This window comes from Sceloporus occidentalis, unplaced genomic scaffold (assembly GCF_023333645.1).
Source record: "Sceloporus occidentalis isolate IW3139 unplaced genomic scaffold, rSceOcc1.0.p SCAF_1, whole genome shotgun sequence".
In the NCBI taxonomy this organism is placed as follows: Eukaryota; Metazoa; Chordata; class Lepidosauria; order Squamata; family Phrynosomatidae; genus Sceloporus; species Sceloporus occidentalis.
In genome coordinates, this window is record NW_028316981.1 from 263,678,639 (window position 1) to 263,750,727 (window position 72,089).

The window sequence follows — 72,089 nt, forward strand, 5'->3', positions numbered from 1 at the left end:
TACCTTACTTTGGCTTTATGGCCAATTTTTGACTCCCCCCCCCCCGAGCTCCATTAGAGGAGCTGCTGATGAGGGCTTGCGGGGAAAAATCTGCCCTTAGCGATATACAGTGCAGTCTCCAGAATCAAAACTTCATGGCCTATATCTAATTGCTAGTTGCAATAACAGTGGACTCACTGAGCCAGTGGGGATTGGTCAATTAACACATATGTGATTTCCATTTGTCCAGTGGGTCTACTCTAGTCAGGGTTGCCAGAATGAAAACTGAAGAGGGTTCCTATATAGGAGAGAGAATTTCAACAGTTGGTGCTTGTTACCTGGTTGTGTGACAAGCAACGCCTGCTGAAATTTCCTCTTCTACACAATTATTACAATTACAGGAGCCCTCTCCAGTTGTCAGTCTGGCAGTCCTAAATGGGAATTAGTAATTAGTTTTGGGCCCATGCCCATCCTTCCCCCTTCCCTCAATTCTGAACTTCTCTGATGCAAAGAAGAAGAAGATAAAGAAAGAAAGAAAGAGAGAGAGAGAGAGAGAGAGAGAGAGAGAAAGAAAGAAAGAAAGAAAGAAAGAAAAGAATGATTTTTTTCTTGAAACAACAGAAATGTTACAGAATGCAAAAGAGTCAGATGCAGTCATTCTCAAGGGAATGAGGATGATTTCCTTGAATCATGGAAATTTCCTTGAATCATGGAATTTCCTTGAAGCATGCCTTACAGTGGAGCCATGACAATTGCAGTGATATCCAAATGTTTTGTAGTTGCATTTTCAGAACAGGGTATCTACCAAATACCAAATACACCAAGTTCCATAGGCAAATAAAGTGTATAGATTTATCCATATTCATCTTTTTCACCCAGAGGAGGAAAGAAGTTGTGCTGTCTTTCTCTTTGTCTCTATGTGTTCAGTGGAAATTCTGGAAGTAGCCTCTATGCACACACAGCTGTACGTGTGTGAAGACTCTCCTTCTGCTTAATGCATATCTTTAAGTACAACACTACTTATTATATATTAGTAAACAATTATAGAGTCCAATCCTCTGTTCAGTGTTCTCTGGATGTCTACAACGTTGGATAGCTACCTGCTAGAGATGCTTTAGCTGGAGATCCTACAGTGAACAGAGACTCTATGGCCCATGAGATTCCTTCCAGCTCTATGACTCTATATTAAGGAAGGGCTGCAACTTGTAATTGTTCAGGCATTTACTGTATAAGAATTGTTGGGGTGTTTTGCTGATTGTTTACTAATATATAATAAATAGGGTTGTACTTAAAGATATACATTAAGCAGAAAGAGAGTCTTCATACATGTACAGCTGTGTGTGCATAGAGGCTACTTCCAGAATTTCCACTGCAGTGTTCAACTGGTTGTCTATGGAAAGCCCAATAGCAGAACATGAGTGCAAGCATTTCCCCTCTCTTTCTCTCCCCAGCATACTGCCTCTGATATTGAAGGTGATATGTAGCTATAGTTACTAGTAGTTACTGATGGTGCCATGAATCTCTCTGATTCATCCCTGCACTTATCCTTCAAATGTGACTTCTACTGCCTCCAAAACAATTGTCTATGAGAAGATTTAGTTGTCTCTACCAAGGAAGGCAGATGGATTGGGGACCAGCTTGGGAACTGTAAATAGGTTGTGATTTTGTTTTGCAAATTCAGCTGCCTATATCACCAAGCCCAGGAGACAAGCTAGCTCAGAATTCTTTCAAATATTACATGCACCTTAACCTTCCTGAGCACTTCCATCAGAATACATACCATTATTTAAACATTATTTCTGATTAATGACTACTTGTGCCATTCATTAATTGTCACTGAATGTGCAATTAGGATAATTGCAGCATAATTGTGATGGATGCCACAAGGTGATCTTAGCAAAGTCTCAGTGTTTGTGTGTGTGTTTTGAACTGTGTATTTGATATATTTTTTTGCAATAGATGTACAGTACAATTGTGATCACAGCTTTTAGAGTTGTGCACTTGTAGTGGATGAAGTGATTTGATAAGATCAACCTACTTGAATATTCTAGTGGGTTCTAAAGACTACAACTGTTTTTATAATGATTAAGAAGGAATTAGATATTTTTTTCTTTGGGGGGGGTGTTGGAATCTTAATGTTTTCTTGATGTCTTATTTATGTATCATAAATTTGGAGTGTTCCAAATTGCCTTGTGGCATTGATGTAGTCAGCTTCCTGCAGGGCAGACAGAAAGTGGTAAACATGCTTTAATTGAGATGCCTTCTATGGTTGTGCCAGGAGTTCATGTAAATGAATAATCCCAAACTGCAGTCTAAAATAGTACCATTTAGGAAGCACTGTACTAGTTTCTATTTGTATATTTGCATTGCTACTAGGTGGCTAGCTCCATGCTGTGTTCTCAGATACATACACATATAAATGCCCAGACATGTTTATACTTTGGTCTGGTTCATTGCAAAGTAAGTGGCTGTTTTGTTAGGATTATCAGAAAACCACAAAAAGAAGCTGCCTGATTTAATCTTTGTGGACTACCAGCCAGCCTGTTACCTACCAAAGCCAAAAACAGGCTTTGGAATAACTGATAATTTACTCTTTTTTGTTTCTAGAGATTTCATGTAACTTTCTAGATTGTGCAGTTTATGCTGAACTTAGAAATATATTTTAATGAATTAGATCATCAGAATTCAGTGTTATTCATTAGGATATTATTTATTGCTCTCTGTCACATGCAGTAATACTGAAAGCTGCCCCTAGAGGAAAAAAATAGAATCAGAGCAAATGTGTCACATATGACTCTGTGCCTAGGCAGAGTAATCTAGGTCATTTCTTTGGAAAGACAGAAGAGAAGAGGACGGACAAACACCAGCTCTTCCTAAGATCAAGAGTTTCAACCCCCATGTCATTCTCTGTAAATCCCATGGTCTGGCCCATATTAATGTTTTGATCAACAAATTGCCAAAAGATAGTTTAGAACCTTATCAACAAGAAAACAAAGTGGAAAAGGAGCTGGAGAGTACACCTTTCCTGGTGTCTTACCACATGATATTATGGTGCTTCAGTTCTATTCCCATGGGAGATGGTTGTAAAATGTGTCTTTTTTTGAACTGATTTTTCCAGCTAGAAAAAAGACACACCTTTACAACTGTCTCCCATGGGAAGAGAAATAAAACACTACAGTGTCATGTGATAAGGCACAGACAAAGCTGCAACTCTCTGGCTTTGTTTCTTCTTTATTTTCTCATGCAATAAAGCTTTTAAACAATTCCAGTTATTGGTGTTTATGCTAGTGAATTAATTTTTCAATTTCTAACCGTTAATGTTTTTCAATTAATTTTCAAAACTAACATCGCAAGCTCTGAAAAGAAATTTAAGTGGATTGTCAGAAATTATTTTAATTAGAATATTGTCTGTATGTAGCACTCCCCTCTTCCACTTTCTCTGTGTCTTAAAAAAACACTGAACATATGTCAACTGAAGCAGTTACACATAAGAAGAAGCAAGGTTGCTGAACTTAATTCTGGCACAGTATTTCATATAATTTTATGTATAATGCCAAATCATATATGAATGCAGTTCCTTCATTCCTTTGTAGTTTGCTGGACAGATTTGTTGAGCTGAAGGAAGTGTAAGAAAAAGACAAAAAACAGATGGTGGTGACAATATAATAAGGTATTGCTATCAAATCTATGTGACTCCTCAGTTGTGTCCTGCTAGCTTCGAAGTAATCTGTTACAAATGTGTCACTTATAATAATTTCCTTTCTGTGACCACTTAGTTACATTATAATTATAATGAAATGAGGAATCACTGCACTCCTTTTGAGGTATAAGTGCAGTAGTTTCAGTTACAGTGTGACCGTGTCATACGCGGGTGCGCAATACGTGGGTTTGAGCATACACTCAAACCTGCAGAGAGCCGCACGGGAGCGCATGGGGCACAAGGGGCAGCGTGTCCCATTCTAATGAATGGGGTGTGCGCCTGTGGTGTGTGCGCACCACTGCACCGCCATGCTGCTGCCCTTCCGCTGCGTTGCCGCATGCACGAGCCCCATTCAAGTGAATGGGGCTCGAGCATATGCGTTTTTTGGCTTATGTGGGGGGGGGGGTCCGGAACGGATCCCCTGTGTAAGCCAAGGGCGCGCTGTACTTTTATAATTATAGTTATTATTATTATTATTATTATTATTAATTATTATTATCCTGCCTTTCTCCTGATATAGACACTCAAGGTGACTAACAATGAATTTAAAACAATACAAAAGCAAGCTCACATATGGAGATAGTCTTTCAAAAAGTCTGGAAACATGGGATAAACCATAAGTCTGGTCAAACGAAGAATAGGAACACCTCTGAAATCTAAAAAAAATAGAAGGGTGGGAGCGCCTTTAGTTGGTCATTTTGTTGAAATGCAACATTCTACAGTTGATTTCCAATCTGGAGTTATAGAAAGAATTTATAATAATAATGAACATATTCTAAAGAAAAAAGAGATATGATGGATTCTAAAACTGAAATCCTTGGTGTCTGTAGGTTTAAATGAAGATTTGGACCTCCAATCTATAATTTGAATATAACAGAGAAATTATATATCAGAACACATGTATGGGTATAAATGTAATATAATTATTTAATGACATGAATAGTATGAGCAAATGTCAGGAGATATTGCATCATTTGTCCCTGTGTCTTGTGGCAAGTCATATAATTGGTCAGGCCTTTCCAGGGTCATCTAGAATATGTATATATATATACAGAAATGCTACACTGTCTTGTCCCTTTATCTCCATGGTCCTGTAATTTGTAGAGTGGTAACAATTCCAGTGATTTCTCTCAAAGGGTATGTATAACTTGATAAGTTCTATAATGATATTTGTATATCATAGTTTGCTGAGTGTTGTCCTATCTTTTTAAATACTATATTTTAAGTGTATTTATATTTGTTTTCAGCCTCTGAAGAAGGCCTGGTGTGGCCAAAACACATTGGACTTTTTAAACAGTGAATAAACACTGAATAACAGTTGACCATCTTAGAGCACGTGGAGCTTGTCTCCTTTCTGTTTGCTGCTACAGCTATATAGGTACTGTATAGGTACCAGTACTTTGATTTCTGCACAGAAACTGGTAGCCAGTGTTTCAACAAGGGATTTATATAATCACAGCCATGATTTGCAGCCAGGCAGCAGCATTTTGGACTCGCTGAAGTTTCTGAACAATTTCCAAAAGCAGCCCCACATGGAGTGTTTTACTGTAATACAAATGGGATGCAATCAAGACACGCATGACTATAGCCAGATCTAACATTTCCAAGAATGAAAGCAGCTTATATGCTAGTTTTAACCATACAAACACACTCCTGGGCACTACCAAAACCTAGGCATCCAGGGAAAGATCTGATTCCAGGAATATACCTAAACTCCAAAATCGAGATTTTGAGAAAGTATAACTTCATCCACTACAAGCTGAATCCCATTCTTTGAGCAACCTTTTGACTGTCAGATCTGTCTTATCTGGATCAATGTGTTCATCTTCATATAGACCATTACTGTCATCAAATATCTTTTTAATATCAAGATGCCTTCTTTGGCATTAGATGGAAAGGAGAGATGTTATCATTATGCTGATGACACTGAACTCCAAAACTTTGCATAGCCTCTCCTAGCTATTATTTCATGTGTATGACAAACAGTATGGGAGGTATGACAAACAAGCCCGCAGGCCTGTAAAGACCAGAAGCCATGGTCAAATATGAATACCACACCATCAACTTCTGTGTTTACCCTTCTAAACAGACCTAGAATCTCAGTAAACAGTACTGGCACATCCAATACTGGAGAAGTATTCTGGAGAGGCAACTAACTCTGCCCCCTTTGAGCTATAACACACTTTTTAAAAGCAACTTTTCACCCTCAGTGTTACAGTCTTTGGATTCTGTTAACCCCAGACACTACCACCACTTGTACTAGAAATTTTGAAAATAAAAACTTGACAGCTTTACTTACTGTACCTTATATGATAGTTCTTAAAAACAACAAGAAAAAAAATACTAACACATAGCTGGAGAATTAGACGCCCTCAACCCTAGTAGGTACAGAGTACGTACAAAACGGCGGTGCCTTGTTCACACGGATGCTGCCATTTTGACATAATGGCCGCATCACGTCCAAATGGTGTGGCGCCCTTTCAGCGGCACCAGAAGGAGCTCCGTTTTGGAGCTCCTTTTGCTGCGTGTATCGCTGGCACGGCCTTTAAATGGCCAGTGATACAGAGAGAAAGGGTCCAAGCGGCCCCTTTCTCTCTCCCCGCCACTGTTGGGGTGTCCTTGGGGCATGAAGCCCCAAGGACACCCTTTCCAGGCTGTGGGGAAGCGGCCTTTTGCCGCTTCCCCGAGGCCAGGAAAAGCGGAGGATTGGGGCCTCCGGGGCTGCCACTGTGGCAGCTCAGGCCCCAATCCGTCGGGGAAAGGAGTGGGTACAGGCCGCCCCAAAGGGGCGGTCTGTACACTGCCAATGTCTCATCTTGGGGTGGGGGTGGGAGACGGAGGAGTATATCAATGGGAAGGGAGCAAAATGAGGGAATTGCCCACCACAATTAAGAATCCTGCCATCTTCAATGAAATTTTCTTTTGGTCCCCAAAGTTCTAGCATTGCACAGCATGAATCATTGAAAATCATCCACACCTTGAACTCTTTGTTGTGTTTGCATTCCCTTGGTAGTTTTGTCTGTCCCTTTCCTTTGGATACCTGAATTGTATTTCTAAAGGCCAAACTGAAGTTTTAACTTACTTCCCTGCAAGAAATTTGGGGGCCAAAAGAAAATTTCATTGAAGGTGGCAGGATTCTTATTTGGAGGACAACATCTTCATTTTGCCCCCTCTTCTACCCCTGCAGAGGTCAATAGATTAGAACAACAGGGAAAAGGAAGAAAATAATTACTGTTTTTTCGGAATAGATTTGTCTGAATAGCTGAGCAATTTTTTGTAGGCCAGTAACCTATTCTCTGAATATCCTATTTATCCTAACATCTGTTTAAATTATCAATGTGCTTTAGGGTAGTTCCTTTCATTTACAAAGAATATACTGAATTTCTCTTAAAGCAAATTATCTACAGTATATTTTGCCCTTATGCTAAGACCTCCAACCATGTTTTTAAAATACCTATGAGGGGCTTAGTTATGGATGAATCAGGGCCTGGTGTTTTGTTTGAAGGGATAGAAAGCATGTTTTCTGACAAGTTTTCTAGTCTGCATCAGGGAAAAAAAATCACATCCTTGCAGCACCTTGCTGGAGATTTACCACAGTGAAATGCCAGACCTGTCAATCAAAGTGATTTATTACATCCTCAATTCCCATGCCATTTGTCTGAACAGAAGCTGAAGTTTCTAAAAGCCATTAGGAGTCTTTTAACCTAAAATTGGGTATGCACAAAGAAGCTTAGCAGAGGAAATTATATATTCTGAGGAGCAATAATAATGTGGTGTGGACCCTCTTGTAATACTGCAAGGTTTGCAGATCTTTGGAGATAAAGCTATAAATAAACATTATTGTTGGGCTGAGCAAATAAATATTTTAACATGGCCACAAACTTATTTTTGTAGCATGCTTATCTATACCATTAAATGTTAAATAATATTTAAGCATAAAGAAGGAAAATTCAAGACAATGTTCTTCAGCTCACCAATTATGCTTGTGAAAGGAAGTGCATGACACTCATGCTTGTGTGTGTTTGCTCACTTGTCAAAATCCACTGAAAGTTAAACATTTTTACATTGCATGCATTTGGGCAGATAATTAAAGCATGTGCTTAATTCTTTCCAATTTGGATTAATGAGATGTCAAGGACTCAATGTTGGCAACGTGTGAAGAGAATCTAGGCAAGCCTGGCTGGAGTAAGCCAGTCACGGCTCTGGGAATACCTACAGGGGATGGGGAAGAAAAGATACAAAATTGAAGCTTATCTATGACAGAAGATCAAAGATCTCTTAGGGCTTATCTACATGGCTTACCCCAAATCTCCCCCAGGCTTGCTGTGTCCTGCTTACATGATGGAGGTCCAAAACCTGCATTGTGTCCATATTGTCTTTACAAGGCCCACACCCAATGGGACTTCCTCCCACTAACCTCCCACTAACCATCCTCCCACTAACCAGCCCAGGGACACTACTCCAGTCCTGCTGTTTGAAAGAAGGCATGCCTCTGAGAGAGGCATCTTTAAAAGCTGGCTTCCAGACAGACCTTTGAGCCCAGGGACCCTACTCCAGCCCTGCTGTTTGAAAGAAGGCATGCCTCTGAGAGAGGCATCTTTAAAAGCTGGCTTCCAGACAGACCTTTGAGCCCAGGGACCCTACTCCAGCCCTGCTGTATGAAAGAAGGCATGCTTCTGAGAGAGGCATCTTTAAAAGCTGGCTTCCAGACAGACCTTTGAGCCCAGGGACACTACTCCAGCCCTGCTCTTTGAAAGAAGGCGTGCCTCTGAGAGAGGCATCTTTAAAAGCTGCCTTCCAGACAGACCTTTGAGCTCAGGAACACTACTCCAGCCTTGCTGTTTGAGTTGAGGTATGCCTGTGAGAGAGGCATCTTTAAAAGCTGGCTCACAGACCTTCGACCATCTCGCCCCAGCCCCAAGTGGAGGACATACTCTGGAGCTTGCCTCCGTGCCTGATACCAACTATGGTCAGCTGTAAGCGCTGTCAAGGGAGTCCAAGGCCAGGCTTCAACAGCCTCACAGCTCTCCTCTGGACCATCCAGCCATCAGCCTAAGAAGGAAAATGGACCCAGAGCTCTCCTCCTGCCTAGTACCAACTACGGCCAGCTTAGGCAGAGCGTGGCATTTTACTGGTTTTGTATTGTTTTAAGTGTTTAATTTAATCTAAGTCAAGGAATTTGCTATTATCTTGCAATTTTTTTGGTGGTCTCCTGCCATTATTGTATTATTACTGTCCTAGTATTTGTATTCATCAGTATTTTTTCTACTAGGGGAAAGAGTTATTATTATGTAATGTTTTGGGAGTATATGGGACTATGGTCTCCTGCTGCTATTGTATTATTATTGTCTTAGTATCTGTATTGATCTGTATTTTTTGCTGCTAGGGGAAAGTTGATATTTTTTAGTTAGATTAACTATGGCGCATTACAGATGTGCCTAAAGTACGTACCGTGTACGTACTAGGGTTGCCCGGGGGTGTCTCTTCCAGATGCCCTCAATCCTAGTACATACACGGTACGTACAAAATGGTGGCACCCATTCTAGATGGGCGCTGCCATTAAGACGTCACAAACACGCTGCCTCCAAACAGGGCAGTGCGGACATGACGTCCTTACGCCGTGCAAGGGTGCCTGGGGTGCCCTTTTCACGGCCCCGGAATGAGCTCCGAAACGGAGCTCCTTCTAGGATTTGTGTTGCTGGCGCAGCCTTTAGACGGCTGCGCCAGTGATGCAAGGTAGAAAGGGGCCAAGCAGCCTCTTTCTCCTCCTTCCCGCTGCCGTCGAGTGTCCGTGGGGCATGAAGCCCCAAGGACACCCCTTTCCAGGCCACGGGGAAGCGGCCTTTTGCCGCTTCCTCACGGCCTGGAAAGCGGCGGATCAGGGCCTCAGAGGCTGCCGCTGTGGCAGCTGAGGCCCCGATCCGGCAGGGAAAGGGCCAGATACAGGCAGCCCCAAACGGGCGGTGTGTAACGCGCCTATGTTAGGGTATATTTTAATTTATTATGTTGATACTGTGAATTTTGTTCTCTCTCTCTCTCTCTCTCTGTGTGTGTGTGTGTGTGTGTGTGTGTGTATTTCCTTGCTTTACATTAGGTTTATGTTTTTTATTCTGGCTTATGTTTACTGTATGATTATTTTTTGTATCTAATGTTCTTGTTGTAATCTGCTTTGATTCCATGGGGAAAAAGCGGAATAGAAATGAATTATTATTGTTATTATTATTATTATTATTATTAAATAACTCATCTTTTGCTGTGAGTTTTTGGCTCTCTTTGCAGGGATGACGATGGCTGCCTTCACTCATGGTTCCTGGCTGCTGAGGGTGCAAGTCAGAATGAGACACCTCACCCAGCATCAATAATATGGGTGGGCACCTCTTTCTGCCCTCAGTAGTGGCATGGGGCAATGAATGGGGACTGCCTTGGAAGGCAGCTGCCTGTCATTCACTATGGAGCCAAAGGCCTCCCACAAAAAAGAGCTGGGGAGAGGAATTTGGGGGGGGGGATTCAGGGTCAGAATACTCTGGGGGCAACCCAGAGTGTTCTGGCAAGTGAAGACAGGGCTATAGAGATAGGGGAAAGCTGTTATAGAGTTAGGACAGTCAGCTGGGGGAGAACTGAATGGAGAGCTATGAATGGTTAAATAGTTCAGGTGTTAAAATCTGATTTAATTACGTATTAATAAATGTCAATTTGTTTATTTTTTACAACTGGCTATTTCTATTAGGTTTTGATAGACAGTTTGGTTATGCTTACCACAGCAAACCCACTGAACAACACATCCACTTGTCCATACTTGAGGCCCATATACCTGATTGAGGAGAAAAGGAGCAAGGTGAGTAGTAGAAGACCAAGCGTTTGGAATTTCTAGGCCTGCCTAGACAGAGGCTCTGTCACACCTAGTTTATGACTACAGGACAAGAGTGATGGAGAAAAAAGAAAATGTTCTTCAAAGGAATCTTGAGAAATAAGAGTTGGCTAAAAAGTAGCCTGTTCTTTCTGTTTTGAGCCTGATGCTGTCTGGCATTTTGTAATGTTGTTTTCTTAATGGACTTATTAAGAAGGAATGTTCTTTAGATGATAATGTGTATTGTTTCATTTATATGCTGCCTTGGACTGTGTGGAACCATTGACTTTCTTCTCAAAGTCCTACTTTATTAGCACTCGTATTTCTGTTTTGAACATGCAAAGAAAGGTACATCCTTCTGATTTTCAATAGAATCTCTGCAGAAAATCTTTGTCTTCCTTAGAATCAAATCTCTCTCTCTCTCTCTCTCTCTCTCTCTCTCTCTCTCTCTCCACACACACACAATTGTAGCCTGAGGGTAGACTTGTATTTTTATCAATATATGAGACACTCTAAGAGCATTTCCAGCTGTACTGCAGGATACAAGTACTGTACAGAAATGACAAAGGGAGAGAGAGTGAGTGAGTGAATGAATGAATGAATGAGAAAGACTGTATATGTGTGGAGACATGCCTAAGCAGTCAGAACACCTGTTCAAATGCTTTTAGTCTGAATTGGATTTGCAATGACCACAACATTTGAGGCTGGGGTAGAAACCATCAGCCGAGGAAACATAATGTCTTTACGTGTGCAAGAAAAGTTGATTTCCTGTTGGCCAGAGATGCTGGCATTCCTGCAGAGGTTAAAAAACAAGAAATAGAGCTGTCATATTCTCCACAACCCATCCACACAAAACATTTGGCCATCGACTAACATCACTGCCTAGGTATAGGCGGAGCCCCAAATAGCAGTGGAACTTCATATACTGGGATGAGCAAAGGGTATAATGCCAGGAGTCCTGCAGCCAGATGACTATCAGTTTGCTTGTGCTCTGCATAGATTCCAAATGGCTATAGATAATTCAGTTAAATTGGAGGCAAGTGAGAGTTCTATTATTCACTGGTTGACCTCTGTTTAATGTCTAACATCTGACAAAACACACTTGCTGAACTCCCAGATGTGCATTACCAGTCTGGTATGGTACATGGTTCATGAGGAAATACAAAAGGAGATGGAAATGGAGAGTTTGTAGCAGAGGGTGATAAAAAGAAAGAAAGAAAGAAAGAAAGAAAGAAAGAACAAAATCCTAATATTTTGATGAAACATCTATTTTTGACCACATGGAAACCTTATAGTAATATCACCTACTCTGTTCTCTAGATTCTTCATGCTTAGAACAAAAGTAGGACCAGTTTCATCAAGGTAGCTGGAAAGATAATTTAAAACAATCTTGATGTTGCTGTGGTATTATTGTTTGGGTGTTGAATTAAGCATGTGTCCCACACAGCCCCATTCCCTAATATTAGATGAAAACATAACACGACTTGCTTATCTATCTATCTATCTATCTATCTATCTATCTATCTATCTTATATCTCATCTTTCTGCCAACATGTGACACAAGGCTTCTTACAAGATACATTAAGGTCTCTTTTATACAACACAGTTAGAGCATATGGATATGAATGTAACTGCTGTTATCCAATAAGTGATAAAAAGTCCAGAAACAAATAAACTATCTGATTAAAGCACTAATTTAAAACAATATAAATGTTTTTAATATACACAAGAATAAAAGTACAGCATCTGCCATTAAAATACCCTTCTACACACAGTTAATCACCAATTGCTAATCACCACCAGCCTTTTGCTTATATAGTGTGAACTTCTGCATTTGTCTTTAGCTGTAGCTGCTATGAACAGATACAGATGTCTGTGTGCTGTATGTATAGGCATCTGAGTACATACATCATCTGTGCAATAACAGGTTTGTGCTACGGCTTTGTGCTACAGCCCAGTTCTGGCTCGTTAGTTGACACACTGTTTGAAGCTGATCCTGTCTGAAGCAGGCTGACTCTGCCAGCTCATCTGGACCTCCAGGTGCCAAAGAGAGAGGATAAAGGTGGGCAAACTGGTGGGGTATAAGTGAGCTTTCCCATTGAAGCCTTGTGGCCATCAGTGATTGTTTGGTTCAGGGGAAGAGCTGAGTGGGGACACCATGCAACAGTCATTGTACTACCAATCAAAACTACCTAACTGCATATCTAGTGCAACCATCCCCATTACACTAGTGTGAGGATTTTATCACACCAGTCTGCTAAGACACCACAGTCTGGTTAGTGTAGGAAATGCAAATATATCAGTTTGGGGACAGTCACTTTTGGACTTTGGGGGACTGCTTGGGGGACAGTCATTTTTGCATTTCTTCAAAAGCGCATGGTATTGCTACAGTCCCATGCTCTGGCTTCTGCATGCCAGCCTTCATAACCTTGCCTTCCTGCCCTATGCCCTTCCCAACATACCTTTTCATCTGTATTTTTTCAGTTTTCAATTGTACAGTTACAGCAATTAAGAAAAAAAGAAATGAAAAATAACAATGATAACAACAACAACAGCAACTACACAGTCTGCTCAGAAATAGAGAGAGGAAGGGGGAAGAGGAGCACGATCACACCACACCAAGTGACTGCCTGCATATTAGAATTGCAGTGGGAGGAATCTATCCCATATGACTCAATGGGAAAAGCAATGTGTTTGGGAGGTATTAAGGAGTTTTGCCCATCAGTGAAAAGGAGCTCTCCAGGACTGGATGGAAGATGAAGCAGATACAAGACAGATATGGCATTATGTGATATGGTACAGCTACAGATGCTACTATCTTTCTGTAATTCTGTATTGGTAGCATCATGTGATAAAAGTCTTAAAACTCAAAGAGGATTCTGACCTTCATTTAACCAAGTAATAGAACTATTGTGTACAACTCAATCAATATACCTTTTCATATAGTATTTTGTTAGTATTCATGGATGCTCATGGCATAACCTCTAACTGTCTCTGTTTGGAAATGACAGACACTCTTATCCTACTTTTTAGCTGCTTTTAAAATGGCCCAATTTCTCTCTCTCCTCCTCCTCCTCCTCCTCCTCCCATCCCCCCCTTGCTTTAACTGGTTCAAACTGAGTTCAAAGTGCAGAAATAGTTTGTACGCAACTCAGCAGGGGGAAAAGGGGGCAGAATTTCTGTAGCTTCAGGAAAAAGAAACTGCTGCAAGCTCTCCAAGCTTGTGTGCTCATCTTTGTTAGTAACATTTGCCATCTTGATGCCACTTGGATGTTATGTGGCCACACATGTCCCTGTTTTCATCTGTGAAATGTTGGATGCTTTAGTGACATTGGTAAAACAAACACACTGTACAATAACTAGCTTGACATAACTTGCATGCCAAATGATTTCCTCCCAGCCCCGGCTCAAGCTCCCCGCTCAAGATCAACTATGTATTTGTGCATCAGGAAATAAAAAGAGAGAAAAAGATGAAAATGAACGGAAGTAATAAAAAGCTGGTGCAACCTGTACATGAAATTAATTTTAGAAAATTTCCCAGTTAAACCAGAAATCATGAGAAGTGCAATACAGGATCAAGCATTCCTCTCAAACAATAAAGGAATGGAATGAAGGAAATCCACTTATTTCATCATAGGCATAATTTAGCTTCTCATTGTATACAACTCTGTAACAAAGGCTGCATTAAGAACAACATCAGGGAGGACTGAGGATCTTGAGAAGTGTTGCACCGATGAAGACTCTGGAGATTTAGATCAACAATAAAAGAGTTTTGTGGGATAATTGAAACAAAAGAGTGAAGGATGAGTAGCAGGTGAATAGAGATATACTTGACATTGATGAATAAGTCCAATAGGAACCAATAATGTTGTAGCGAATAAAATTAATAAAAGACTAAACTCACAAAGTTCACAGAAGTGGCACATTTGACATTCATTGAGATGAATCTGTTTTTAAAATGTGAACTCTTGTTTTCCATGGAGCACAACATGAGAACTTTGCTTTTTGACTTTAAGACTCAACATATTTGAAAAGGTGTAAAGAGAATATTGACTAAGCCATATTTAAGTCTGAGCATTATGAAACATAAATTAGTTTTTCACAATCCTCTGTATGGGACAAAACCTAGTCTTCATGCAAGACATTATATAATCCCTAATCACAGCAATGACATTTTGGAATGCTTATACTGACTCTAAGCAAATCTTTCTGGTCATACTGTTACAGGCTGCCATGTGGGCTTTCTGATTATGTTGCATAGTACTTGTTGAATCTAGCAGTAACAAATATGAAAAGAATCCTTATACACATAAAACAATACAAGTCAACCTTTTAATTGGACTTGAATGAGCAGTCCAGTCAATGTGCGGGGAGATTTGCATTTAGTTGCACATCGTCCGTAACATATACAGAAAAAGCTTCATATATACTCCTATATTGGGTCAAAGTGCCTCCATTTTAGCTCTTGGTTGCAAAGATTCCAGTACAAACGGAAGTCATTTCCCGCATATCCCTAGTTTCTACCAGTTGTCTCTCCAGATGCAGTCTCCAGCCCAACACATTACTTCTAAAGACCTGTGACCCTCAGAAATTATTTTATTTATTCATATCTCACCTTTTTCTCAAGACTTAAAATTATTAAAACAAATTATTAAAATTGGTACAGATTAAAAATCATACAAAACAAAACAGTAGTAAAGAATATAGTATATTAAAACTTTTAAAAACAATTAAACAATCTACAGAGTTAAAACCAAAATTCATTTAAAGACAACATAAAAATCAACACATCATATCATTAAAAGTCTGTCACCATCAGTTCCTAAATATATGATGGTATAGGAAAATTTTTACTTGCTGGTTGAAGGAGAGCAAGGAGAAAAGCAACAGTTCCAAAGTCTAGGAGCAGCCATCAGGCAGGCCCTCCCTATTGCTTCCATGAAATGAGCCTGAGAAGAGAGAAAAGGACTTCTCCAGAAGATCTAAGAACTCAAACAGGCCTATATGGGGAGATATGGTCCCTCAAATTGCTTGGAAAGTGGTTCTGAGAAGGGCTTCTGAAGGAAGAGTGAGGTGGAAGAATTCTGATTATGTCTTCTGCATTCAAAGTACAATCTATAATGATGGTGGACATGCTTGTGGGTTTGGGTAGTCTCAACATGCCATTTTGGAGCTCCATAAGGCTACACTACCTTAGCTGTGGTTTGAAATGACCAGAAGTAATATTGCATCACTCCCAGTTGATTTTTTGTGGGGAAGCTGGTTATTTTGAGGTACCTCCCAACAATATTATTTAGCCAAATCTTCCCAAGCTCTTTTTTCAGCTAGGTTTTTTTCCCCCAGACAATTTAGTGGAGAGTGATATTGGAGCTTTTAGAAGAATGGTTGTAGGCTCAAATGGTTTTATTGGACCTCCCAAAGAGCTGCCTGCTGCCTGTGGCCTGAACAGTTTCTACTCCTGTGCTATAAGCTACATGCAGAGAGATACACATTATTTTAATGACTATACAGTAACTTGGCTCTAACATTTACCAACCTATCTTCAAGTTTCATCCTCTTCGTGAAAGGCTTGTTGTAGAGCCACAGTGTCCATTATTGCTTAGACTGTGGTTCTTCTGTGAAAGAATGAAATGAAATGACGGAACCATTTAGTAACATGATGCCACACCTTTAGCCTCATCTCAATGTTGTTTTTTTAAATGGTTTATGACTGTAGTATGTAGATAAGTCCCTAAATTCTTTGCAATGCAAAACTGATATCTTGACGTTATTCCTGTTCAGGTATTAGTGCTATTGCATACTTCTATACTGGGTCAGTAGAAACATTATGGTGGTGAGGGCAACTTGTGGTCTACCTTTTTTTTTTTTGGCCTTCAGTGTTCATCAACCCTAGCCACCATGGCCAATGAAGGATTGCACATTAACAAAAGCATGACAAACTAAACATCTTTCCTACGTGTATTAATTTTGTAGGAAGTGATCAGAAAGTGCTTTGCATTGCAGTAACATGTATTTTGCTTTGTACTTATACAGAAGGAGTATAGACTCAGTAAAACAGTAGCAAACATAAGATGTACAGAGGAGCTCCCTTTTGTGTAAATATTACCAATGTGATCTCAGATATACAGTATCTACACTGCATAATTATAATGGTCTGATACCACTTTAATGCCATAGCTTCATCTTATAGATTCCTGTGATGTGGAACTTCATGAGATAACTTTAAATTTCTTGGTGTACCCAGAAATTTCTTAAGTACCTTGCAAAACAGTCCACAGATTCCAAGAATGGAGCCAGGGCAGTTTAAAGAGTTGTCAGTGTGCTATGGCTGTGTTATGTAAGTACAGCCCAGTACTATGGAAATGAATTCTTATGCAGTGTAAATGAAGATGCTATAAAAATATTTGTTAGATTGAAAATAATGAATGGTTTACAGGTTTACAGCTTTCTATATTTTATTTGTACTATAATTTGACAATGGAATATTTGTGAATACTTTAACAACAGTGTACAGCAGGATTCATTCTGCTCTGAAAAGGCAAATCTTGTATTATAAAACAAGATAGCTGACTGCCAACAGATAAAAGCAGACTAAAAGGGAATTAGATAGCAGAACCTGTTGATGTTTGTGAATCTTTTGGCTTCAGTAATTATCATACAAGATTATTGTGCCAGACTAGACAAATGCATTTGATAGTGGATTATTATCATTTCCTTTTATTATACATTGTCATTCTAATACAATGGTAGCATTCTCTCAAGCATCTGAAACTCCAGCTAAGTGCCTGACAACACTTATGAAATTGATCTTAATCACTGGTACCTAATGTATCCTTTGTTACATGAAGATATTTTTTTTCAAATACTTTGAAAGCTGCTTGCTGAAACTTAACAAAAAAGTAGTGTCCCAGTCATGTGATAGCAGTTTATTTGAAGAAACAGATTTCTCCATGGAGTTGAGATGGCATGCTGATGCAGTCATTAACTGCCCACTAGAAAGAAGGTTGTATCCAGCGCATGGAGAAGTATATGCATTAAGGAAAGCAAATCACAAACCTCAGAAATCCCAAAGCATATAATTACTTCAAAGAAGATTCCTCTGAGCAGTAATTGTTTACTATTTATTTGTTTGTGCATGTATGTATGTGTGTGCCTTCAAGTTGCTTGTCAACTTATGATGATCCCATGAATTCTTGATGGGCTTTTCTTAGCCAAGGAATATTCAGAGGCGATTTTGCCAATTCCTTCCTCTGAAATAAAGCATATAGCACCTAATATTCATTGGCAGTCTCCCATTCAACTACTCACCAAGTCTGATCTTGCTTGGCTTCCAGTATCAGACAGGATCTGGTCCTCTTAGACAATTTAGGCCCTGCTTCATTGTTTCTTTATTGTTAAACTGATAACCTGCTTTTCCATATAAAATGTCAAAGGTAGCCAACAATCACAAGATACAGAATTAAAAAAAAAACCTCAGTCAATGTAATGGTATATGTAATGAGCCATAACATAGTAGAAAACAGTATCACAATTGGATAAGAACAGATAGTAAAGAAAATACCATCCAATTAAAAACACATTAAAATTAAAATACAGATTAAACTACTGAACAGGAGAACGAGACAAATCGGCTTAATGGGATGACACACAGAACTATTCTATCAGTCTTTATAACAAATTGGATTTTAGCAATGTAGAATGAAAAGGCCCCCTTTTCATATGTGTGTCCATTAACTGATGCAACCTTTTGTTCTTTCTTTGCACTGATGTTGTCCTATTGGCTTTTATTGATTACTACTTCAAGATACAGTCGAATTCAAAGGCAAGCAATGCTGCATGGCTATTTCTAAGAAAGCTTTGTCTCCTGCATGAGCACACTAGTTGTAGGAGATTGTGCACGAGGCCCCATCTGCTACTTAGTCCAATCCCAAGACTTGAGCTTGGAAAAGCTATATTTGGACTTACACAGTCCTCAGGCAGAAAAGCCATTGGCCATGCTGTCTACATAATTTTGGAAGTTGTTGACCAAAAATTACTTTTCCAGGCTCTGCCCAAAAGCCAAACTTCACTGTGGTGAAGGTTCAGTTGGTGTCTCTCCATCACATATAAAGTGCATGGAACGGGTAACTAAATCTTGCTTCAGCATTGATGGTGAGATACCATCCTTCCCCTTTCCTTCTTCAGGCAACAGTCTAGCTCACACAGGGCAGTTGGCATGCACAGTCTTACCTTCTAATGTCTCTTCCCTATTCTCTTTCCAGGGGCATCACTAGGGTTGGTGTCACCTGATGTAGTAAGTCATGGTGTCACTCCACATTGACCTCCTCCCATACTACACCATACAGAATCCTTAATAATGTGTTTTGCACTAATGTTACTCATAAATTCTAATTCCCATGAATCGCTGAATGGAATGGCAGTAGTGGTGACATAAACAACTAGCAAAATAAAAATTAACCTTTGAATCACAAAATTATATGTGTTGCCTCTACGTATTTATATGTACATAGTTTCATGTGGTTACAGTGAAAAATAAATGATAAGATGTGATGTTTATACAGAAAAAAATTAAAAGAATATATTAAAAAATAATTTAATTTTTAAAAATGGGGAAAAACTCTCTTCTTTCTCCCACTGAGTCTCACTCCACTCACCTCATCTCTTCCACTGAGTGCCAACATTTTAATGGGACATAGGTGAACACTACAGACCATTTCTGCCAAAAGGCAGAAGTGTCACCCTCTTAACCCTTAAAGCCTCAACCCCTCTAATGATGCCCTTTTCTCCATCCCCAAGCATCTGCTGCTGCTTCACCCTGTCTTATAGCCTTGAAATGAGACAAGAAATCTCAGTGTCAGGAAAGATTGTCTTATGTTCTAAGGAGTAGATATTTGAAATGTATCAGTGAATGAGTCTGAACCTACTAATACTATGGTTAGTAGAATTTAGGAGGCCTAGAGAAAAGTGGAAGGAAGGAAATTGGGCTTGGGGGTCAAGACAGCAGTGCAGAAGTCTTGGTGGCCATGTTCCCTCAAGTTCCACCAGGAACTGTCTTGGTCAGACCTGGAAGCAGGAGACTCTCTCTTAATGTTGTGTAAGGAGAATGAGGGAAAATGGGGAGATCTTGGCTTGGGAGACATTGCAATATAGGAGGACAGAAACAAAAGAAAGACTGTCCTAGTGAAGGAAATACAGTCTGTTATAATACTGTTCTGAATATCCCCTTATAAAATTATTTTAATCTATAGGAACCCAGTCATGGCAGGCTCTAGTAAGGAATAGTGAGTAATGGACATTGGAGAGGAAATAAGGATGCTGGTTATCTTTACTTCTTGTTTTCCAGGGAAATGAAGTCAACTGTACCTTTTCATGTCCAAATAAATAAAGAGTTCATTTTTGGCCATGCTGTCTGGAGGATTCTGGGATATGGCCAAAATAGGTGGCAGCTGTAATAACAAGAGGAGTGGAATCTAGAGGCTCCAATGTCATTGGAGTGGTGAATCCATTCTGGCCTTTATTCCAAACTTTTAAATGGATTCATTATCTCAGTGATATCAGAGCCATCATGCTCTGTCCTAGAAAGTAACATTTCCAATATCTGGAATGAAGCTGCTATTGCAGTACAGTCGGCCCTTCTTATACATGGATTCAACCATCCACGGTTTGAAAATGTTCCAAAAAAGTATAAATTTCAAATATCAAACCTTGATTTTCTATTTTTTATAAGGGAAACCATTTTTTCTATCTCATTATATTTAATGGGACTTGAGCATACACGGATTTTGTTATCCACAGGGGATCTTGGAACCAAACCCCAGCGTATAACAAGGGTCCACTGTATTTGCTGCGGAGTTTTTCTGCTTTCCTTATCCATTTTGTCTTTTCTATATTAAATTTGACTTCTATTATCATTTCAATTTCTGTAGGGAAAAATAGGCCAATTTTTAAAAGTGAGAAAGAAATCACATGCCTTCAATTACAGAAGGCATAGGAATGATAGCTACTGGCATTGACATACACCAAAGCAATTGAAAAAAACGCACATTTTTTTCTAATGTTCTATTTGGACATTATCTTAATCCATCTCAAGGCATGGTTGCTAAAATGATTAGAAATGGCTAAAAGTATAGCAATCATGTGGCAACATGTGACTGGAGCAATAACTGAGGTTCTTGTTTTTGCACATTTGGCTAGAAGAAGCCAATTCAAGGACCAATTGTGACAATTAGGATGAGCTCAGTTGCTTCAAGGGGGCAAGTCACATGAATACAATGTACTATGTTGTCTCTCAGCTTTGGGCTTTGAAGGAATACAGGATATCTGGTGCGCAGGAAATAAGAAAATATAAATCTGTCATTTTTTAAAAAAAATAGTCAAATAGATCATAAAACATGTGCAAAATATGGAAATATATGTCATACTTTTCTTGTAGCATTGCTGTTTGAATCAGTGACAGACTACCCTACACCAAAGGCAAGCAATTCAAGCCCTGGATCTAGAATTTGATCTTACATCTATGGTCATCAGATTACATGTGAATACTGGCACTATTCTAATCATGTTGACCTATTCTGTACTGAAAACATGGGGATGAGGAGAATAAGTCTTCAAATAAGATATTGGAAACCTTTGTGCAATCTATATAAGATGATCCTTGGCTTCATAATCTATTCTGTCTATTGTTTTCAACAGTTATAACCTTACCTTTGCTCACTTAAAAGGAAAATGTTCTTCAAGGTATTTATAACACTGAATGCCAGATTTCAGTAAAACTCACAAAGCAGAGGCTCTACAGACCACCTCTAAGGAGTGGCCTGCAGCCATCTATTTTCGTGCCGGATTGAGACCGTGACAACCTCATGCTGCAGTCCTGATCTGGCCTTCCAAGGTCACAACAAGGAGCCGCAAAAAGCCTCTCCTTTTTGTGCCCTCAAAAGGGTGCTATGGCCATGGTGGCACAGCTATATAGCACTCCTTCAGCATTGCATCATCTGGATGCCATGATGTCGCACGCTGTCTGGAGTGGCACACGGTGTCATGGTGCCCTGGGGGTGGAGTCAGGCATGCATCGTCAGGATGCTGTGCCCCAACTCTGCCCCCAGTCCAGCCTTTCAGGCCGGTCTGTAAAGGCCCGCAGTTGATAATAGCTTTAATTCCTATTCACCTGCACTGAACATTGTAATCCCTCAGAATCATGTTTTGTTGCAGAATCCATATAGAGTGAAATAAGAGGCAAGATGTTCTGCAGCACTGTCATGTGAGCAGCTGAAAAGAATTCACCCACATTCCAGTCACTTGCCTTGTACAGTGAACCCTTGCTATCTGCTGGGGTTTGGTTCCAAGACCTCCTGTGGATACCAAAATCCATGGTTGCTCAAACCCCATTAAATATAATATCATAGCAAAATGGTGTCCCTTATATAAAATGAAAAATCAAGGTTTTTGGAATTCACATTTTTTGGGGAGAAGGAACATTTTAAAGCTATGGCTGATTGAATCCATGGTTAAAGAATCTGTGGATACAAAGGGCCGACTGTACTAAGTTTGATGGCATTTCTTTGTGTTTATTTAGTTTCTACAAGCAAAAAATGGACAAATTCATTGTTTCCCCCTCCTTTGTCCACTGGAGTACTCCCACAATCAATGTAACATATTGAGAGAAAAAACTGCCTGCTATGTTTTGGAAAATCATGATAAAGCAAAAGAGAACAGATGTGCTTGGGTTGTCAGAAGTGACCCCATTTGGTAGGGGTGTGGAATATTGTTATTTCAATTCTCACTGGCATCAAGAAATACATGAAGTGTATATTAAAACCTAAATCTGACCCTGGCCACAGCTCAAAGCTTGACATACACCCTTGATGCACTGAAATTCTCATGGAGTGGGCAGGAAATACATTACAGTTCACTCAACTGATTTTTTTTAAAAAATATATCTTGGTGAAGTTATTCTAAAAAGAATATCAAATACAAATAAGTACATCAGAGGAGGACAAAATGTAGCCCATATTGTCCTGGAAAGCAGCCAATGGACTGCTGATAAAGGCTGAGTCCAGCTTGAAAAGCAAACCAATACAAGGGCTTTGCAGCAGCAAGAAAGCAAGTACAATATTACAGCACTGGTCCAATATCCAATAGAGTAGAGTCAGGGGGCAAGCCAAGGGTCCAGGATTTCAGAAAGCAGGTCAATGAGTCAATTCCGGGACAAGGGTTCCAGGTCAATTCAGGAAGCAAGGTAGCAGGCAAGAAAGTTCAAGGGAGTCAGAGCAAGACGCTTCCACCAGGGAAGGCAGATAGGCTCTGACAAAGAATTTCAACGTCTTGCACCTGTTCATATTGGCCCAGTTCCTAATCACAGCTGTTTAGTGATTGCTGAGCATTTCTCATATAACCTCCTGGATTGATGGAAGCATGCCCTTTCTGTCCTTTGCTGGCTGAAGGTAGGTACGACTTCATCCTGTTCCTCTATATCTCCCAAGCCTGGAATCTCTGGGCTGCTGAGTCTCAGGCTCTGCTGGAGCTAGCAGAACAGAGCTAGGGCCTGGCTCCACTGATTCTGCTGGAGTTGGCATAACAGAGCTAGGGTCTGGCTCAGCCTCTTCCTCTGATTCCTCAGAGTCCTCAGTCTGGCTGGCCATGACACATGTGATTTACCAGTCCCAAACTTGTTGCTCTGAATCCCACCTTAATCCTCCAAACCATTTTTAAAAGGGCAATTTTTCAAACATAAAAATACTCAAAATGGGCTCAAGTATCTGCAAAACACAGCAGTTTTTCCCATGCAACTCCCCAACAAACAAACAAATGCGCACGCACGCACGCACACACACACACACACACACACACACACCCCTTCTCAAACACCAAATATTGCCAAAAAGGCCAAAAATGAAATGGGAAGTGATGTGACATGACTTTCCAGCCTGCCAGGAGGGTAGAAAGACAAAACATGGCCCACACCCTCCGCAGTTGCCCACCCTAGTGTAGATAAACATTACTGATGGCTCTGACTCCAGCGTTAGGTAGCAATAGATGCACCCTGGGCTTTGTTCCTTTAAAGGAGCTATCCAAGGTGCTGACCTTATTAAGAGGATATATGATATTATCACACAGAGCCAAATCAGTTATAATCCCATTATTATCCTACTATTATCCAGTTAGAGACCTTGGACTTTTTTTTTTAAGTGACTAACCAGCTACCAGCCACTACTCTAAGTCAATACAAAGGATTCAAACTTCAAGAAAACATCAGGAAGAACTTTCTGATGGTAAGAGCTGTTCTATGGAGGTATTTAAACAGAGGCTGGATGCCCATCTGTTGGGAGTGCTTTATGTATTTGTGCATGGCAGGGGGCTGTACTAGATGGTCCTTGTGGTCTCTTCCAACTCTATGATTTTCTTCTCTTCTAACATACACATGTAAGTCAACATACTGTATCTGGATTATCACAGCACTGGGGGAAAACACCATTTGGAATGATTAAAAACCTCTAGTGTCTGTAAAATCAGAAGGGCTTGAATAAATCAAAAGTCATTGTCAGGCACCAGGAAAATAATCCAATTTAGGCTGCATTCACACTGCAGAAATAATCCCGTTTGACACCACTTTAACTGCCATTACTTAATGCTTTGGAATTATGGGAATTGTAATTTAATGAGACATTTAGCCTTAGAATCATAGAATCATAGAATAATAGAGTTGGAAGAGACTGCAAGGGCCATCCAGTCCTACCCCTGCCATGCAGGAAATCCAAATCAAAGCATTCCTGACAGATGACCATCCAGCCTCTGCTTAAAGACCTCCAAGGAGGGAGATTCCATTACACTCCGAGGGAGTGTGTTCCGCGGTCGGACAGCTCTTACTGTCAGGAAGTTCTTCCTAATGTTGGGGTGGACTCTCTTTTGCTGTAGCTTGCATCCATTGTTCCAGGTCTTAGTCTCTGGAGCAACAGAAAACAAGCTAGCTCCCTCCTCAATATGACATCCCTTCAAGTATTTACACAGGGCTATTATATCACCTCTTAACCTTCTTTTGTCCAGGCTGAACATCCCCAGCTCCCTAAGTCATTCCTCATAGAGCATGGTTTGTAGACCCTTCACCATTTTAGTCACTCTCCTTTGGACATGCTCCAGTTTCTCCACATCCTTTTTAAATTGTGGTGCCCAGAACTGAACACAATATTCCAGGTGTAGCCTGACCAGAGCAGAATATAGTGACACTATTACTTCCCTTGATCTAGACACTATACTTCTATTGATGCAGCCTAAAATTGCATTGGCCTTTTTAGCTACCCCATCTCATGTTCTACTTGGAGTCCCAGATTCCTTTCACATGTAGTTTCATTCAGCCAGGTGTCCCCCATCCTATATCTGTGCATTTCATTTTTCCGCCCTAGGTGCAGTACCTTACATTTCTCTGTGTTGAATTTCATTTTGTTAGCTTTGGCCCAGCTTTCTAGTCTATTCAGGTTGTTTTGAATTTTTGTCCTGTCCTCTGGGTATGAGGTACTCCCCCTAATTTGGTGTCATCTGCAAATTTGATGAGTATGCCACCATTTCTGTCATCCAACTCAGTGATAAAGATGTTGAATAGCACTGGGCCCAGGACAGACCTGTGGGGCCCCACTGGTCACTTCCTTCCAGGATGAAAGGGAGCCATTGTTGAGCACCCATTGGGTTCGGCCAGTCAACCAATTGCAAATCCATGTAACAGTTACCTTGTCAAGTCCAAATTCTACAAGCTTGTTTGCAAGAATGTCATGAGTAACTTTGTCAAACGCCTTACTGAAATCAAGATATACTATATCCACAGCATTCCCTTCATCTACGAAGTTGGTAATTTTATCAAAAAAGAGATCAGATTTGTCTGGCATGTTGACTTTTTGTGATTATGGAATTGCTTTCTAGATATTCACAGACTCTCTGTTTAATAATCTGTTCTAGAATCTTTCCTGGTATAGATGTCAGACTAAGGGGACGATAATTGTTGGGATCCTCTTTTTTCCCCGTTTTGAAGATGGGGACAACGTTTGCCCTCCTCCAGTCTCCTGGGACTTCTCTTGTTCTCCAGGAGCTCTCAAAGATTATTGCCAATGGCTCTGATATTACATTTGCCAGTTCTTTTAATACTCTTGGATGTAATTCATCTGGTCCTAGAGATTTATATTCATTTAGATTAACAAGGTATTCCTGTACTATCTCTTTGCCTAGTCTGTGCTGAAATTCCCCTATTCTGTCCTCTGCTCCATTTTCCTCAGGCTGAGCATCCTTTGCCTTTTCTGAGAAGACTGGGGCAAAGAAGGTGTTGAGTAATTCTGCCTTTTCCCTGTCTTCTGTTAGCATTTTGCCATCTTTTCCATGCAGCAGTCCTACCATTTCCTTTTTTCCCCCTTTTGCTGCAGACATATCCAAAAAGGCCCTTTTTTTGGTTCTTAACCTCTCTAGCAAGCCTGAGTTCATTCTGTGCTTTAGCTTTTCTGACTTTATCCCTACATGTACTTGCTATTTGTTTGAATTCCTCTTTGGTGATTTCCCCAGTTTTCCATTTCTTATACATGTTCCGTTTAAAACTTAGATCAGTTGAAAGTTCCTTAGTCGTCTATCCTGGTTTCTTGAGACACCTCCCATTTTTCTTCCTCACTGGAACTGTTTGAAATTGTGTCTTCAGTATCTCTTTAAGAAACTCCCATCCATCTTGAATTCCCTTTTCTTTAAGTTTTCCCAACCATGGGATCACCCCCAGTGTTTCTCTAAGTTTACTGAAATCCTCTCTCCTAAAGTCTAGAATGCATGTCTGACTATGCCTGGCTTTTCCTTTCCACTTGATAACAAACTCCAGGAGAACATGGTCACTTCCACCTAAGGTTCCCACCACTTGCACTCCATTAACTAGGTCATCCCTGTTGGTTAGGATCAGATCCAAAATAGCTGATCCCCTTGTTGCCTCTTCCACCTTGAGGATTTGGCTGAGTTTGACTTCCAGCAAATTTCAGGATAGTTGAAGTCCCCCATTACTACTACATCTCTCCTTACTGAGTGTATGGTCATCTGTTCTAGAAAGGCATCATCCAATTCCTACGTCTGACTTGGGGGTCTGTAGTAGACTCCCACCATAACATCCTTGTTGTTTCCCTCCCCTTTAATTTTTATCCAGATGCTCTCCACCTGGCTTCCAGGATCAATGTCCTGGATCTCTTCACTAGTGTCAGAGACCTCTAGTGCCAATACAGTTCCCATAATTCCATGGCACTCAGCCATGTCATTTAAAGTGGTGTCAAACTGTATTATTTTTGCAGAGCAGATGCAGCCTTAGGAACTTATCACATGAACTTTAAAACTGTCTCAAGCATCCCAGGTTGCAGCTAGGATGCAAATGGAGGCAGGGAATATCGCATGCTAAATTGCCACCTAATCACCACCCACCATCAGCCCAGGTCCAAGCCAAATCCCAGTCATGCTCCACCAGCACTTTTATGAAGTCGGAAGCTCCTTAGTGTTACATGTACCTCCTAGAGGAAATTTGACATACAGGGTACTTAAACCACAAAGGTCCTCTTTCAAGCAAACTAACTTGCTTTACACTTTCTGGATGAATTCATTAGGACTGGGATGATATTATCTTTGATTTTTGTAGCTCTCAGGATGTTGTGAGGCAATACTTGACTGAAAAAACATAACAAACTGCTGTCAAAGACCTATTGCCTGAGAACCTGTTTCAGCATTGCAAAGCATAGATCTTTGCATGTGGATTTATACATTGATAGTGCTAAGTGACCTTTGTGATGAATGACAATGTTGTGCAACTGAAGCAACAAAGATATATACAACAGGATAAATATTACATGACCCTAAAACATTGATTACATGAGCTTGGATTTAATATAGATGTTGTGCATTGAGCAGAACTATCCAACTACTTCTGAAAAGGAATCCAACAGGATTCTGGACATTTTGCAGTTAAAATGCATTTTAAAAATGCAGTTGGAATTAAAATGCATCCTGAACTGGGTACAGTGTGTGTAACAACAGACATTCTGCAGAAAATCTTAAGACACTGTGCATTTCAAAAAATTCATAGATTAATGTCAAAATAAGGTGGAATTAACTTTTGAATTAACACATGCACAACAGACCAGAAACACTTTAGTACATCTAACCCTACATTCCAACCACTACTTTAGAGGGCAAGGGAATTGGAGAAGGACCTCTAATGACCTTAGTATTTCAGTAGTCTGACATGGGAGAAAGCAGTTTCTTCAGTGTAGATATAATTGCTAGGCAGTTTTTTCTTTTTTTTTAAAGTAACAAAAAAGAAGATAAAAATATCTCTTCTTGCCTGTATGCATTTTAGGGTCATATAGTGGTATTTTAAAGCTAGGAACTAGTTATTTTGTATTAGATTATCTAATATATACCCTTTTCTGTTGTTGCATATACACTTCAAGAAAGTGTGTAGAGGTGTTAATTTTGCATGTTTGAGGACTTGAGTAGTGGGGGAAGAAATATGTAAGAACTGTCTGAGGTAGAAGGAAATTTTATACAGTAATTCTAAAGGGGTGGATTAGCTGGTAACATTTCACAACACAGGTGGGGGTTATATAAGACACCAGAGCACGGAGCAGCAAAGAGGAGGCGGTGCCAGTGGGAGCGGCATTGTTAAAGTCGGCTCCCCGGCCTCTTCCCCAATCCCAGCCCCACAGAAGTGCCAGTGCCCGAGAGACACCAGCGCATGGAGCAGCAAGGAGTAGGTGGTGCCGGTGGGAGCAGTACTTGTTAAAGCCGGCTCGCCGGCCTCTCCCCCAAGCCCAGCCCTGCGGACGCGCCAGCGCCCGAGACACACCAGCGCATGGAGCAGCAAGGAGTAGGCAGTGCCAGTGGGAGCAGTACTTGTTAAAGCCGGATTGCCGCCTCTCCCCCAAACCCAGCCCCGCGGAAGTGCCAGTGCCCGAGAGACACCAGCGAACGGAGCAGCAAGGAGGAGGTGGTGCTGGTGGGAGTAGCACTTGTCAGGGCCAATCGACGGCCCCTCCCCCAAACCTAGCAGAAATAACTTCACTCGGGGTGATAAAAACATCTGCACTTGCTGGCCAATCCCTAGACTAAATAGGTCTAAGCTGGACGCAATATTAGCTGGAACTGTAAGTGTGACCTTTTGGGTTCCATCAGCCTTCGAGGGTGGACCATCCTAATAGGTCCTCCACCCCCAGGGGGGATTTGAGTAGTTGCCTTAAGTCAGACCTCGACCAGGAAATGGTCCGTCCATGATAGAGTAGAGGTACTACATACCTCTGCCCACGGACTATCCCAATCCGTACTAAAGACAACATCGAGCGTATTACCTGCGCAATGCATTGGACCCGAGACTAACTGGGACAGGCCCATGGCCATCATGAAAGCCATGAACTCCTGAGCTGCACCTGTCAGATCTTGTGAGCCAGCCTCGAAAGGGATGTTGAGGTCTCCCAGAACAAGAAATCTGGGAGACTCCAGCACCAGTTCCGATACAAGCTGTGTCAGCTCGGCTAGGGAGTCTGTTAGTCCACGGGGTGGACGATAGACCAACAGAATCCCCAGGCTGTCCCTAGCCTTCAGGGTCAGGTAAATACACTCGATGAAGTCCGTTTTCCGGATGGGGTTCCTGGTTTAGGTAAGAGTGTTTTTATGGATTATGGCAACCCCTCCCCCCCGCCCACATGTCCTGGTTTGCTCCTTAACCGTGTACCCGGCTGGGAGAGCCTGTGCCCACACTGCATTACTCTCGGCCCCCAGCCAGGTCTCTGTAATGCAAGCCAGGTCACAGTTCTCTTCCAAGAGATCTTGGATAATGTGGGTCTTGTTCTTGATTGACCTGGCGTTGCACAGAAGCAGAGACAGGGTCTGTGGTACCGCTGGATTGACCCTCGGTTCTTTTGGGTTAGCAGGGTGGATGGAAGGGAGGATAGGTGTTAAGTATCGATCCTGCCTTCCTTTATGTTGTAATTCCACCCTCCTACCACTATATCTCCCCTTGCCCCACACTACCTCGATTGGAGCTCCGTAAACTAAAGACAAATTATCATGACACCCCATCTCCCCTACAAGATCATTATCACAATGGGCCTACTGTAGCTGGAACCCAGCAATGGGAGCCCAGACCATGATTGTGGAGGCTTTCCAAGACCCTCTGTTAACAGTTGCTAAAAATGATGGCAATGGAGATTGCTGGAAGAGTAGAGCACAATGAGATGTGTACACATGCATGTGTGCACTGAAGTGTGCATATGTAGGGGAGATGTGTGTGGTATGCAGGAATGCACACATGTATGTTGTCATGGCCACAGCCTGTCAGCTGTCACCAGATATGTTCTTTAGGGTTAAAAGGTGCTTTCTAGATATAAGTGATGAACCATAAAGGTTGTCTGGGAGAACCTGAACCCAAACTATTCTGGGTTTTATAGGTCAACTTCAGCCCTCTGCTCAGAAACAAATAGAAACCAATGTAGATTTCTAACATATTCTACTACCCCATTTGGTATAGTCTACAGAGAACAGCTTTGAGATGTCAGTGAATTTTTAAAGCAGGTTTCACATTCGTCTCCAGAATTCCTTCTTTCCACATCATTTCCCCCCCGATGGCTATGGCCAGTATATTGTTGTTAAAGACCTGTTTTTCAAGACTTCTGGTTCCCAGTGCTGTTATCACTGAAGTGTACTGTGTTAGACAGTCTAATACAAAGCTTGGGAAATTAGTTTTTAAAAAGAATGTGTTTCTGTCACACACTGCAGTGTTTAGATATAATTCACTGGCATCACTCATTGCAATGTTAGAAGGGCAACTTGTTATTGTTTATTTTTTTCAGCACTTAAACCCCCCCTCAAGATTCCTGTGAATAGCATAAAGCTTTGAAAGAGGAAAAAAAACAAACAACTTTCACATTGCCCTTAACATGTTTTCACAGTTCTTAAAAATCAACTTTTAAAAAGTAACTAGACAAATGTAACTAGTTGCACAAATAAAATAATTTTGTTCCTAATCTTTACATCAGTTTTGATATGTAACTTTGCTTCTACCCCAGCCCAAAAGTAACATTGTGGGTATTACCTCCAGTTCATTATCTTTAAATTGTAGTATGGCATGGGCATGTCAGGAGCATGGTCCAGACCCTGGTCCTGCCATGTTTAATAGGTGTGTTTGGGCATATGTGTGTTAATATGGGATGATGGGGTATGTTATCCTAGTGATGATGCTGGGGAAATAAAAAAAAGTGTACTAGTCATGGCCTAGGATAATGAGCAGATGTGTGGGGAGGAAGTCTGAGAAAACTGTAGATGGTATGCAGGGGTAAATAGAAGAGACAAGATGAGGAAAAACTATGTTTCAGAGTTGCTGAAGAATGGGATGATTTGTTTGAACTTTAATTATACAGTATAACTGAGAAAAAAAAACTATTTAGTTCTGACAATAACTATGTACTGTAATCTACTCTATTTACTGAATAAAGCTTTTCTAAAACCACTGAAGGCTTGTGTTCCTGGAGTGAGGTTACCCTGTGCACTACATTGGGAGTGGTGGTGCACAGTGGCAGTCATTCTGGTACAAGCTGGAATCTGTGGCTGTCATCATCGTGTATCTGAATTCATCTCAAGTTAAGGCAAGAAAGATCGGAGATAAGGTCCCTTCTGCTGGTGGCGTGTGCCCCCTATGATGTATTTTTCTCTCCTTTGGTCTGTTAGAATGATATCTTTAAGGTATACATAACAGATCAGAACGATTTCCTGGAAGAGTGTCTAAGCCATCTGGATTCATTTTCTGATCCAAGTATACAAAGAGAAACAAGATCAATCAATGCTAAGATTTCAGTTTTATTATTCCTTTGCAGCTGCTGAGCAGGAAGGAAGGCACTCACAGGTGTTCACAGCAGCCAAACTCACTTCCTTCCACTCTCTGCAGGCTCCCCTCCCACCTTTTTAATGGTTATTGCATTTTAGGGCAAAAAGATGTGAAATACTTCCATGAATAACTGCTGGGATGATGTTAAACAACAGATATCTGATTAGGGTTCTGTTTTTAATCATCTTTATGATGGCTTATGATGGTTTGGAAGATGAACTAATTGAAATCTCAACTGTACATTGTTAGATAAAAGATGAGAGTTGAGTGTTGCCAGCTCACATTTTATTTTGGAATTCCTGACAGTAAAATAACTCCCAGCAGCACAGTATAAGTCTGTCCAAGTTTGTCTATAACACTGGATTAGCTGTTTGTTGCACTAGAGCTAAAGGGTGCATCCTGTTATCATTCTTATTGTGTGCCTCCTACAGAGCTCAAGTGTGACATTTTGATGATGTGACTGGCTTTCAGGATGTAATTTAAAAAAAACCCTACATAGCTTTTCATAGGGGGCCATATGTAAATGGAGAGAAGGCCATGAAAATACTTCTGAATATTTCTGAAGAAGGCTATAGAAACAGTTCTTGGAGCCAGTGTGATATGGCAATGGAAAACTCTTAGATGAAGGCAATGGAAAACTCTCACTGAGCAAATGTTGCCAAGAAAACTCCATGATAGATTCACCACAAGTCAGAAATGACTTGAAGGCACACAACAACAACAACAACAACTTTTTAGTCTACAACTCCTATGTCTTTTTCATAAGAAGGTTTATCAATGTTTCCAGTTTGTTCAACCATGATATTTTGTCACCTGACCTGAAGGACATGTTGCTGTTAGCTGTCCTCAAGTTGACTTCAATTCCCCATCTACATAGAAGAACTGTCAGGAATAGCTGGCAAGAGAATAAGTTTCTTCATAGCACCTGCTGAAAGATACAGTTCTGTTTTCCAACAGAGGGGAACAGAAGGTTCACGTGGAACAGATGACAGGCTACCATTGCTACTCTCAACCATTTGCCATCTGAGATAGTTGTTTCACTCTGTTCAATGATAGGACTGCACCTGACATCCCATACCACAATTGTATTTGAATTCTGTAATATGCCAAACCCCATATGAAGAAAATCGTGACCATTATAACAGGGGCCTCTTCACATTACACAGTTATAGAAGTATGATTGCACTTCAACTACTGTGGTTGCCTTGAAGAAAACTTGGTATTTGCCATTTTAGGGAGACACCAAAGATCTCTGGCAGAGAATTCTAAATACTCTTCCTAAACTGCAGATATCATAGAATAGTTGGAACAAACCCCAAGGGCCAATAGTTCCAATCTCCTGCCATTTAGGAACTCACAATCAAAGTACCCCCAACAGATGGCCATCCAGTCTCTGTTTAAAGACCTCCAAAAAGGAGACTCCAGCACGTTACAGACCACCGGATTGCGGTGGTCTGGCTCCGCCTATGCTTGCAGTGTCCGGGAGCCACAGCGGCCAAACTGCGCGGCTCCCGGATGCTCCGAGGAAGGAGCGTGGAAATCGCGCTCCTTCCTGGGCCCTAGAAGAGACGCCGCGAGGCACTAGTTGCGCACTTGCGGCGTCACTTCTGGGGCACGATGTGTGGACGCACAGCATCCGCTATGTCAATATGGCGGCGGCCGTGGGGAACGGCCACCGCCATTTGTCACGGACTCTGTCCGTGATAGGGTTATGGGCATCTGGAGGAGATGCCCCTTTTTAAAACTGGGACGTCCTCAGGATGTCCCTAATGACGGTCTGTAACCCGCCTCCATCACACTCCGAGGGAATGTGTTCCACTGTCAAACAGCTCTTACTGTCAGGAAGTTTCTCCTCAAAACTCTTAGGATGGAACCATAGCAATTAAAGTTGAGTCATAGTGCTATAACTGTATAGAGTGAAAGTCCTCCTTGCGTACTTTCCTTCATTGTTGGGCTTTTAAAATGTATTCAGTGCAAAAGATGGTGCCTTTATATGTATTTATACAAGGCAGTATATAAAAGACTACTCTTTTCTTCATGACTGAAGACAATTACATAGTGCTGGTGATAGAGACAAATTTAGTAAATCTAACATTCTATGATAACATTTTTATAAGCACTGCACAGCACAACCAGTATTTCTTAAGATTATGTAAAGATTTCCAGTTTAGTTCAGAATCCTGTTCAGTGATCTGCATAAAGCCCTGATTTGATCTGGATCAATTCAGAACGAATCTGTTCTGCTGAATCTAAATTGAAATTTGAAAGTCTGAATCTTTGAGCCTAGGTGTCAGGCTCCCAATTGCCACCCCCAAACAACAAGAGGCTGTGCTTATAAAAAGTAACAGCTTTATTGAAAAGTAAAGGTATAGGCAACAGAAGTGACTTCTTTGTCAGGAATGAAGATACATAGTTACAGATGGGTTATATAGTCCCACGAGCAGACCCACCCCCATAGAGTTAATTAATTGGATCAGTCTTTCCCACGCAGTGAGGAATCCCCACCCCGATGACGTAGTGTCCTCTCGTCCGGGCTCTCTGGCCTGTTCCCAAAACAATTAAGTTCTCACCAAGCGTTATCTCCTCCTCGCACCTGTGGCCTTGAAACCCAAACATCCCTCACCACTAGACTAAGTAATATAAAACCTTAACAAACTATGAATATATGTAAGAATGGTTATATATCCCATCACCCCCACAACCCAACGTACATAGTAGCATGTTAAACATAACAACAACATATACTAACATCATAAACACATTACTATAACAGTCTATAAGTAGTAGCATTAACTCCTAAGTTTTAACTCACCCCTCCCAACACAAGAGCAGTCTCTGCCTGGCTGGGTAACTCCCTAACATTGTAACATTCCAATCCTAATAAGCAAGCACAGAAGCTAGCCATCTATCTATCACCTTCTAGTACATTCTAACTAACCAATATATATCAAACCCATTATGTCCTTATTCAAATAATATCTAAACAAAACCCTAAACCAATAATCCCTCTGACAGAAACCCCAAATGAATATATAAATGACAAATGATTATATGAATGCAGGGGAGTTCTGACACTAGGAAACCAAAACAGGTATAAAGTTTCAGGGTGTTTATATATACACACACACACAAGTGCATGAAATCTGGAAATATAGTCACCCCTTCAGTAGAAATCTTGCCAAAATATAGACAAGTAGATCCAGGTGTTTCGGTGTTAGCTACTTTGAAATCTGCATTTTCAAAACATGAAATTCATTTTAAAGTGATCAGTTGTTCAGTTCTTCCAGTTCATGCTGTTTTCTTTTCTCTGCTGTCTGTAATGTATTTATTTTGTTTGTATGGTAATAATTAACACATAGAGGGAGAAAGAGAGAGAGAGATTGAGAGAGAGAATGGATACAAGGGGAAAAGGGGCAGGGAAAAAGTAATGCACCTTTTCCATATAGGCACAGACTCCCAGATTCATGGCTCCATGGACACGGAAACCACCAGCTGCCACTGGCTCCTACCAGGAGCTAACTCTAGAACAGCCTATAGAAGAATACTGAATATGTACAGTTATATGAATCAGCACTCTCACACCATCTCCACTCCCTCCACACTTGGGGAGAGTTGAAGAAATTCCTACCCTAAGCACTATGACTGGAGAGAGTCGGTGAAATATTTTGCTCTAGATTGGAAATTTAATATGTCCCTATGCAAGGCCCAGTTCCCTCTTTCCCATCCTGGTCAACCCACTGTGAATCTGCCTTTTAGCCAGGTGGGGAAAATTCTGCAGCTCTTAAGGCCTTCTCCCTCATACACCTGTTTTGAACTGGAAGATGGTGTGTTTACAGTGGAAATTTTTCACCATCACCCTGCTGCATTTTAGAGGAAAATTCAAGAGTGTTGATGGCAGAGGACAACAAAATGCACAGGTTTATTTGAGGCATGTATTGTTTTAAGATGCTTCAAGCACACAATATTGGATGCAGAATTTCATATGTATCTCTCAGAGTCAATATTAATATTTTTTCTAACTATTAGATAACTCATTTGCATTTTTTTCATACATTCAGAATGATGGCAGTATTTCTTCATTTAAAAAAAAAAAAAAACCAGACCCAAAACTATATGGTAGTGATGTAAGAGCCACCATAGTATAGTGGTTTGAATGTTGGATTAGAACTGTAGAAGACCAGAGGTGAACTGCCATCAGATCTCTGAGATGCAGTCATCAGCACCCTGTATAAATAAAAAGGAGCAAAATCGGATTGCTCAAACTATCGAGGTATAACACTGCTCTCCATCACTGGAAAAATCCTTGCAAGGATACTCCTGAACAGATTAGTTCCTGCTATTGTAGAAGAACTTCTTCCTGAAAGCCAATGTGGCTTTGGAGCTAATAGGAGCAGTACAGATATGGTGTTTTCCCTTAGACAACTGCAAGAGAAATGTAGAGAGCAGAACAAAGGACTCTATGTAACATTTGCCGACCTCACCAAAGCCTTCAACACTGTGAGTAGAAAAGGTCTGTGGCAGATCCTGGAACGACTAGGATGCCCCCCCCCCAAATTCCTCAAAATCCTGCTACATGAAGGGCAGCAAAGTCAAGTCAGATATGGCGACGTTCTCTTGGAGCCCTTTCTAATAACTAATGGTGTGAAACAAGGTTGTGTTCTCACTCCAAGTCTGTTTACAATCTTCTTCAGCATGATGCTCCAAAGGGCTATGGCAGATCTTGAAGAAGAAGATGGCATTTATATACGCTACTGTACTGATGGTAGCCTGTTTAACTTAAGCCATCTGAGGGTTCGCACTAAGACTCTAAACTATCTAGTCTGTGAGCTGCTTTTTGCTGATGATGCTGCCCTCGTTGCCCATACAGAAGCAGTTCTGCAGCGCCTAACATCTTGTTTTGTAACAGCTGCAGAGCTCTTTGGACTGGAAGTCAGTCTGAAGAAAACGGAAGTTTTCTACCAGCCGGCACCTCAGGAATAACACTACCATCCCCACATCACTGTAGGCAAATCTGTGCTTAAGTCCGTCCAGTAGTTCACCTACCTGGGAAGCATCATCTCCTCAGATGCCAAGATTGATAAAGAGATTGATCACAGATTAGCAAAGGCATATAGTGCATTCAAAAGGCTTCACAAAAGAATCTGGACAAACAAACACCTGAGGGGAAGCACAAAAATCAGTGTGTATAGAGCCATTGTACTGTCCATTCTCCTTTATGGGTCTGAAACATGGGTCATCTATCGCCAACAGCTACGACTCCTTGAACACTTTCATCAGCGCTGTTTATGCACAATTCTAAATATACACTGGACTGACTATGTGACAAATGTTGCTGTCCTTGAGCAAGCAGGGATCACTAGCATTGAGGCCATGCTATTGAGGACACAGCTGTGCAGGGCAGGACACGTTTCTAGGATGAAGAACCATTGCCTTCCAAAAATAGTATTCTACGGTGAACTCACCACGGGTCAGCGTAAGAGGGGCACCCCAAAGAAGAGATACAAGGACTCCCTGAAACAACATCTCAGGCTCGGTCAAATTAATCACCAACAATGGTCCTCCCTGGCCTCATATCGGGAGGCATGGAGACGCACTATCCACGATGCTGCAGCCTTTTTTGAAAGCTCACGCCAAACGAGTCTCAAAGAGAAATGACAAAGCAGAAAGAACCACAACCCTGAAACATCACCGAAGGAGACTTTCTGCTGTGCTTTCTGCAACCAGTCTTGTTTATCTCAAATTGGTCTTTTTAGTCATCAACACACTTGTAGGAAGCATGGGATGAGTCCTTCCTGAATTTTTGTTCGCGAAGAAAAGCCAGAGAGATAACTCATTTGCATTTTTTTCATACATTCAGAGTGATGGCAGTATTTCTTCATTTAAAAAAAGGGACCCAAAGGTATATGGTAGTGATGTGAGAGCCACCATAGTATAGTGGCTTGAATGTTGGATTAGAACTGTAGAAGACCAGAGTTCAATCCCTGTTCAACCATCGAAACCCACTGCTTGCCCTTGCCATAACCACACACTCTCAGCCTTAGAAGAAGACAATGGTCAACCTCTTCTGAATAAATCTTGGTTGGGGGGAGTATGTTGTGTGCAATTTGGAGTTGAATTGAAAGCACACAACAGTGAATGCACCAATGGCAACATGTGTAAATTTGGGCCTAGATTCTTCTCTACATGCTACTCTTCCAGGAGATATGTTGGAAAATCAGGATGCCAATGCAAAGCCACTTGATATTAATGAGTGTGGTATGGAACAAGTTACTTCTGAAGCTACTCTGACCTGATGCCTCTCCAAGAAGAAAATTCTTATCAGATGTGACTATTTTCCTAACCAAGTATAAAAGGGGTAGAAATGGTGCCACTCTTCCATGCTGTTGAACTACAAGTCTCAACATCCCTACCCAGAATATGCAATGGCAAGGAGTACTGTAAACTGCAGGCTTCATGATTGCCACCTCTGAAGATATTGCAGAATTTTCAGTAGTAGCAGCACATATATAATAGTTTTTGCAGACCTTGACTCTTCCCAGAAAGAAGACAAGTGACTTTGAATCAAGTGACTATTATTCTTAGATTATGTACTGCAAACCTTATCTAAAAGCTGTTGGTTGAACTAATGTAACCCAATATGTGAATGTTTGGGGAATTTGCCTTTGAATGTACTTGACACTTTCTGCTCTATATTAGTGAGCACATAGCTACATTTGAGCTTTATAATCAACAAGAGAAAGTTTATATAAGTCAAACATTTGTTGAGACTTTCACATTTAATCTCTCACCCTCTTCTTATCAAGGCTAATTTGCAGTTAAAATCTTGCCTCTTGATGAGGCACTGTTTGTGGTTAACACAATCTCTTCAACATATTATGTTCTTAGCAATCCAAACATTAATATTATTGCTGATTAACCTTCACAAGAGAGTTTGTCCTTAAGAAAAGTACCAGGGCCTAATGCCAACTCAGTCTATCCACCATCATCTAGAGGGAGAGAAGGGCAGGCCAGCTCCTTCAGACCTTCCCTGAGAAAGAAGGCCCTCCCTCCAGTCCATCTGCCATGGTCTGGGCCTCATCTAGCAAAATATCTATTTTGTTCCTTCTTTTAAAAGGAAAGCTTCACTTGAGTCTCATTCCTGAGAATGAAACCTAGGATGAGGCAGAATGAGGTGGCAAAAGCCTGAAGGCATAGAATAGATTATGGTCCAAAACACACTGCAGAAATAACTCAGTTTGAGACCACTTCAATTGCCCTGGCTCAGTGCTAGGGAATCCTAGGAATTCTCCAACAGAGAAGGCTAAACGTCTCAAAAAACTACAGTTTCCAGAATTCCCTAGCATTGAACCAGGGCACTTAAATCGGTCTCAAACTGAATTATTTCTGTAGTGTGTTTTGGATGTATACCATGTTAGACTTTATGTGGAGGATGCAATGCAATTCTCCCTCCAAGTGAACTGTGAGCATATCAAGGTCAAAGTTGACAATACAGCTTACATACAACTATGCTAGGATGTTTCTGTAAATGTTTAATTGTGGAAACTTTTATACAAAGAAAAATTAATATGATTCTCTATGTATAGTCTCAATTGATCTAACAATTTTATTCTGATCTCCAGATTGCTGCACATTTAGAATAGGCTGTAACTGAACATGCTCCACCTGAACTGTGTTCAACCTGAACTGTGTTCTATTTCTTCAGTCATGGAGTTTACTGTCTGACCATAGACAAAGTACTATATTTCAGTATGACATGCTTTGCAAAGCTGTTGGGTGGATAAATTAGAACAGTCCCAACCATTGTATTCTTTGAAGGTACAAAAAAGACACCATTGCCACCACCTTATTTATGACCTGAAGCAATTTTGCATCACCACCATTCATTTTTTAAACTAGAGGTTCTGTATTTATGTGTCGGTTCTAGACATTTTATGATAGGGCAACAGCATATTTTGAGCAGTCATAGACTAAGAGGCTCCTTGGAGATATCCTGTGCTGTGTATTGAAATATGCACTGTTTTGTGACTATGACCTAAACCCAATTTTTAGTTCCAACTAGAGTGAAGCTGACTGAATGAGTGAAAATGTTGTAACTCAACACATAAATAATGATGCAGTGGTTGGAGTGCTGAACTACAACCCTAGAGATCGAGGTTTGATTCTTCACTCGGCCATGGAAACCCACTGGGTGTCCCTGGGTGAGTCACACAATCTCAGCCCCAGAAAACCTCATGATAGGTTCAACTTAGGGTTGGCACAAATCAGAAACAACTTGAAGACACACAACAACAGCAACAACAACAACAACAATTGATTCAATGAGTCTGTTCTGGTTGGAACTAACAACTGGAGATTTGAAATCTTATGTTTTGTTAAAAATAATCCACAGTGAATAAAATGTGATTTTTGTACTTTGGTAGACCTTTCACTGAACTTTATCTTGAAGGCAATTCTGAGAAACTAGGAGTGACTCTGGGCTTTGCTGGCAAGTGACATTCAAAGTACAAATATCACATCTCTTGCAGTCATTCATTTGATGTTAAGATTTAAATAAGTGATCTATGATTAATTTTGCATTATCATAGCTAAAAAAATTCTATCTCCTTAGAGAAGCTTTTGCAAGAGGATGGATCTCTAACAAAAAGTTCTTAGCACATGCAGCCCAATGCAGTTCCCAGGATTCTTCAGCAGAAGCCATGGTACTGAAATTTGTATAATATTGTAGCGTGGCCATGCCCAAATGCTTTGTTTAAATGAGAACAAAGGCGGATTTACCTGGATAGTGTTGCATCAAGATTTTCTTTTTGGAGATGATGCAAAGCACTTTTGGTATCAAAATGTAATTAAGTGCTGTCAGTTCACCTTTGCCTTCATTGTGATTATTTGAACTTCAACTGCCTTAAGGGGAAATAATGTGGAAGTTTATTACTCACTCTAACACATCTGTTGCCGTTTAATCGACTCAACTGCCAAGAATTTTATGAAGCATCACTTTGTAATTATCCAGGAATACATTATGGGCTCAAAATACACGTATCCTATGCTGTCTATCTTACCAGAATACATGTTTTCTAAGAGTGTTCAAAGAATGTTACATTAGTTTCCACATAAACTATTTTAGAGGTTTTCCAACCTGCTTTTCTCATTGAATGCTGGTTCTGCTGGCATGCCTTTTCCCCTCAGAAAGAGAAGAAGAAACATAACTTTGGTGCTGAAGAACAGCTAATAAAACTTTTTGCCACATTACATGGAAACCACAGAAAGCTTTTGGCCAGAACAATGAACTACTTATGAAGCTTGTGAATACTCCGATGTATATACAGCCATAGAAAATTCACTACAAGGCAAAGCTGGCTAAGGGCATTATTTCTTATACTGACATTAGGAAAGGTCAGGAAAAAAAACTTTTTGGGCCATAACTCTACCATAATCATTGGCCACACTGGGAGTTCTAATTTCAGGCTTGGACATAAGATTCCTTCACATGTTCTTTCATGAAATATCATTGAATGATAACAGGAGCTATGGGACCCATGTCTCCATGTCAGAGGGTGAGAAAAAGCCATGTGTGTTTTAGTTTCTATTGGTTAGAATTGGTTGGTTTTTAGGTCATGTGCTGTTTTGTCTTCTTTTGCTTTTGAGAAACAGTAGAGATTGTTGTCTTTTAAATAAAGAACTATATTTTTTGCTACAAATTCAGCTAATTCTTATACCTCATTTTTGAGCCACTTAGATTAATTGCTTTTAAAGTCTTCCACCTATAAGTTCTTGCAGGGATCTAGTACCTAAGAGCTTTCTCTAAAACAAACAACAACAACAACAACAACAAAACACCTGCAGTAATGGGCAGCTCTCCTTCATCCTTGATTGGGATTACAATGGATGCACTTTTGTATCTGATCTCACCCACTGTGTGAATGCCTTCCCTGTCTCAGTAGAAACAATGCTTGGATTTGTTTATTTTTTTTTTAGAAGTGCCCTATCCCTGGATTATACCATAGGCAATGCTTTATATAGGTGCCATTAAAAGTTATGGCACCGTGAACTGGTGCTAGTTGGTGCCTATCCACAGAGAGTTTTCAGAAAAGAAAGAAATAGTTGAAAATATAGTCACCTGCACTTTAGGGGGTGGGGGAATTACTAGTCCCACCCACCCCCATGGCTTCAGAATCACTTTATATGTCCAAGATACCATTTCATGATGTAGGTAATGGTTTGTTTTCACATTTCTATTTATCTACTTTAGATATACATTTACTAATATTGAATAAGACAGCTTTTAGGAAGTCTCCTGTCTCTCACATGCCCTGCCATCCCAGTGTGTGTGTGTAATTGGAATTCAAATATTACTAATCATTTGGCTCACAAATAATTTCATCCTTTCCACTGAGAACAATGGATCTGTTTTTGGTATAAAATTTACTAAGGCTTAATAGTTAACTCTTATTTATTATTCAGGATGTATAGTATCAATACACAGTTATCTCTTTAGGTAAGAGTCAGCATGTTGTACTGTCTTCCAAATGCCATCTTTTTTCAAAGGAGCTGTCTACATTATCTCATGATAACATGTGTGCCAGCAATGGTTGCTATAGTGATGAATTCATTTTAAAACCTTATTCCAGTACAAGCTGGTAGTGGAATAACATTTTCAGCAGAATCTCAATGTGCAAGGATTCAGGTTTTGTTTTATTTTATTTCAAAATCAATGGAATATTTGCTTTTATAAAGGGGGAGACTCCTTTGTTCGTTCATTGAGAAGAACAAGAAGAATATTGAGATCTTTAAAAGTGTTCAATGGCAAATTGATGACTATGGGCTCCCCATGCAAGGGGACAGGTCAATATACCTAAAAATATGGTGTCAAGAATCAGCTACTATCTCCATCATCACTGGCCATCATATAAGCAGCTTTTGAAGGCTCTGAAGTCTTTCTCTTAAACCCACTTTGTTAAAGCTTGAATTATTGAATTACTGTCATTTTGAAATGAGATTTCAGAAGCTCTGGAAAGAATGTTGAGACCTCAAATCCCATTTGTTTTGGATGTAAAAATATTCTGAGTTACACTAAAATAGATATCTCATGTCGTAGGATCATATTTTAAAGGAATTCAGTTTTGAAGCTGAAAATCGTACACAAACATGTTGCTGTTGTGTATTTTCAAGTCCTTTCTGAATTATGGAGGCCCCAAAGCAAACCTATCATGGGGTTTTCTGGGGTTGGGAATGTGTGACTTGCCCAAGTTCACCCAGTGGTTACTATGGCTGACCAGGGAATCAAACCTTGATCTCCAGAGTCATAAGCTCTTATACAGAGGCTACCATTGGCAGAAGGTTCCTGAAGTGTTCCTGAAGTGCGAAGGTAGGATAGCTGGTCGTGCTTCTTAATCGTCATTGAGGCATCCCACTTCTCTCCCATTGTCAAAGCATTCACAGAGCAGCCATTCCTTGAATAATAGAAGTTCCCATTATTCAAGAAATGGCTGCTCCATGAACACTTTGACAATGAGAAGCAGGATGCCTAAATGACAATTAAGAAGCATGACTGGCTATCCCACCTTCGTGCTTCAGGAACCCTTCAGGAAAGTTTTGCTGGCATTTTAGGAATGGTAACTGCCTCCGTGTGAAAGAGTCCATAGTACCATGCTCAAATGTCTGCATACGTGGAAGTAATTTCCACCGACTTCATATGGTTTCTTGTTGGTACAAGTATGAGACTTCATATGGTTTCTTGTTGGTACAAACCTAGGCTTTATCAAACCTAGTTGGAATTCTACACCACCAATTCAGTCATATATGTGTAACTAAATAGTATCTCCTGGCACAATCCTCCCTACTTTAGCAAGAGATAGCAGCCGCACCAAGAGATGGAGGTCTGCTCATCTGGTGACTAAGGCACAGGAGTATGACCTTTCCTTCCCACCAGCCAGGAAGGCTGCACCAATCAGAAACGGGACCGCATTTCAATTCCTCATTACAGCTTCATTGGTTGGTAGGAGTGAGATGCATGTATCAACCTTCTATATCCATCTCAGCTGAATGAACTTCCATCTCTTGGTGCAGCTGCTACCTGATAAGGTAGGTTTGGGAGGGCATTGTAGAGGATGTTTGTAAATACAAATCAATTATGGATCTGTAACTTAAGTTTACACATCTGTAACTGCAATACTGCTGGGTTTATCATCAAAACCATCTTTAGCATGGAAGAGCTATTTGGAACAATGGGTCTCAAGCATGTTTTCAAAACTGTTTTCATTTGAATTTCCACCTGGATTCTCAGAGGGAATGCTAGGTTTTTGTTGTTGTTGTTGTTGTTTTTATCACAATAGCAGAGATGTATTCTGCAATAAATATCAAGGATTTATTTCAAGGATTTATTTGTAAGTTTTTGTTGACTAGAATCCACTTTCCCAGGTACATGAACTGATCTTCTTGGGTGGCAGATATCTAATTAGATATTTGAGTCCGGTCCTGCATATTGTTTGCTTTCAAAGGGGAACCAGTTCTACAAGAAACATCTGTTATTTTCTTTTAAACATTTTAGAATGGTACAGAGGATTAGACAGCCAGATCTTGCCTCAGTTTCCATTTCATTTGTTTGTTTCCACCCCATCACCATTCCCACTATTACCAATGTGCAAGAGTGCATAAATAAAGCACTGCAAAGAAAAAGAAAAAAAAAAAGGGGGGGGGGAGACCACACACACATCCTTGATGTGCTTGTTCATGCAACTGTATTGAGATTCTTTTTGTGCAACAGCTGAGCATTACATTAAAAAATATCTGTTGGGAAATTTGCGATTATTCAAAAAGAATAATTAGTTGGCAAGGCAGAAGTAGAACAACAATCAACCCTACATCCTTCCCCACAGATGTGAAATGAAGGAGGAGAATGTCTGACTGAATTTTGTAAGGCAACAATTTTTTGATCACAAATACATTCTCCAGGCAACCAAAGAGGTGACTATATATATAAACATCTCCTGATGGCCAATGTAGAAATCAGAGAGATTACATAACTAGAGGCAGAAGATGGAGAACCTTCAGTCTCTCTGCAAAACCAAGACCAGGAGCAGATTGTGGAACAAACCACAAACTGCTAATATAAAAAATTAGAATAAAGCTAAAGAAGAATATTAAACCAACCTTCATGGCAAAATACAATATGAAGAACATTTCTTTATAAGTTAAAGATAATGTTCCATCCAGAAACCTATTTGCTGAATATGTGGTAGGATGAATTAGACAAAGAATTTGGGAAAATTCTATTTTATTTAATTACAACAGCAAGAAAAACTTTGGTCCAAAAATGGAAAACAAAAAACATCCCAGGCATAAAAGATTGGCTATCTAAAGTTTATGACACAATTGAAATGGATGAATTAACACAATTTCTTAGATTGAAAATGATAAACAACAACAAAAAGGAATGGGCGATGACCTTGGCTCATTTGGAGAATGAATGGGGGAAAATAGCTATAATTAGTTTTTGAAAATCAAATAGGAAAAAATAGCAAAAAAGAAAGAAGGTAAAAAGGTGAAAATGACAGGAGGTGAAACAAAGGTGTGAAAGAGGGAAGAACCGATTAGGACAAAAATTAAGAAGAAAAATTAAGGTTGATAATTACTGGAGAGATATTAATAAACCTAAAGCAATCAGGATAAATCAAAGGAGGTTTTTCAGGAAATGATTAATACATTTTGACATGTAAGCTAAAATAAAGGAAAAAATGGAAGAAAAAATCATATATAGGATTGGCTTAAAAGCTAACACAGAAGATGAAATCTAAGGAAATATTTAAGAAGATACATTTAAATGTACTATATAGGGATTTTCACAAATGGACCAATTATTGAAAGAAAATTAAATTTTGTTATCAAAATAGTCATGTGGGAACCATAAACAAGAAGGTGTGAGTAAATTATGACAGAAACCAGCAAAGGCATGAAGGAAGTTAAGTATGATTGGGATGAATGGAGAAGAAGTTGAATGAACTGAAGAGTGTTGGATAATTAGAAAATGAAAGAGGGATGTAGAATGTAGAAGAAGGTGAGAGAATGTAGATAAAGATTGAAGTGTTCAAGTACATTAGAATGAAGATTCGAGAGAGAAGGACAAGGGATGAGAAACTAAGTAAGGTAGTGAGAGAAATGAAAGGTAAGGGCGAGAGAGAAAAATGGGAATATTGAATATCATAGAATCATAGAGTTGGAAAAGACCACAAGGGCCATCCAGGGACCACAAGGACCTTCTCCAGTTTCTCAATGTCCTTTTTGAATTGTGGTGCCCAGAACTGGACACAGTATTCCAGGTGGGGTCTGACCAAGGCAGAATAGAGTGGCACTATTACTTCCCTTGATCTAGACACTATAATTTTATTGATGCAACCTAAAATTGCATTGGCCTTGTTAGCTGCCACATCACACTGTTGACTCATGTTCATCTTGTGGTCTACTTGGACTTCTAGATCCCTTTCACACATAGTTTCATTCAGCCAGGTGTCCCCCATCCTATATCTGTGCATTTCATTTTTCCGCCATAAGTGCAGTACCTTACGTTTCTCTGTGCTGAATTTCATTTTGTCAGCTTTGGCCCAGCTTTCTAGTCTATTCAGGTCATTTTGAATTTTGATCCTGTCCTCTGGGGTATTTGCTACTCCTCCTAATTTGGTGTCATCTGCAAATTTGATAACTATGCCCCTAATTTTGTCATCCAAGTCATTGATAAAGATGTTGAATAGCACTGGCCCCAGGACAGAGCCCTTTGGGACCCCACTGGTCACTTCTCTCCAGGATGAAAAGGAGCCATTGTTGAGCACCCTTTGGGTTCGGCCAGTCAACCAATTACAAATCCATGTAACAGTTACCTTGTCTAGCCCACATTTTACAAACTTATTTGCAAGAATGCCGTGAGGAATCTTGTGAAAGGCTTGATGTGATGGCCAGCCAAGAGCAGGACTCTGAGGATGAGGAGGAGGATGGGTCTACTCCAGAACAAGGGGTAATTGAGCCTACACCAGGTGCTAATCCTGCTCTGCCAGAGCCCAGCCCTGATCTCCCAGCCCCAGAGGAGGAGGTTCAGCCAGGTCCTAGTGCTGATGGGATTCCTCTGGTGGTACAGCAGCCTAGTGGTGACTCTGGGGAGGAACCAGGCCTGGAGGTTCCCTCCTTTAGGCAACGCAGGGCTGAGAGTGCTGGCAGATGTAGATCCCTGAGAATTGCTGAGAGGCAATTAGCTAATCAGGCTCACCTGGTACGGGGGAGATCGTCTCCTAGTTAAGGAGCAGGGAGACGCCAATTCAGTGCCAGAGTTTATTGCATGATCCTTTGGTGTGAATGCTGCCGGCACTGGCTCTGTGTATCCTGACTCCTTGTTGCCTTGACTCTTGACCTTGGAATGAACTGGACTCTTGCTAACTTCTGGCTGCCCTGACCCTGGACTGGACTGACTACTCTGACCTCTGTTTTCCTGACTTCGGCTTTGGCTTTTGGCTTGCTCTCTAACTCTCACTCCTTGCAAGGTTTGTGGACTGTTTCCAGTTGCTTTGCTAATTGCCTTGCTGAGCCATCCTTATCGGCGTTATTTGTGTGTGCTGGCTGCAGTCCAGGACTCTTTACTGAAATCAAGATATACTATATCCACAGCATTCCCTTCATCTACGAAGCTGGTAATTTTATCAAAGAAAGAGATTAGATTTGTTTGGCATGACTTCTTTCTCTGAAACCCGTGTTGACTCTTTGTGATTATGGAATTGCTTTCTAAAAGTTCACAGACTCTCTTTTAATGATCTGCTCTAGAATCTTTCCTGGTATTAATGTCAGATTAACTGGATGATAATGGTTGGGATCCTCTTTTTTCCTCTTTTTGAAGATGGGGACAACGTTTGTCCGCCTCCAGTCTGCTGGTACTTCTCCTGTTCTCCAGAAGTTCTCAAAGATTACTGCCAATGGTTCTGGTATTACATTTGCTAGTTCTTTTAATACCGTTGGATGTAGTTCATCTGGTCCTGGAGACTTATATTCATTTAGATTAAGAAGGTATTTCTGTACTATCTCTTTGCTTATTCTATACTGAAATTCCCTACTAGGCATTCTTGCAGTCAGTACCAGGGATTTGGTGGAGATGCTGAGCAGCTGCTCGGTGTTCCTTTATATAGTTCACAATGGTCTTGCCATCTTGAGATCTGGGAGCAACATCTTGCCCTAAATCTCATTTGAAATCTCCCGGGACTGCAAATCCCATGATATTTTGTCTGATACTTGGCAGGCTCATATAAGGCTGCACAGATGGAAGCTGGTAATTTTCAGCCAGGCCCATGACCCTCCAGCCCACCTTCCCTCCCTCCCTTTATTGTTTTGCTGTATTTCACTATGTTTATAGTAGTGCTGTGGCTTTTGTCATGTGTTGCTGCTTTCCTGGTTTCCTTTTATTTGTATCTCTTTGTTTTTCAAATTGATGTTACACAAGCTGCTTTGTCACAACTGGTGATGCTAGACGTGAAGAGTGGACATTGTGCAAGAGACAAATTGGCGAGGAGGAGAAGCCATTGGAGAGACTACCAGGCTGACAAATGGGGGTAACCTGAAGTTGGTGCAAACTCAGGTGATTCCCTCTCAGTAGGTCTATTCACAATAATTGGTTGAGGGTAAAAGACCTAAACAGGAATTTAACAGAGAAGCATGGCTGGCAACACTGCAGAACCATTTGCTGGTCACTGAACCATTAGGCGACTTGACCTCTCAACTTGAATGGGCATACTCCCCTCATGCAAGGATGATGTTTTTTCCATGGTATTGATTGGTTTATGATTAATTTATGTTCAACATTGTAATTGCACAAAGGTTGTGGCCATCTTGTCAATCCATAGCAGTGTCTGGCCCCCAGATAAATCTACATGTTGTCAATGAGTCAGATTTTGTACCATGTGTTGTTTGGTACTTAAATAGCCCTAAAATTCCAAGAGAAAAAGTTGTATTTAACAACTTGCAGTGACACAAGAATGAAGACAGACAGCATGAGAAGAGCATGCTTACTCTTTCTCTGGGGGACAAAATGAGGGGATTGCCTTGACAAATAAGAACTCTGCCCCCCCCCCATGCATTTTCCATCCATCCCCATATTTCTAGCATTGAAGAAAGTGAGACAATGACAATCATTCACACTTATAACAGTTATATTTGCTGTGACTGCATTCTTTTGCTAGCTTGGCCTATTCCTATTCTTTGGATGCCTAAACTATATTTCCAAATGTTCAACTGAAGATTTAAGTTACTGAAAAGCTAGAAATTTGGAGTTAAAGAAAAATTCATTGGGATCAGAATTTTTATTTGGAGAGCAGTACCCTCATTTTGCTACCCTCACTAACTTGTAGCTAAGATTTCACCTACAGTTGGGAGCACAGGAAAACTTAACTATTCTGTGGAATGAAACGTGATATATGCTGTAGCTGAAAGGATATTTGCTATAGTAGAAGTTTGTACTTACACCCATACACTGTGAAATTAATTTTTGAAATGTTATTCACTATACTTTTCCAGAGAGCCAGCATGGCATGGTGGTCTGAGTGTTGGACTGTGACTCTGGAGACCAAGGTCTGATTCCTCACTCAGCCATGAAACTCACTGGGTGACCTTGGGAAAGTCACATGCTCTCAGCCTCAGGGAAAGTCAATGGCAAACCTCCTCTGAACAAATCCAACAGGTGCAAACTTTAATGTTTCAACAGGCTATTAGAAACTGACTACAAAGGCTTTTAACATTGTGTTGTTTATTTGATTTTTATCAAGGAATGGATGTTTGAAAGGTTTTAATACTCTGGCTAGTTTAATCATATTTTAGCAACAATTTTTTTTTTTTTTTTTGGTTTTTCGGGCTATGTGGTCATGTTCTAGAAGAGTTTATTGCTGACGTTTCACCAGCATCAGTGGCTGGCATTTTTAGAGAATGTTTGCCTGAAAAGGAGTTGGGTATATATATACTGTGTGACCTGGGAAGGCAGGAGTGATTTGCATGTATATTGTTCTGTTGCTAATTGCAGGCCTCAGGGTGGGAGGCTATGCAAAAGAGGATTAGTGTCTGCTTGATTAGTGCTCATTGTCTGCTGGGAAACCCCTGGCCCTGGGAGATTTCTCATTTGCATTTGTTGAGTCTTCATCTTGCTATCTTTCAGGACTGGTAGCCAAACCTTGTTTACTTTAAGGGTTTCCTCTTTCCTCTTGAAATTGTCCAGGTGTTTGTGGATTTCAGTGGCTTCCTTGTGCATCCTGACATGGCAGTTGTTGGCATGGTCCAGAATTTCAGTGTTTTCAAACAGTATTTTATGCCCAGGATGGTTTGTAACATGTTCTGCTACTGCTAGCAGCCACAGATGCTGGCGAAATGTCAGGAATAAACTCTTCTAAAACATGGCCACATAGACCGAAAAACCCACAAAAAACTATGACTGCCAGCCATGAAAGCCCTCAACTTAAAATCTTTTCTGTGTTTTTACTTGTATTTTGAATATGCTTTATTGGCCTTTATTTTAATTTTTGTAAGGTGATTTCAGCCTTAGATTAGGGTAAAAGATGGGACATAAAAGAAAGAGGGAAAGGAGACAAGGAGGAGGAGGAGGTCAGCAGCATTTAAACCATGTGTTATTCCTCCTCTACTGTTTAAAGAGGCCATATTCTTGTAACTATAAAAGTAACTAAAAATAGTTGCATCAAAATAGGGGTGACATTATTCCTTGCTAAGTTATTATACAACTTAGTTGCTATGTAACTTTGTTGTTTTTTACATATTTCAAAAAGGAAAACATTACGAGTAATTAATTATTTGTAACAATCTATGTAACTAGTCCTCCACTGATCAGAATCCCATTGAGCATTACACTAGCATAAAATTGATTGTGGAAGTGGCTGCATTTTCCAAGACATTGCCTCAGTGCAGCCACTTCACAAGCTCCTCTCTTTCACTTCTGAGTTGCTGGGTGAGCATCTTATAGACCACTATGCAATGAGTAAGCTCCAGGCTATTGTACCCATTTCACAATTGGTTATACAGCTGTCGGACTATGTGTAATTTTGGAGATTATCGCACCTGCAAATCCCAGTGGGATTTCCGGGTGTTATAATTTCCTTTGTTGTCATATATGTATGTGAGATGCATTTTGCCCACCCTTGCTCTAATGCTCACTAAAGCTTTTCAAAACATTTTGAAAGACTACTATGGGATTCTTACTTGTAGTCTGTCATTGCCTGTTTATCTGTAATGATTTACCTGTATTAATTATAAGCAGACAACAACTGGTGTATGATGATTCCTAAGTGATAATAGTTAGGAGACTGCCTTATTGAGTCCTGCCTTTGCCACTTTTCACCTGAATGCCACTCCATATGTAATGGGGATGGTGATAATAGTTAACTACTTCACAGAGTTACTCCAACATCTAATGTATTATTATTATTATTATTATTATTATTATTAGTTTTATTTATAAAGCACTGTAAATGTACACGGCGCTGTACAAAACCAAGTAAAATCAAGAATATATAAAAAGCCTGCCTATGACGTACAATCTAGAAGTTAAAACAACAAATTAAAAACATCATAAGAAAACAAATTAAAACAGCAAATATCCAGTACTAAGTCAAGCATCAGAACAACCAGGACACAATCACAGACTCTCTGGGAACGCTTCTCTAAACAATATGGTCTTTAACTCAGTTTTAAAGCTGGTTAGAGATGTGTTGAGTCGTGCTTGTAAGGGGAGGAGGTTCCAGGAGTGAGGGGCAGCAAGCGAGAAGAGACGAATCCAGGATGGGGCCATGGAGATCCTGGGCTGGGACAGAAGACCTTGGCTACCTCAATGGAGGGAACGAGTAGGAATGTAGGGAGAAAGAAGTTCAGAGAGATAAAGAGGGGCCAGCCCATGCAGGGCTTTAAAAGTGAGCAGGAGAAGCTTGTACTGAATGCAGAAGGGAAAGGGGAGCCAGTGAAGGGATGACAACAGAGGGGAGACATGGTCATACCGGTGAGCGAGTGAGATAATACGAGCAGCTGAGTGCTGAACAGAAATCAATGGGTGGAGGTGAGAGGGAGGAAGCCCTGCCAAGAGAAGGTTGCAGTAGTCAAGTCGCAAGACAACTAGGGCATGGACCAAAGTCTTTGCAGTAGAAGCAGAGAGATATGGACAGATTTTGGAAATATTATAGAGAAAAAATATACAGACCTTGGCTGTGGCCTGGATCTGAGGGAAAAAAGACAGAGAGGAGTCTTGAAAACACCAGGTTAGACTAAGCACTGTAATAATGAGAAACAATTAACTTTATATAGAGGAAATGCAACCAATACAATAGTGCCATCTTTAAAAAAAAAAACAGAACAAGGTGTTTATTACTTCTGTGAACAGGTCATATAGTTAATGTTTCTTTTTATCTCTCTGTTGTTTTTTTAACTGTCCTTTTACATAGCTTTATTTAGGTGTTCCCATTGTCACAGAACATGTGGGAAGGAGGCAATGAATTCTGATGCATATAGAAATGAGAAGTGTTCTAATGTATCTAGCCTATGTAGGGGACTGAGACTTCATTTGCATTTACATGATACTGAATGAATTTGACTCGAATTAATATGTGAATTGGAACATAATTATCCTTTGTTTTTTGAATTTGTTCAGATTCTGTGGCATGGCTCTCTGACTTTTATTTTAAAAAGTGTATATTAGGAAAATCACATATAAAAATGTGTAAAAAATGCCCATAAAATGCATATGAATTTTCATGTGAACTTTAAAAAAATTTTCATAATGTATCCCTTGTTTAAGAGGGTAGAGGGAGTGAATCAGGCCCCTTATTTCTAAGCCAGGGATAATCAATACATGACTGCACCCATTTGTATTTCCAATGCCCCAAGGGTTCAGAAGGCCCAATTTTGCTATTGAAATTTGGTGGCATGGTAGGAAAAAGCAATGTTTTTCACTGTAAAAACACTCCGTTTTTGCTTCAAAAATGGCACACGCTCCCTACATATTTTGTTTACAAGTAGATTCATACTTTTAGGAAGCTTCTTGGAATGCAGTTTATCAAAAAGCAAGGCTTGCAGGGAAAGTATTCCTTTGTTTAAGTAAAGAATGGGACTTGAAATGTACAAGAAAGACATTTTTCACTTCTGCAGTTCCAAATTTTAGTGACCAAATATGTATTGGCAATATGATGCAGCAAGCTTCTGCATTCTGTAAAAGATGACCCACAAGTTTTGTTTGTTTAAATATTTATATCCCTCCCTAGATTTACTGAGCTCAATGAGTGTACAATGAAATCAGTTTAGAATAATAAATAACAATAACAATACTAAGCATACATTAAATAATTTATCACTTAAAATCAGTTAAAACAATTAAAGCCATCCAAAGCACAAGTGCAAATTATATAAAACTGGTTAGTCCCAAAGAACTTTAATTTTAAAAACCATCTTGTGACTTGGTGTCAGAATGACACCAATGTTGGCACCTGTTGGGTCTCCAAGGGAAGGATATTCTATAACAAGCGTGTAACAGCAGAGAAGGCCCTGTCTCATGTCCTCCCACAATGGACACAGAGGAAAACTCCTTCAACAGACTTCAGTCCATTAAGTTTTGTTTTAAGAGTCAGATTAGTTACACTATCATAGCTATGTCAATGTATTCTGTTTGTAAAAGAAGGAATCTCCATTCATCCGTTTGCATTGCAAACAATCCAAATAAAATCTGCAGTTTATATTCAAACAAAATATCATCAGAAGTTGGACATTTTGCCTGAGGCATCTGAAACTACAAAGCATTCTGAACCTGGACCTCAGTCTGAAAATAAGCAGTGTTTTCTATTGCTTTTGATCTGAAACTGGATGCCAAGTGTTTTCTTGTTTGCCTTGGTAATTTTTGAAAGAAAAAAACATGCAATTGTTTGAATTACAAGGTCAAATCTCTGAAAGCAGAGATTGCAGAGCAGAGCAGAGCAGAGCAGGTAGGCTTCTTACTCTCACCATGTTTTGTCAGTAGGGAATGATCATAATAGCACCTGGAGCTGCAATTAAGCTTCATAAAGAACAAGACAGACTCAGATCCCAATGGACTGAATGCAAAACGCATAAAAATATGTGAATTTGTTCTCTGTAACTGTGGTAAATAGGCAACAATTCCAAGTGTCATTTCTGATGTACTGTTCCATAAAGTGCTGACTTCAGGATTTTGAGGACCCTTGAGAACAGTTGTCTGAATGCCCACCCTTAAGAAATATGGAGGATTCACGGCAGTTGTGGCAGCTGGCTGTCATGACAGAGGGACAGAACGGCGGGATACAGACCGCCCAAAAAAGGGCAGTCTCCCACCGCCCTGCTTTGCTCCGTGAGGGAGCTGCAGCAGACAAACCATGCGGCTCTGTCACGGAACAAAAAGAACCAGCAAAAAGCGTCTTCTTCTTATGGCACCTTTGTGACACCGCAAGTTGCCAATGGTGCACTTGTGGCATCACAAAGGCACCGGGACATGTGGACGCTATGTGTCTGTCACGTCAAAATGGCAGCGCCCGTGTGTACACGGTGCTGCCATTTTGATGCCCCCATCACGTGCTGGGGTGAGGCCGGTATGGACACTACATCCTCGGCCAACCCCTAGCACATGATGGGGGCGGTGCAAAGGCCCATTTAAATCAGGCCAACATCTGCTCCAGGTTTTTGAATGAATAACTATCCAAGGTGTTGAATAGCTTTCCTAGAATAGGTTTAGCACCTTGTACAACTCAATATGTACAGATTAATACCTGGAATGGACTCACTACTTCATTGAAAGTGGCATCTCCAGCTACCATAGAACTTGGAGCATGCAAATTAAAAACTATGTTAAAATTGTTCATAATCTTCCAAGGTATCCTGAAGTGGGATTGACAGCACTGTTAAAGCGGCCTGGGAAATGTACAATCCTACTACCTTTTAGAGCCAGCTCTGGATCCATAGCAAAGAAGAAAATCTGAGAATAGAAAAGGGACATGCTGCAGAGCAAGTGCAGTATAGTGGCTACACTGTTGCACAGTTTTAGATTTGACAAGTCCTGATGGGACATTAAAGACATCAGCAAATGGTAATGCTCATTCAGTGGGTTTGGGCCACTCTCTGTCTTACCTTACATTATAAGCTTTTTGTGTGGGAAAAGAAACTCCCAAGGTGAGGATAGTGTAGCCAATGAAATATGTAGTTCCAAGATTATTTTTAGGCCTCCACCCCCCCCCCCCCAGGAGATACAGTACAAATAATAGTAAAATCATGGGGTGCAGCATAGTGGAGAACACACCATATTTCTGGTCAAATATAAAAAAAACTGCCAACCTGAATGTTAGTTTAACACAATGGTTATTTGGCTTACTTCCATCTGTATGGATTTTGATGCCAGCTCTGGAATGAAATGCTGTCATTATCCTATGCATTTGTCACGAAGGGTCCAGGTCATTATTTAGCATGCAATAGCATCTTTTTGAAGTACTTGCAATGGTATGCTAAATTAGAAACAATTCTCATCCATAGATCAGAGATCAAGTTCATCACCTCAGCATTAACTTTGACAAGAAAATTCACCACAGATGGAAAATAAAACCCAAAGTGGTGACACAAATTGGCCCTGTTCATCCTAAGAATACATGTCCCTAAGACAGCATATACAGCCGGTTCATCTGGAAGCATTCATTCTTGTGGGGCAAAAGCTGCAGGGATGCCATTTTAAGTTAGAAATGGAGAGTTTTTGTGTGTGTGAAGAAGAAATATTTCAGTAAAATGAAGCTGAGATTCATAGGAAGATTACAAAATCTCTTTCATTCAACATTAAAAGGGATGGGGGCGGGGGCATGAAAGCCAGCATGGTTCTGGTTACAAATTTTAATGCTATACTCTTTAGTAAGTCAATCGGTCAATCAATCAATCAATCAATCAGTCAATTTATTTGATATTGCATCATTTTCCCCTAGAGGAGGACTCAAGGTGACTTACAGAACAAAAAGCAATAACGTAAAGCCACAAACAAAATTTAAGATTAAAATAATATTAAACTTTCTCTAAAATTATAATCATATAAAACATTAATTTGAATTTAGTACAGCACTAAAACAGAAAACCTAATGTAGAAAACAATCAGTTCCCAAACATATGCAGAAATAGAAGTGTGGCAAAGGACAGCAAGGAGGGAACCTGCCCTAGCCTACCTAGGAAGGTTGTTCCAGTGTGTAGGAACAGCCACAGAGAAGACTTTCTCCATCAAATATTCCTGCAAAGATGGTAGGAGTGAGTGCCTCCCCTAAAATTCTTAGAGTCTAAGCTGACCATTATACAAAGGTATGGTTCTTCAAACAGCCTAGTTTCTCCTAGTGGGTGCCCTCTAGCTGTTTTGGATAACCTCTGCCCCCATAATGCCTAACTATTGGCTACACAATATGGGAGTTGCAGTTCAAATCAGCTGGCAGACACCAAGGTGACTGCCACACACAGCAGTTTGACTATGCTGTAACGGCTCCATCCTGTGGAAACCTGGGATTTGTAGTTAGTTCTGGCATCAGATCTCTCTGATGGGAGGCTAAATATTTCACACAAATACAAACCCCAGAATCCCATAACACTGAGCCATGACAGTCAAAGTAGTGTCAAACTGCATTAATTCTGCAGTCCAGATGCAGTCAAAGTTGGAGAAAAATGTTAATTACAGCATCATTTTTAGAGAGACAAGGTTTGTTTGTTTGTTTGTTTGTTTGGAACTGTCAGTTTGCATCTGAAGCATGGAGACCATAGTAGCTTATAGAAAGAAAAAGGGGAAAGGAAATAGAATGATACTGCCCTTTTGGAAGGAAAATATTGTTAACAAGGGAAGGTTGCTTTATGCACTATTCCCATAAGCTAGCCTCAGGGCCACCTCCTGCAAGACTGCTTCGCCCTCAACTGTCAACATCAGCAGCCATTCCAGAAGGGTGCAGCAGAGGGAGAGGGGTTGGGCTATTCTACCAGCCTGCTGAAAAACATCCTATCCCACATTTATTGGAAAGATGAATTCAAAAAGGATATTGAGAAGCTGGAGTGTGTCCAAAGGAGGGCAACCAAAAAGGTTAAGGGCCTGGAAACCATGCCCTATGAGGGGATATTTAGGGAGCTGGGTATGTTTAAGCTGGAGAAGAGAAGGTTAAGGGGTGATATGATAACCCAGACAATATGACCCAGAGCAGCAAACCCTTCCTGACTGTAAGAGCTATTAAACAGTGGAGCACACTCCCTTGGAGAGTGGTGGAGTCTCCTTCATTGGAGATCTTTAAATTGAGCCCGGATGGCCATCTGTCAGGGCGTGCTTTGATTCTCTGTTCCTGTATGGCAGGGGGTTGGACTAGATGGTCTTTGTGGTTTCTTCCAACTCTGTGATTCTATTATTACTTTTTTAGAGTACAGTGACTATTGGCCATGTTGCATGGGGGATCCTAGTAGATGTCATACAACAAGTAATTTTCCCAAGTGGTGTTTGTTTTCCTCCTCTTTCTTCCCCATCCGTTCTCCCTGTTGTGTTATGTCTTTTTAGCGTCTAAGCCTGCAGGTAGGGACTTTCATTTACCCCTTATATGTCAGCCACTTCAGAAACTTTTGGGCTATGAAGAAATAATGGATAAAATGAAGAAACAAATCATAGTACCCCCACCTTTTGATAATCTTCAGCTTCCGGAATCTGTCCCAGATCATGCTCCACAGATGAACAGCTGAAGATCTCACAGAAATGGAAGCCTCCTGCTGCAACAGTTCGTGTACTTTAAGAACTGTCACCACAACTGATTTACATTCTTCTCTTGTGTTATTGATTATACAAAATAAGTAGTGATGATTTTTAAACTGCTTACCTTCTCTAACCTTATTGAACTGGAATATCTCCAGAATATTTGATGCAATGTTTTTAGCTATTGATTCTTTGATCTGTTGCTCTGGTTTCCTGATGCTCCCAAACTGTTCTATTTGTGGCGGGTGACAGCTGGCCAAACAATGGGATGGGACTTTACAATTAACAGACTACTCCATCCTGAATTTGGGGATATTGTGTTTGAGTTGCCTATGGCTACAGCTGAGACCCTGCCGACTGACTATCCATGGGTGATTGGCAGAAGCATTCCCCAGCTGATCATTTGAAAGCTGTGCAAACCTTATCTCAGCTGGTCATGTCAGGCACTAATACAAATATTTCATTAGGAACAGAACTCTAGTCTCATTTTGTAAACTATGAAAAAATAAGCTTCTGGCATTATTAGGATGTGAAGAAGCCAAAGAACCATAATCAAACCTTTGGGGAATGATGCATGAATATGGCCATGCGTCATGCTGCTCTGATCTGCCAAAAGACATCCCCATTAGGTTTGGCTATGACCCATGAGTGATGGAAGACATTAGACAGTAGCACACCATTGGTGACTGGAGAAAATATTGTTCTGAGCATTTGTAGGTCCAAAACACAATACAGAAATAACCCATTTCAAGACCACTTTAACTGCCCTGGCTCATTGCTAGGGAATCCTAGGAATTGTAGTTTATTGTGGCACTAGAGCTCTCAACAGTTCCTAGAATTCCCTATCATTGAGCCAGGGCAGTTAAAGCAGTCTCAAACTGGATTATATCTGTAGTGTGTTTTGGACCTTCATGTTTTGAATATACACATTCTGCCTGGTTGATGGCTGAAAGTAGTTTTGCTTGGCCAAGAAGTTCTTGATAGAACTATTTCATGGAAATACTTTTTGGATTTCGGATGTAGCCATCAGTCCAGAATTTGAACAAACTATTCCCATGTTTGCTTTTGCATCCCCATAATATCTTCTCTAACTGCATTTGTAAAAATAAAAAGAAATTAAATGTACCAAATTCTCCATTTTCTATTTTTTGAATGAAGGGCCAAAGTGGTAATTTGTAACTTGTAACTTCTTGTAATTCTAACCATTGGTTTGTGTTCTAGTCTCTGGAGCAGTAGAAAGCAACCTTGTTCCCTATTTTACACAACACCCCTTCAGATATTTAAAGATAGCTATCATGTCAATTCTCAGTCTATTCTTCTCCAAGCTGAACATATCCAGCATTTTCATAAACTGTGTTGCCCAAAACTGGATACATGATACATGTCATGAATTTTCTGGTAAACTTTTCATGATTCCAGCTCAACCTATCTTTTTGTTGTTATGTGTCTTCAAGTGCACTTTAACTTATGGTGACCCTATTTTGGGAATGAAGGGAGTTGCAAGATTTACTCAGAGAAGATTTACCATTGCTGTCCTCTAAGGCTGAGAGAGTGTGACATGTAGATTTGCATGGTTGATCAGGGATTCAAAGCCAGATGTTCCAGGCTCCTATTCTACCACTCAAACCAGTACACCATACTGGCTATCCAATGTATCTTGGACCTAAAGGTATATGAATTAGTTCTGATGCTGTCCATTCAGATTTATTCACTGATAGATGGTCACAAAATGCTGAAAAACACAACATGAGTTTTCCTCTTTTTTCACTCCGTGGGTCTGGCCTAGATTCAACAACATGCTAGCTGTTGCACACTAGTTTGACAGCATTTCTCCCCTTTGCTTCTCCCCTGTAGTCTTCCAAAAGCATTTTAAAATCTGCACTGAAGAGTTTCCCATTTGTCTGGAGGGTCTGAGGATGCACAGGGGAGACAATAACTTCTTTCCCTAATTGAAGCAGTTTCATCCCCAGCTGAAATCCATTAAATCTGAGCCAGAATCCCTTGGGGTAGTTACAAATGTGTAACTTGGAGTTCCACAATCATAACTGTGTAGTATTCATCATCCCTATGTAGCCTCTAGTTTAGGAGACACGTACAGATTGTGAAAGTCCCACAGTCAGCACTTACTGGAGAAGCAGCCACTGCAAACAATGGGAATCCATTCCCCTGTTGTTTGGGAAGCAAGTGGCTGATGTTCTAACCCACTCCTTGCATGAGTGATCTCTAGTGAGTGGGGAAATTGTGGCAGGGACCTCACATCTGCCTGTAGCAATAGAGGTTGGAAGGAGCCCTGGTAGCACAGTGGTTAAATGCTGGTACTGCAGCCACAACACTGTAAATTCAGTCCTAGAAGAGGGCTCCAAGGTTTACTCAGCCTTCCATCCTTTCATAGGTCAGTAAAATGAGTACCCAGCTTGCTGGGGGACAATTGGTTCACATACTGTAAACTGCTTAGGGGGTGCTAGTTCACTGATAAGCGGAATAGAAATGTACTTGCTACTTGCTATATATTGCTGAAAAAGAAGTGTGGGGTGGGGGTAGGAATGTCATTCAGCTGTGTCAATAGCAGTGGCTGCTTCCTGGTAATGGGGATGGTGTGTGGAGGGATTAGGTTGGAATTCACTGTGTTACTCCATAACTTTGGCAGTTACACATTCATAACTGCTCAATAGGATTCCAGCTCTTGTCTGTAACTGCCAGAGAGAAACTTCAATCACTGGAGTTTTCCTAAACAATTTCCCCCCTATATGGTACTAAGAAGATGTCCTTTGATCAAAAATGCAATCCTTAACTCTTTATCTAATTTGGTGAGATATTCCAAGTTAATTAAGGAAGGTAATGAATCAATTGTTCTTATTCCCCAAACAAGGAGACTGTGACTGGTGAGAGAAAGTCATTCATCATTTAACCTGTGCTCCTGTCTCCACACAGCTGGCAGCCTTATTTCTGAAATGCTCTTAAATCGCTCTTATTAAGAACCAACTGACAGCAAAATCTAAGGAATTTTCTCTCCAGTGTGGCATGTTCATGTCAAGAGCTGGAGGCTGCTTGGGATCTCACCCAGGAGGTTCATTTCAAACAGACTCTCTACCACGTTCAAGAAGCTTCATCATGTTGTTTAGATTGGCAGTCTCCTCTGGTTACTCTGCTACAAGTCTGGCAAAGGTTTATAACATTCTTGGGGGAGAAAAGGCTAATTGAGTAGGGAGTTCTTCTTTTCAAACTGGTATTTTGAAGCCACACCAAATGTCAGATGCATATTGATCTAGAGACTGGTGTTTGGAGACTTGTCTGTATTAAATTGCTATAACGCTGCCTTTTCTATCATGGCACAATACAATATTGTTTTTTAAAAAAATAAGTGCAGAGACTTCACAATGGTGCTGGATGCAAGAAGCTGGTCTCTAGAGTGTCTCAGACAGCATTTATTGAAAATTCAGATTAGTTATAGCCAGACAAACGTGGCTTGATAATTTTCTTTCTTTTTTTTTCTGAAAAGGAAAATGTTCTGTTCAATGTATTTCCTGGTTTTATTTCATGCAGAGGGAAGTATGTAAGAGAGAAAACCCCAAGTTTAAACTTGGGGTTTTCTCTCCTACATGCTTACCTTTGCATGAAACTAGAGCCACACATAATGGCTGCACACTCATTGGCTGCTACCACTTTTGTTGGGTTCTCCAACCTCCTGATCCCATAGCTTTCCACAGGTTTGGGCTGAACCACTGTAGATGCTTTTTCTCAGGTAGCTTCCCCAAATAATGGATGATAGGGCTACCTGCTTTCTCAGAACTAGCAAGAGAGCTGGAAGCAGAACTTGAAATATGAAGGTTGGAGATGTGATAGTCTCTCAGGCCAGAATCTTTTAGTAACATGTGTTCATGTCTCTTTTTTTTGATGGTGCACAGACCATGGTGCTATTCTGTAATGTTCTTGTACAATATCCAACTCCTTCCCTTCTGCACCTGGGAGAGCTTGTGCTGCTGCTACTTACTAATAGAGAGGCATGAAGTAGGGAAGCAGTTAAGATAATCTAGCTCCAAGGGGAACATAATAGAGGCCAAACTCGATGCACTTCTATTTCACTGCCCCTGTGAGATCATCTCTTCACTCTGCTCCCACCCTTCCCCATTGACAAGCAGCAATATTTGCTGCCACCCCACTCAGGGCTTGACAGATGTGAGAGCAGGTTTCAGATGGGATGTAAGGAATAGAATGTAGCCCCTTGCGTCCCCTTAAAATAAAAAAGACATATGTAAGGGGTGGACCTAAAACTGCTTCATGTAAGATCTTAGCAGTAGTCTTGAGTTTGTTGTGCACCTCACAGTTGTGTCTCCATTTTATTCCTGTCCTTATTATGTATCATGTGGTGAGGCTTCCCTCCCCTTTAATTTATATTGATTTTTAAAATCAATTTTTAAAATATATTTTTATGCATGTGAACATTTATTTCTGCTTTTTGCCTTATGGATACTATTTTGCTCATGGACTAAAATATGCCTGTGTATATTTTACTTTATTTTGTTTTTGCAGCTCTACCCATTTTTTCATCCATGCATATTTTGAAATGTGTTCCTGATTCTGTACACACTTGATTTTTCTAAAGTGCCATGTAAAGAGAACAAAGTGTAGCCTATGGGATACACTTTGACCCTCAGGACCCCGAAGTGTGATTCCTAAAACCTAGAAGGAGTCCCCCAAAGCTCCTGCCACAGGTGAATTTTTTAAACCATGAAACTGGCCCCAAACACCAAAAAAAATAGCAAATGTGGTGCCTTACCTACCCAATCTATCCTACCCCTCCAGAGACCCCCCCAATTATCCCCCAAGCCCCCGAAAGCACCAAAAGTATCATTAGTTATTTTTGCCATGCTGGAATATGCCAATTCAAATTCTAAGTTCAACATGCACGCATACATAAAAAGAGATATTAAACATTCAGCTGAGAACATGAGTTACATTTTCCCCTCAGTGTTTGAAGAGGCTCCTCCATCACTGCCACCAACTCGGACTTTTCTTGCACAGTAAACCCAATACTCATAAAATGTGTTCATCATAACATAAATCAGCCAGAAATTTGTAAATATTTCTGCAAGCCAGACAAATGAATGATAAATGAATAGGTATTTTCCGTTACATTTTTTTTGCTGTTTCAAGCACGCTCAAAAGCAAAACATTGATTTACAGCTCATGATTTCAACAAGTGACCCTTGACAGGAATAGCTCTGCTTTTTCAGCTGGCTCTGTTGTTGAAGTTTGGAGAACTGGCCCATCTATGTCTTTTTAGACATCTGGTTGATGGAGAACTGTTCCAGCATTCACTCTTCCCCTAAATGCTTACATATGACTTCCTCATTCTACAGCCATCTGCTGGTTATCTCATTTTGGTACTGGATTTTTCTCCTTTGCTGTCTGTTTTACTGGGCTGCATTATTGTCAGCTATCTTTTTTGTTGTTGCTAGAAAGGTTTATTTCTTTACTTTTTTGTTGTTGTTCCTGCAGAGGGGAGTTCGAGTCATCTGTCAAAGCTTGCAGGAATCAGAAGGAATTTATAAATACCTATGGGATTCAGCTTAAAGCTGACACAAGCCTTTCATGGCCAAAAGCTGGAGTTAAAAGATTGGGCTTAGTCACAGCTGTAACTATGGTTGGGAAATTAACCATGAACAAAAGGTAGCTATTGTCTCCATGGAATTTTCAAGAATGTCTTTCTTGCACATTATCTGAATATGCAGTGATGTGTGTAGTATATGTCCTTTTCTCCAGGCTGCCTTGTTCAGAAGGAGTCAAGAAATGAGAATCCACCTGTTGAACCATAATTCAAGTGTCTTTTCATACCCTTCAGAGTTGTTAATGGACAAAGTTTGGTACTTTCTGATTTAAAAGACATTATCACATGCACAGCTTTTGAAAAGGTTTTGTGTCTGGCATTTCTGACTATTGAAGAATTTAAACATATGGGGAGGGAGGTTTAAAAAAAAGCCTTCAAAGCTGCAACAAGCAACAGCAAGAGAGCATCACTAAATTGCAGAAAGACACAAAACAGCTGCTGTCAAAACAAAAGCATCATTGTCTGTTACTCCCACTGAATTATGGGAAGATGGGAAATCCAGCCTCCATGCAATCTGACAATGGAGATACTGGCCATTAGAATATATCTGTTGGTGAAAGTGCTTTCATCAGCAGAACTGGAAAAGGAAACGTTCTTCCCTTCCTATTGAGGTCTACCTCTCACCACCTCATGTGCTAAGAAACTGTCTAGAACCACTTTTCAGGTGGCATCAAGAGCCACCGGGGGAAAGGAAGAAAATTCCCATCAAGCTGGTGCTGCAGCTCCTCTATAAGATTGACCTTGTGTAGCTGTGCTGTGTAGCTGGCTGTGCCTGACACTGCTAGGATTGTCATCAAAAGTCAACCAGGAGTTTTTGTATGTGCTTTGTTGGGACCTCACATTTTTAGCTTTGGGGAAAATATTGACCAAGTGTGTACTCTTTTCCTTGTATTGTTTCTTGGGATGTTTAAGTTATTTACAGTAGTAGTAAAAAAAAGTATCTAATATAATCTGGGTGTGCATCCGTATTGTAGAAGGAATGCAGTTTGACATCAGTTTAACTTCCCAGCTCCATCTTACAGAATCCTGGAACTGATAGTTTTGTGAGGCACCACTTGGGCAGAGAAGGCTAAAGAAGCTTGTAAAACTACAAATCTCAGGATTCCATAAGATGGAGCACTTAAAGTGGTGTCAAACTGCATTATTTCTACAATGTAAGTGCACCCTGGGTTCTCGCTGATCTTTCCTCTGTCCACATTGGTGCTTGTTCACTCTTCCTCATTCTTAATTTTTCTGTCCACCCATATAACGTGCCATAAGTTTCCCTCTGTCTCTTTTGCTTTCTCTCTCTGGCTTGCCCTATTCTAGTTCTGTAAACACAGGCAGCCACATTTCCCTGTTATGGAAATTATTTGCTCCTTACACATATAGAGTAGTAGATCACAAAAATTGGTTGACCGGTGTGTGCAGATAAGCTGCTAATTTCCCACTTAGAAGCACTCCTTTCAAATTTACTTTATAGACAGCAAACAGAAGGATGGATTTTCTTACAATCTTTGCATAAGAAGCAAAGCTGAACGTATTTTGTTCATTCCACTGGCCCTTTTCTTAGGTGCTACATTTTCTCTCAAATAACTCTTGTGCCTTAAGACCTGCAGGTACTGCAAATATACAACAGATAAAACTTTCGCAGGAATGGAGATTGTGCAAAGATGGGTGAATCTACACCATTGAAATAATGCAGTTTGACACAACTTCAACTGCTATGGCTTCATCCTACAGAATCCTGGGATTTATAATTCTGTAAGACACTGTCACTCTTTGACAGACAAGGCTAAAGATCTTGTGAAAATACAAATCCCAAGATTCCATAGGATAGAGATACAGCACATAAAGTGGTGTCAAGCCACATTGTTTCTACAGCATAGAAGTATCCTCATTACATCCTCCTTGGGGCAACTGTGCCTAAATTCATCCCCATAAGGTAAAAGTTTTCCCTTTGACAAGAATGTCTAGTTGTGTCCAACTATAGGGGGCAGTGCTCATCCCTGTTACTAAGCTGAAGAGCCAAAGACAACTGTGTGATCATGTGGCCAACATGACTGCACAGAATGCTGATATCTTCTCACCAAAGTGGTACCTATTAATCTACTTGCACTTTTACATGCTTTTGAACTGCTAGGTTGGCAGAAGCTGGGACTATTGGTAAAGTTCACTCAGTCACCCAGTGCTTGGGCCTTGAACTGCTGACCTGTTGATTTTCCAATTGTCAGAGTCAGTGTCTTAACCGCTGAGCTACCACATCCTATCTGCAGAGTGGGAACAACCACAGTGGCCTGACTAAGGGTTGGGATAGCTGTAAGGATTACTGTAGCAAAAGTGCTTTGTATATTCAAAAACAGCTTTAAAATACTATGTAGTATTATTAGCAATGACACAAAAGAACTTTTAGAACAAAGGAAATTGAACCAATTTTAAAAATCAGTAATGAGAGGCAGAGGTGGAGAGAGTCACCATGGCTCTCATCCCATGAAAACAACACCCACCAGTGTAGAACGTGCGCCCTGAGGATATTTTATAAAATATTCGATATGTATACAAATTTGAAATCCTTAGAGATTATGCTATATTAAGCTGTATACAGGCATTATGAATAAATGAATCCTTATAGCAGGAGTGAATAACCTGTTGGGTGTTGTTGGGTGACATATTCAAAGTTATATACCCAAAGCAGCAAAAAGAAGGTATATGCAGAGTGCAAAACCAAAATTGAATTCAGTTTATTAAAGGTTTGTTTTTTTTGCCACAATAGACAATGCACCCTCCAGTTAGGCAGTGAGAAGTATAATACAAAGGTGGCCATTCAGACCTGCAAACTTTGGATTCATGGATTCTATCATTCATAGATTGTCACGCCTCATATTATTAAATGGCAGTGATGTGAATGGACACACTGAAGGGTATGCATACATTTTATTGCCATTTAATAATATGGGGTATGATTATTCAAATTTTTTTTGCATCTCTGGGGGAGGAGTCCTCCAAAGGCCCAACATATCAAACCTGATGAGAAACACCACCAAGCAATACCCAATCTATACTTATTTTCCTTAGGTCAAAAAACTACAAAGCAACAGTGATTTCCTCCTTTTTCCATTCCTTCCTCCCATTTTATTTTATTTCTTTTAACTTTGCCTTTTAAGTTTTGTATTTTCTTCAGTTTACAGAGCTTTCCCATTCTTTCATACACCCCCTTGACTACCACTATCTTCTCTGATAGCAATTTTCATTATTCTACTTGCTTCTCATGAGCAGCAGCAATAGCAGATATCCCAATGAAAAGCTCCCTAAGGCCAGCCAGCAAGGCATCTGGGCCATCTGTGGTGAAAAACTCTCCAACGACTAGTGGAGCATCCATGCACACAGCAAAGACAGATATGATGGCCATAACATTGGTAGGGAGAGGTACCATGGACAACTGATTTGACAACTATATAAGAGGTACAATCTGGTACCAGCAGGGATTGTCTCCACTAAAGTACTAAATTGATGGTGATGGACATGTGTGAGGGACTTTGGTGGTAGAGAAGGAATGGGGAATTATAGATATTTACAGGGACACACTGAGAAAACCTGGTGGTGTATGTTATCTAGGGGCCACATGCTGTCCATCCCTCCCTTATACATTCTGATATATCATGACTGGAATCAGTGGTTCACATGCAACCAGGGTGTGTCTGTGTGTCCACTGAAGCCCTGGGCATTGCTTCCACTAGGCGAAGCAACATCAGAGTATGGTTAAAAAGGCCATGGACATATAACAAGAGGCAAAAGTTACTAATGAAGCAGAAAACACAGAACAATTTTAAACAGAGAAACCCTATAACCTTTGTACTGATTCTAAGAAAGCTTGAAAATAATAATTCGAATGAACCTAGTGGAAAGGGAGAGACTCTGCCTCCTCTTCTCCATCCTGCTGAATTAACTTACTTGCTGTTCACCGCTATGATCTTTGGAATAGCGGTATATAAACAAAACAAACAAACAAACAAACAACTGAGTGAAAACTACTTTTTCACTTTGAACTCAGTTTGCAGTGATTGACGCTAGCAGAGGGCAAAGGAGGAAAACTGAAGGAGGAAAGAGGTACAGAGACATTTTAAAAGCAACTGAGAAAGTGCATTTGGAAGGTATGCACTCATACCAGAGAGGAAAAAATGGCCATCCTGTCTGGGAATGAAAGGAGGTATAATCCAACACATGAGAAACAACACAAGGGTAGCTGAGTTTGAATTGAGACCTACAGACAGATCTAGGAAGAGTTGTTCACTCTGCATAAAATATTCCTGTTATCAATTCAACAGTAAAATAGCACAAACCATGCAAAAATGCTACTCCTTGGGAAGCAGTAAATAAAGAGTTCTATTTTGTATGGAAATTCAAATGGGTTTTCATGAATTTTCTATCAACATTTCAATTTGAATAAATATTAAATATCTGCAGCAATTCCATTCCAATTATTGTGATTCATCTTCTGGGCTGGAAAGCAGAATAGGTTTACAATAAATTAAAAGACTATTTATGTTGGCCACAAGCACTCAGGATTTCCTTCTCTCCCATAAGTGTTTTTGTAACAGAAATTTAAAAAACAAAACAAAGACTATAAGTAGAGACCTGGGTGAGTTTGTCAGATAACTCTTTTTCCCCTCCTGCCCCCTCTTTTTTACTCCAGGAATTTTAGCAGCTGTGCCTAAGGAGTTTATTGCATTGGCTTTGCTCTCATGATAGACATGACATGTAACTTTAAAAAGGTGAATCTTGTCACATTTCCCTGTCACTGGGCAGTATGCAGCCCATATGCAACGTGGGCTTCTCCGGACTCTTCCTGCATCTTTTCAAGAATGGGATTTTCCCATTCTTGAAAAGATGTGGCAGAACCCCAGGTTGCAAATGGGCTGTGTATTCCTCAGCAATGGGGAAATGTGATAAAATCCACTTTCCTAAAGTTGCATCCTGCGTATATCATGGGAGCAGAGCCAATGTGATAAACTTCTTAGCCCCCTCCTGTTTTCCTGCCTAACTTTTCCTAGCAGCAGTTTCTCAGAGATACCTGTTCTGCTTTCTAGCCCCTTTTAAAAATTGCTTCCCCACTGAGTTATGATCAGTCTCCCTTTTTTGCTTTTAGGAAGCCCACCATATAGAATTTTGACTTGAAGGTGTCTACTTCAGTTCTGGTGATAGCCCAGGTATCTACCAGAAGGCATCCAAAAAGCTGGCCCCCATTTGCTTCCCAAAAAACCCTGCTTTGATTTTTAATTTGGAACTCAACTTGGATGGCAACCAAAAGCACGCAGCCTATACCTGAGGCATCAGGCACAATGTCCTGATGTGTTATGGTTCCCATGGAGTCACAGACATTCTCTTTTAGCTGAAACAAATAAAATTCCCATTCATGAGTCCAAAGTGGAACTTAATGTTTAGGCTGAGACCTTCTGTTTGAACATTTGTGTCTGTCAATTCATTGTCTCTCACATTCATTTGTTTTAAAATCTCTCCTTCTTTCTGCCAATATATGGTGACATTTTTGAATGTTAGAGAGTGCTTATCAAAACCTGAGCCCAACAAAATTTGAGCACTTTTTGAACTTAGATAGATCAAAGGACCTGGAAGCAAAGGTGGTATCAAAGGTATACTGTAAAGTACATTCTCTACTTTTCTTGATCCATCTTTAGCCAGGAGGCATTTTTCTTGTTCTCCTTCAGTTTCTTGACTTTCACAATGTGATTTAGAGCTAGCAACAAGGCTGATAAGAAGAGTAGCTGCTACTTCCTGAAATAACGGTCAGCTGTTACAAAAATGAGGGCATCGTGAGATATATCCCTGTGTCCATTTTGCATGCCCTTGTTGGTTGGGGGTGGTGGTGGTGGTGAATGGATGGAAGGGCAAGAAACGGAACAGCAAGCTCTCTATTTACCTAACTTGCCTGCATGCTTCACACACTGCTGAACTGAACAGTGTAGGCCATCTTTTGCCGGATTTGTTGATGTCTGGAAAGTACATTGTGACTCTGGCTGAACATACTTGACTTGTAGATTTGTTGTCAAAGGCCCAGTAGTTGAAATGACATTTGACCTCAGTTTCAGAGTGAAAAATGTTACCCATTTGTTCAGGAGAACAGCTATACTGGTTGCCTGTTTGTTGTCAAAAAGTAATCTGAAGTTCCGAACTGCCCAGCACAAATATAGCTATTTCAGTATTCTTAGTATTCTCCTGAAATACCAGTTGGGCTAAACTGTATGGAAGGGGAGGGGGCACTCATGAAAACCTTGCCCCAAACATTTCCATGTGCCCATCTTCTTCAAAGGAAATATATCAAAGACTTTTATAAGCATACTCAGTAGAAACAGGCTTACAGCTCTTTCTGTGTTAAGGAAATGTACCATATAAGGGGAACCTGACTACAAGGTGGAATGCACATTCAGACAGACTGGAGACCCTCTTCAGATCTTTATACTAAACATAACATGCTGGTTGTACTATACCACCTTTCTGCAGAATACCAAAATTGTGTAACCGATGGTGTATCTGCCAATGTGCCTGATTATTTTCCCATTGTGCAATGTGGTGTGCATAGTGGTTATTTGTACAATCTCAGTGGAAAAAAATGGTACATTGAAAGCACTAACAAATATGGCATGCTCTTCTCAGCCATGAATATTCAATCTCCCCTCTGCCCCTGTGGATGAGAAAAAGCATACATGCTCAAGCCCCATTATTATCACTGGGCAGCAACATGCATGCAGCTCTATCAGTGCAGCCACATGCACATGTCACCATTGACAATACTGGGTGCAGGGTGATCTACAGACATTTGTCTTCAGATGGCTAGCCTGCCAATATGGCAGGCCCACACAACATCCAAGAATGTGCAATTGCATGGCTGGCATCTTATTACTTATTGCTAAGTAGAGTAGATCCAGTGAATCAGCTGCTGAATGGTGAGTCAACAAATAAGGTAAATCCAACAGATTTAATGGTTCTATTCTATTTGGGTCTAACAATAGCACCCAAGCACATGTGAAATAGTTCCACTCATGGGACTCAGCTTATGCAACCATGAACTAAATAGGATCTCAAAAAGATCATGAAAACAGGTAACACATGGAGATGTGCACCTGCCTATTTAGCCCTATTCAGGCTACAGACATAGATTCAGCATTGTATAATCACTTACCATTGGCATCTTCTTATTGTGGGAAATATGTAATATGAATTGATAGCACATAAGCCAGACTGAAAGGCGATTTCTGATATTCCAGAAATGTTTTGGTGTTCTATCTTTTGCATACCTACGTTTCAGATAAATGTGTTGCTTTTATTTCACATGTGGTATGCAATCCAGAAAGAAAAGCCAGAATTTAGCAAACTGATCCCCAGTCTTAGAAGGCACATATATCACCTTCCACTGGTTGAACTATTAATCTACCAAAGGAGGAAACATTTAATAAAATCTTGGCATCCCTGTCTGAATAAAGAAATACTGTTCTAATTTATTATTAATAAAATGTTATCAAATACTGAATGAAAACAGTTCCATTTTTCAGTATCTTCTTGTTCTGCACTTTGAGATCAGCAAAGAATGCTTTCATGTGCTTGAGTGGCTGTATCAAATCCATTAGAACACAGAACAAGAACTTCTCAGTAGTGGTTCCAGCTTTCTGTGACTTCCTCTTATACTCTTTTAAATCATACCCCAAGTTCATATCCCACTTTACATACATCATGTCCCACTTTACATACATCAGGACAGCCCAAAATGTGTAAATCACCACAAAGCGCTACTAGGGAGTGCACTTAAGCACTCCCTAGTGGTGCAGTGGTTAAATGCCTGTACTGCAACCACTCACTCACAAACCATAAGGTTGCAAGTTCAATACCAGCAAAAGGGCTCAAGCTTGACTCAGGCTTGCATCCTTCTGAGGCTGCTAAAATGAGTACCCAGATTGTTGGGGGCAATTAGCTTACACTTTATAAACCGTTTAGGGAGTGCTTAAATGCACTGATAAGCGGTATAGAAATATAATTGCTTGCTATATTTCCTTTTGAAAACAGTGTGAGGCTTTTTATTGGACCCCTCCTTCACAGAGAACATTTAGAGAAGAAGAATGAAACACAGAACAATATCCCTCACACAGATAGGAACTAAGCAGTTAAATTCAAGTTATCAATTGATTTAGATTTTTTTTTAAAAAAATAAGGGGCCAATTAATAAAAATTGTTTTTAAGTAAAGTAATTATACAATCTGAGCATTAATACAGAATGAAATTGGTAACTGAGGGCCTTTACAGACCGGCATGAAAGGCCAGCCTGGGAGCAGAGTCGGGGCACAGTGTCCTGACAATGCATGCCCAACTCCATCTCCCAGGGTGCCCTGACACCGTGCGCTGCTTCAGACAGCATGTGGCATCATGGCACGCCTCTGGTGCTGCGTCCAGAGGATGCAAGCCGAAGGGGTGACATATAGCTGTGCCGTGGTGGCTATGGCACCCTTTGGAGGTCACAAAAAGGAGCTGCCCTCGGAAGGCCATAGTGCCCTCGGAAGGCCATAGCAGGGTCACAGCATGAGGTTGCCATGGCCCCAATCCAGAGCAAAAAGGGGCGGTGGCAGGCTGCCCCTTTGGGGTGATCTGTAGAGCCCCTGAGTTACTAATTAATTAATTGAGAAACAGTGCTAAAGAGCTGACAGAATTTACATTTCCCAGAATTACTCAAAACCTACTTCTCTTGGACTTTTGCTGAACCACTACTTGCTTTTTAAAAGTCCCCTATGATTGAAGAATTAGGTCCCAGGATTCAAACTACTTATTCAAGCACACTAGTTCCAGTGGGATATGAAGGGCTTTTGAGGTTAACAGTATCAGCAAATGATCCTCCTTGAGCCACCCTATTTTAAAAATAGTAATGGATCCCTGGGGCCAGTGTGGCATAGTGGTTTGATTATTAGACTATGACTTCTGATACCAGGATTTAATTCCCAGCTCGGCCATGAAACCCACTGGGCGACCTTGGACAAATCACATGCACCTCATGGGAAGGCAATGGCAAACCCCCTCTGAAGAAGAATGCTGGCATGGAAGTGAGTGGAGTATATATATACTGTATGACCCTTGACTGAGAGGAAGTGATTTACATGTTAATCTCTGTGTTGGCCTGTTGTTGAATGGCAAAGCCTCAGGGTGTCTAATTAATTAATGATCCATTGTCTGCTGGAAATCCCCCTGACCTTGGGTGGTTTTCATTTGCACTTGCTGGGTCTTGATTTTGGTGGTTTTCAGGACTAACATTATTTACTGTTGACGTTGCCATTCAACAACTGAAGACGCCAGACACAGATGCTG